This window comes from Enhydra lutris, unplaced genomic scaffold (genome assembly GCF_002288905.1).
Source record: "Enhydra lutris kenyoni isolate GAN:26980312 unplaced genomic scaffold, ASM228890v2 scaffoldscaffold5, whole genome shotgun sequence".
NCBI lineage: Eukaryota > Metazoa > Chordata > Mammalia > Carnivora > Mustelidae > Enhydra > Enhydra lutris.
In genome coordinates, this window is record NW_019154089.1 from 28,306,955 (window position 1) to 28,378,832 (window position 71,878).

General features: G+C 45.7%; 1 protein-coding gene across 1 annotated transcript; it reads right to left on the minus strand.

Annotated features, from left to right (window-relative positions):
• Positions 1 to 9,523: 9,523 nt before the first annotated feature.
• LOC111141132 (adrenoceptor alpha 1B) lies at positions 9,524 to 58,827 on the minus strand. The gene is made up of 2 exons (XM_022493478.1): positions 57,714 to 58,827; positions 9,524 to 10,616 (listed from the first exon to the last, which is right to left on the minus strand). Exons 1-2 carry the CDS (start codon positions 58,660 to 58,662, stop codon positions 10,009 to 10,011), a joined length of 1,557 nt encoding a protein of 518 aa, XP_022349186.1. The 5' UTR covers positions 58,663 to 58,827; the 3' UTR covers positions 9,524 to 10,008.
• Positions 58,828 to 71,878: the final 13,051 nt, after the last annotated feature.

A 71,878-nucleotide genomic window follows, 5' to 3' on the forward strand; every position in this document is an offset into this window, starting at 1 on the left:
TTCCTGTCTGGGTGGTACTGAAGTACAGTGCTTCTCAAAATGACCACCTGGAACATTTACTAAAAATGCAGATTATCGGGCTTTACCTTCACCTATTATATCAGCTGGAGGAGGGCAGAGGTGAGTGTGTATGCTTCATAAGCCCTTGAGCGGTTCTTCTACTCTGAGTTTGAGAGCCACAGCTCCAGCTCTTGGTACCCAAAGCAGGTAGTTTCTCTACAAGAGCACCCGTCCCCTTCCAAAGTGACTAACTCTAGTCCAGCCCGTGGCAAGGTCCTGTGAGTACGAATAATCAATGTTTCCGTCTAGTCATCCCCACCTATTACACTTCAGATTCTCTTAAAAAGTCTTCCCAAGTATTTCTGGGGGACTCTTGTGAATCCCTTTTCTCCTTCCACCTCCTTAATAATTGCTTCCTGTAAGCTGACTGAGGGAGTCATGGGAAGTGTAACTACCTAGCTCAGTGTCCTCAGCTCTCGACCTTGGGGCTATGACCCAGCCCTCTCAAAGCAGCAAATCCTCCAGGGCCAGCTGGAAGTGTCTTCCCTTCAGGTCTCAAGGGGCCCCAGCCAGGCTTTGTTCCAAGCAGAATGCCCCTGTTTCTAGCTCAGGATCAGATTTTGTCACCAGGGCCCAGAGGTGGCATTGCTTGGGGTCCCAAGTGACCCAAAGCCCTTTGAGGAAAGCGCTTCTTCAGAGATTAGAAGTGGTGTGCTGGTAAACTGCCTTCCAAAAAAGAAAACCAAATCCCTGATTTGCAGCGTTTGCCGGTTTCTGTGGCATAAATATTCCCAGGGCTGCAGGCTTTAAGTCACGGGTGTGATGTCACCAAGTGCAAAGCTGGAAAGACATGCTGATAATCGGCCTCATGGCTGGTAAAAGGCAACTTCAGCACACCACTACCTGAGGCCTGATCAGGGACCAGACACTAAGACGTCATTCACTCACTGAACACATTTTTTAAAAATTTAATATAATTTTTTAAAAGATTTTATTTGTTTATTTGAGAGAGGGAGAGAGAGCAGGGGTAGAGGGAGAAGCAGACTCTCCGCCAAGCAGGGAGCCTGATATGGGGCTCTGTCCCAGGATCCTGAGAGTAGGACCCAAGCCAAAGGCAGATGCTTAACAGACTGAGCCACCCAGGCGCCCCATTCAACAAATTTTGAGTGAGTGCCTGCTGTGTGCTGATTACTACTCTCTGATTTGGGGATCCAGAAGTAAAGAGAATGGGTCAAGTTCTTGCCTGGGTGGAGTTCACACTTCTGATGGAGGAGACAGCCAATAAACAAGTAAGTAAATAAATAAACAGGATCAGTTCATGGCAAGTGCTGTAGAAAAGGGAAGGCCTGGGGTGCCTGGGTGGCTCAGTGGGTTAAGCCGCTGCCTTCGGCTCAGGTCATGATCTCAGGGTCCTGGGATCGAGCCCCGCATCGGGCTCTCTGCTCAGCAGGGAGGCTGCTTCCTCCTCTCTCTCTGCCTGCCTCTCTGCCTGCTTGTGATCTCTCTCTGTCAAATAAATAAATAAAATCTTAAAAAAAAAAAAAAAGAAAGAAAAGAAAAGGGAAGGCCAGGTAAGGAGCAGTAGTGAGAGGAGATCTGTTTTAGAACAAGTGATCAGAGAAAGCCTCTCTGAGGTGATGACATCCGATCACCAAATGGAACCAGGGGAGAAGCAGTTGTGGAAGAGAAATAAGAGGTCAGTTGGGGATTTGTTAAGTTTGAGATGCCAGTGAAAGGCCTGGGCTGGTGACACAGTTGGGGAGTGGTCACTATGTGGATAAATTTTAATGCCACAGGAGTGGAGGCCGTCATTGGGGAGTAAAGAGAAGAACCAAAGAACTGAGCTCTGGGGGGCTTTGGCACTGAGGGGATGGGAGGAGAAAGTTCTCTGCTGTTCAGAAGGAGAGTGATCAGCCAGATTGGAAGCTGTGTGACAGAAGTGTTAAAAAAAGAGGAGGGGTACCTAGGTGTCTCAGTCCTTAAGTATCTGTCTTCAGCTCAGGTCATGATCCCAGGGTCCTGGAGATAGGGGAGCCTATCTCCCCTTTGCCTCCCCTAATTTGGGTGGGGGGAAAATAAAACCATGTAGATGTATATAAAAGAATATTATTTAAACTTAAAAAAGAAAGAAATCCTGCCATTTGAGACAATATGGATGAACCTAGAGGACATTGTGCTAAGTGAAATGAGCCAGACACAGAGAGACAAATATTGTATGATCTCACTTGTCTGTGGAATCTAACAAGTTGAAGTCATAAAAAGTGAAGAGTAGAATGGTGGTTGCTGGAGGGGGGGAAGAAAGGGAGATGTTGGTGAAAGGGTACGAAGTTCCAGATATGCAGGACGAGTAAGTTCTGGAGATCTTGTCTACAGCATGGTCACTATAGTTCAAAAGATTGCGTTGTATACTTGAAATTTGCTGAGAGTAGACTCCAAGTGTTGTTGACCCATATACCTAGGAGGTAACTATGTGAGGTGATGGGTATGTTAATTAACTCTGTGGTAATCCCATTTCACAGTGTATTCATGTATCAAAACATCAATGTGTACACCTTAAATACATATCATTTTTATTTGTTAATTACATCTCAGTAAAGCTGGAGAAAAATAATCAAACCACAAAGCACATCCCTTCCTGGCCCAATTTCCTGTTCTTTCCTATCATTCTCCATCTCCTTGGCAAATCAAGATCAGAAGGTGCCAGACTTCAAATCTTGCCCAGCATTTCATTAGCTCTGTCAAGAGAGAATGAACGCATTTGGGACACCAAGTGAGGCACTAAGGGTAATGGTTATAAGCAGGAGTTCCCAGGTCAGACAGCCTACATAGAAATCTTTTCTCCTTTCTAGTCATCCGTTGCTGTGTAAGAAACTTGTGGGAAACAGCAGCCGTGATTGATTGTTACCTGTCATGATTCTGGGGGTTGATGGGGCTCAGTTGAGCAGTTCTCACTCGAGAATCACTTACAGGTCTGATGGTGGAGGCTGGCTGGACCCTCAGTCGGCAGAGACATCTACACGTGGCCTCAGCTTCCTCATAGAACAGCAGATGGTTTCCCCTGCTCCTATTTCTTGCTCACCACTACTTAGCCACGTCTTCAGACCCAACTCTGATGCCACTGCCTCCGTGAAGCCTTTCTGATTCTGTGCAGATGGACAGGAACCCTTTCTCCTTCAAATTCCTGAAGTCCTTTATTTCCAGGGCTCCAATGGCACTGAGTATCACAATGGCCTTTTACTGAGCAATTACCAGGTGCTGCAGGCTACACTAAACACAGCATGACCCATTGAAACTGATCTTCACAATGACCCTCTGATGAAGGGTAGTTGGAAGAAAGGCAGGCAGGAACCAGGGGCTCCCCCCCCACCCCTCCCACCCCTGCCCTAAGAGGAAATCACTCTTACAAGGATTTTACACCACCCTGGAAGGAGCCCTCCACCCTTTCCCATGCGATAGATAGGTGATAAAAACCTGATTGGGTTAATCAGATTATACCTGCCCGTAACATGCCCAAAAACAGGCCCATAAAAACCAATCCAGTGGCAACCCCTTGGGTCCCCTCCCTCCTCCGGAGCTTTGTGCTATCACTTTACTATGGCTCAGTATTTGAGCTTTGGTGCTTTGCTTTGCTGCTCACCACTCTTCATCTGGTCTACCTCTTCATTCTTCCAAGTGTTTTGACCAAGAACCATGGGCACTAAAGGAGAAGAAATCCTGTAACCCCTCGAAGACAGGTATGATCGTTCCTGTTTCACAGGTCATGAAAACTGCCCCTCCGAGACAGCAGGTGATTTGTTCAAGGAGACAAAACTAATAAATGGGTGAATCAGATTTCACGCCCGGTTCTGTCTGATTCTCTGGTTCTCAGGCTTAACCCCTGTGCTACCAGAACCTCTTTCTTCCTGGTATATAATAAGGTTTTTTGAGTCCAATATCCTCTTCCAGACTGAAATTTTCATGAGAGCAAAGCTGGGTGATCTTCTTTGTATCCTTGGCTCCCAGTTTGTGTGGGTGCTCCAGGATCATTTGTGAAATAAACAAGAGAACACACAGGTGAATGAAGTAGGGTATGGGAGCCCATGGAGTGTACGGGGTTAGCGCTTGCTGGCTCAGGGGGCACTTGACTGAGACGGAATATGCTTCCCGAGGGGGTGCATACACGTGAGGACAGTCACCAGATTTTAGTGCTGTCCTCTTCTCTCAAGCAGGCCTTTTATAAGGACACTACTTCTCTGAATGAGCCCATTAGCAGGAATCAAAGCTGTTTGTTTTACTAATCCCAAAAAAGTTCTTGCCCCAAACGGCTTGTCCCTGAGGACTGCGCCTTGTGGGAGGAGAAGAAAAGCTGGAGTCACAGTTTGGCACAGTTTAGCGGTTGTCTCTGGTTCAGTGTTCCTGATGGTCAGTCAGTAGACAGAGGCCTAGAAAGGGGTGGGGACCTAGGGCCTGGCCTTGAGACTCCCATCTCCCCTGATGGGCGTGTGAGAGCACTAATGATGGAAACACAGGGAGTGTTAGGCAGTGGGGGCCCAGCTGACATTCTTTAGATGTCATTTCCTACAGGAAGCCTTCCCTAATCAGAACTGTCCCTTCCTCTGTCATCAGACTAGAGGCAGGAGCCCCTGACATGAGCTCCCCAAGCCCCCTGTTCTGCTATTATAGCACGTCCATACTCATGCTAGGGACATAGATACTCATCCATTCAAAAATATTTGGAAAAAGATATTTGAGCAACTACCATGTGTCAGGCACTGCTTTAGAGGCTGAGACTATAATAGTGAACAAAACAGACAAAAATCTCCACCCCGGTGGAGTGTGGGCTTTTAGTGTGTGTGTGTGGAACAAATAAACATGTCAACAGGTGGGCTACATAACACACTAGGTAGTACCAAGAGCTATGGAGAAAAATAAAGTGCAGGAGAGCCACAGGGCGGGCTGGGTGGCATTGGTGGTGGGGTCAGAGAAATCAGGTGACCACTGAGAAGTGACACTGCAGCACAGGTGTGAAGGAGGTGAGGGAGGAAGGGGCTCTAGGCAGAGGGACCAGATGTGCAAAGGCCCTGAGTGGGGAGTTGGGCTCCCCTGGACCTAAGGAACAACAGAGGTAGCCTGGTTGCAAGGGAGGGAGGGTAGGGGAGAGGAGCAGGGGAGAAGGGGAGGGAAGGGAGGCAGATTACACCTCTGTCCCTGTCCCACCATCCCACCTCCCAACACCCATACTTTAACAAATTAACTGGCAAACCAAGGCTCTCTGACTCTAGCCAAGCCAGCGAGGAGTAAGTCACTCATTTCTTAGGGGAAGATTTTCTAGGGAAAGCCAAAGAAACAGTGTCAAGTTCTTGACTTTAAAGTTTCAGAAGGCAGGGCCAGGTATAAGATAGGAAAACCATAGAAGGACGCAAGCTCTTTCTTGTTAACCCAAGCTTCCCTCTGTATCCTCCTCCTACCCTCAGCTGGGCTATATAAAGATTCCATGGCGTGGTGAGGTAGGGTCGAGAGGGTCCTGAAGGGACCTACTGAGAGGAGGTGGGGCAGCAGGAGGCCTCCACGTCTGCTTGCAGGACCAGGCGGAAGTTAACCCCGAATCTGCAGTGAGGAGTGGTTGCTGTTCTACTTCTTGCCACCAAGAGGCTGATGGCAGCCAGGACAAGGCCCGTTCTTCAGCTGGAGGAGTGATGCTCAATGCTTTGCCCGAGTGCCATCCAACCCCTTTCCAAGAACCCAAGGCACTTAACCGTCACCACCAAGCTCCAGACCGAAGATGGAGCCTGACACTCAGGGGCTCACCAAGTAAGGAAGCTTCTAGTTCCCAGACTCCAGTTGTACACTCCAGTGGGATTGCTGGTGCCTGCCCACCTCTCATCCAGGCTGAGCTCTGGGAGAGCAGGGTCGAAGACATTCTTCTCTGTGTGTACCTCGCTCTGTATTTGACTACTTTTGTATTCTCAGGGAGTCAAATCTCTTGAGAAGTTTATAACCTGGGTTTCACGTGTTGGGATTTGGGGGGCATGAATTGTAGGTGAAGTTGGGCTGTTATACTCACTTCGTTCTAGTTTGCATCAGATTCTTAAAGGAGCTGCTGATGCAGGAAAAGTTGAGAACTGCTGGAATGGGGGATATATAACATCATCCACAAGTAATAAAAATAGTGCCTACTCTGGGCCAAGCTCTTTCATGTTCTGTTGCATCCCAAACTTGTGGGGCATGTGCTAATTATATTCTCAATTTACATGCAAGGCAGTTGGCCACAGGGAGGCCAAGGCACCTGGATCAGGTAGTAGAGCTGAGCCTTGAACAGAGCAGCTCTGCGCCCCACACCCCCCCTCCCTGCCCCTGCCCTTGTCTGCCATCATAGGATGCACAAGCCTTAAGACATCCACACTTCCCTCACGCACCCATTCTGGCTTTGTCACCCTGGAATGTTCTAGAACTTTTATCAAATTTCCTTTTTCCCTTCAAATTTGGGCTGATCCCCTCTTCGAGTAATGTGTTTCTTCATGCTGTAGGACACAAAATTCTTTTACTCTGTCATAAACTTGTCTTTCTTCTTCAAGGTGGACACTGAGTCCTAAAACCCCAGACTCTAGTGAATGACAGAGAATTTATTTTCTTTGTCCATTTATTCAGATTTTCTAAACCATGTATCAAAGTAAAGACTGAATAGTTAATGCCTCTGCTAATAGCTATCGCTCATCAGATACTTCCAAGTGACGGACAAAGTGTTGATTTATACTCATTAACCCATTTGATCTGCCCGATGTCCCTCCGAGGTAGGTACTATTATTATCTCTATTTTATAGTTAAAAAAACTGAGGTTTAGACCGGTAACATGAGCTGCTCAAGGTCACAGAGCTATTAAATGGCAGAAGTGGGCTTTGAACCCGGATCTGCAGGATCAATTATTACCCCACCTTGCCAAGCCACTTGCCTCTTTACTTTGGTTGGCAGATGTATTCTTGTGCCTGTCCCAGGGGAGACAATGACCCAGGAGTGTTTGGGTGGCTGGAGAAGATTCAGTAGGACTGCTTTGCTGCTGGTGGGGAGGTCAGAGTAGAGAGGCCATTTTCCCCCAAGGGCTCTTGAATTCCATGCCCTCTCTCAGCCTGGCCACAGTGAGGTAACCTGAAGATGTAGCGTGATGCAGACTCTGACTCGGGTCCGATCTGGAACCAAGCACCTTATGAGGACGTGAGTCACTGCTGGGCCAACCCTCCTTCTGGAAAAAGGCAGGAGGCTGCCGCTGCCTTCCTGTGCTGCCTGAGTGGCCTCCAAACACCAGTGATGTCTGAGGTCATCAGAACTGAGCAGCTCAGGAAATGCCTTTGGTGCCTGTGGCTTCAGATATCTCTGGTCCAAATTACAGCTTGGTCCTGCCCAGCGAGCTATAGTTTGGTGTTTATACCACAATTATTTCATTGAATCCCTGGGTTTCCTGATAGTCTGTGATAGTTTGACAGATGGGAAAACAGGCCAGGAGAGGCAGGGGTGAATTGCTCAAGGTGACACAGAACCGAGAGTTGAACCCAGGTCCAACTGACTCCAGGTCCCCCTTGCTTGCACTAGACCAGTGCTTTTCAAACCTCATTCTGTGGACTCCTTGGGTGCTTAGGGCAGGCCAGAAGGAGGAGCTGAGGAGGAGAGCAGTCAAGGGGTTGAGGCTCTGTTGTCCTTTCCTTCTTCACTCTGGACCCCAATTATGTCAGGAGTCTGTGTAAGGACTGTTTGAAAGATCTGGGTTGTTAACAAAATGTTTTCAGGGAACTGCTCCAAACTGCTGCTGCTTCTCTGGAAATTAGGTTCAGGCTCTTCTTTTCCTAGGACTCTTATCTGTATTGAGGCAAGAAGACATCTGCTCTCTATTAGAGGATGTACTCAACCCCAACATGGCAGCACAAGGGAGTGTAAAAGGTACTGGACAGGGAGGCAACAGACTGGGGTCCTAGTCCTAGTTCAGTGTCACTTAGTCAAGTTATTTACCGTGGTTTCCCTATCTGTAAAGATGAGGTGATTGGCCCAGATAATTCTGAAAATCCAGTTTAGCTCGAATAACCTGTGGATCTGGGGTATCATTCTTGGTTCATGGGATTTTAAACAAGGATGAGTCATTTGAAATTGTATAAAAATATTATATATATAGTGCATTTTTTTTCTGGCAGAAGAATGTACAGCTTTCATCAGTCCCAAAGGGATCTCTGGCACAGAACATCTAGCTTCTCAGGACATTTTACTTCTATTTTTTTTTTTTTTTTTTTTTGGTCAAAACTGGTGGGAGATATTTCTCCTTTGGGGGGAGTTTCAAGTTATAAGAATGGTGTGAAAAAGTTATCTGCAAGAAGGAAATGAGGAAAGATAAGCAGAGCCAAGATGAAAGCTAAATGAGTCAGAACCTTCTGAGCAAGCTGACAATCTTGTTTAAGCTCCTGGATGCGGCCATACCTGATACCCCTACACTTTTCAGTTACATGAACTACTGCTCCTTTTCACTAAGCATTTTCAATTCAGTCACCTATAGAATAAATGTCTGATGCACTAACATTATTGGAAAAGTCTCCTGCCATTTGAGAAAGTATGAAGCTCAGCAAAAAAAAAAAAAAAAAAAAAAAAAGCAAAGTGGGAAGAGAAAGGGATTGAGGTGGGTATGTTCCTGTTATGCTTTTTTTGAATTTCCGGGAAGAAAAATGCTCTGTTTTGTTCCCTAGCCTATATATTTATATTTATTATTAGTATTGTTATTGTTGTTATTATTATTATTCTTTTAGCAAACTGGAGGCTTTCAGAGGCAGAGAAGACCCTGGAATCAATTCCATCATTACACAGATGGGAAACCAAGATCCAGAAAGGGAATGTGACTTTCTCGAGGTAAAGCAGTAAATCAGCAGAAGACCTGAGGCTAGAATGGAGGTTACTTCCTCCCAGGTGTGCTCCACCTCTCTGTGTGACTCTCCTCAGTGCTTCTTCCCCAGACAGTCTCCCCAGCTAGCAGAGCTTATGAGGGTTCTTGTGCTCATGTATGTTGCTTGGTCACAGGGATCCATCTTATCCAGAAAATTCTTCAGTTTGCATTTCTTTATCGGGCTCCCTGGACGCGGGTGAACAATGGAGTGTTTGGCCTAGGGATGCAGGGAGGAGGTGAAAGGAACCAAGCCATCTCTCTGCCTGAGTCCCATCCCCTCTCAAGTGACAGGCCCACCTTACCCTCCCGGCTACAGAGCTCCAGCTAGGATTGGGGTCCCTAGTACCAAGCCAGGCATTGCCCACAGTGTTGCCCACAGCAGGAGGATTAGATACCAGTGAGGGTCCAAAGCAGGCAAGGAGGATTTATGGGACAAATCCACCCGCTCACTTCCAGCCACAGGGTCAGATCTGTTTAGCCCTGGAGGACCGTAATGGCAAGGGGCCCCAGCACAACTATCGCCCATACGCCCAGTGGGACTAACGCAGACAAATCTGAAGAGGAAGGAGGAGGAGACTCCAGATCCTGCCCACCGCCCTGTTCGCAAACCGCTCGAAGGCGCACAGGAGAAATGACCTTTAATGTCCGATGTGTTTCCAACCCCGCCCAAGTGCCATCATTCAGTAAAGTACAAGGAGGGGCTTGAGAGGTACGAAGTCACGAGACAAACACCGCCCCACTGCCTCCCGGGCGCATACTCGCTCGGCCCCCGCGCGGGCGGCCCCACACACGCACACATGCAGACCACACGGACACTGCACAGACACACGCACGTGTACCCACGATTAAATACGTGTACAGAGGGACTCGTTTGGATATGTACAGAGAGAGAGAGAGAGACGGAAATCCCGGCCGGCGTCGGGTCCTCCAGGCTCTCAGCATGCTCGGCCCAGCTCTCCGCGCTGTACCTGGCACCCATGCCCCTGCCAGAAAAGCAGCTGCCCCTCTCCCCGCCCCCCTCCCCCCGTTTGCCCCCGGGCCCGCGTCTCCGGGCGCCGACGCCCCTTCCCCCCCTCCGCCCACCCTCCCCCCACAATATTTCCTCCCCCGGGGCCCTAAAACTGCCCGGGCGCCAGGGGCATGTTGGTTTTGAAGCCCGGCTGCCCGTTGGCCACGTCGGTCGTGGCTTCGCAGCCACCGTTGCTGGCGCCGCCGTCGTCCCCGGGGCTCTCAGGTTCGGACAGGAGCTTGAAGGTGAAGAGGGGGCCCGAGTCGTGGCGGCCGCGGCGGCCGGGGGGCTCGGGCGCGGGCAGGCTCAGGAGCGCGCCGGGCGCCTTCCACTCCCGGAAGGCGCACAGCTCGACGGACGGCGGCGCGCCGCGGCCCAGGTAGCCCGGGCTCGGCGAGGCCGAGGGCAGGGTCCGCTGGCTGCCGCTCAGGCAGCTGCCGCTGTCGTCCAGCGAGTCCTTGCGCGACTGCGAGCGTTCCAGCGAGCCGCCGCGCGTCCACGGTCGGTAGGTGTAGGCGCAGCCGCCCAGGCGACGGCGACGGCGGCGGCGGCGGCGACCGCGGCACTGGCACCCGAGGATGCGCACGAAGGCGCGCTTGAACTCCTTGCTGGAGCACGGGTAGATGATGGGGTTGAGGCAGCTGTTGAAGTAGCCCAGCCAGAACACCACTTTGAACACGGCGTCGGGGGGCTTCAGGGTGGAGAACAGGGAGCCTGCAGCGGGGAGGGGTGGGGTGGTCACAGGGGCAGAAAGACAGACAGCAGTTCGTGAGTACTCAGGCCCTCCTCTCCCTGCGCTCCGCCTGAACGCGCGGCAATCCCCCCGCCTGGTCTTTGCCCAGGCCACCTTCTCTGCCCCGAGCCCTCGCCTTTCCATCTCTAAGTGAGCGAATCCGACATTCCTTTTAGGGCCAATCTCCGTAACCTCCGCTTCGCCTCTAAAACCTTTCTTGGGTTAGTTAACCAGCCCCTAGGTTCCCATTTCTCTCGACTTGCCGGGACAGCGTTTACCACTTTCGACGCCAGCGATAATCATCATCACCGGCACTGGCATAGTTCTTAGGTGGGAAGCATTGTGCTAGGCGCTTAGCTATATTATTTTGTTCTACAGAAAGGCCTGGACGCAGATGCCGATTTATTTCCATAGAAGATATGAGAGGTATTAAAGACCTAAATGTGAAAGGTAAAACTTTAAAGGCAAAAGAAGACAAAGTTCTTCTCTGATCTAGGGACGATCTTTTTGATCTAGCAGTGAAAGAAAAACGACTCAATACTGCAAAAAGATAAATTACGAGGCAAGGACGGGAGAGGATATTTCCAATTTTTAAGACAGTCAAGGGATCAATATTTAGAATATAAAAGATACTCCTGCAAATCAACAAGAAAAAGAGCATTCCCAGTAGAAATGTGGGCAAAGAAAATGAACAGGCAATTTACAAAACAGGAAACCTCAGGGCTAATGAACATAGGTCAAGATGCTCAAAATATTAGGGGTTCAAATAAATTCAAATGAAAACCACAAAGAGATACAACATATCTGTTCAGCTGGCAAAATCAGGAAGCTGGAGAGTGCTAAGTGTAAGCAGGGTTGTGGGGACAGGGGGAGCCTTCTGCATGGCTAGTGCGGGCATAGGCTGTGAGGCCCTACTCAAGACTCTGGCCCCACTTGATGTCATTAATTATATATACACACGATTTCTTCTTCTTCTTCTTCTTCTTCTTCTTCTTCTTCTTTTACTACTACTACTACTACTTCTTCTTCTTCTTCTTTTTAAAGATTTTATCCATTTTTTTGACACAGAGAGATCACAAGTAGGCAGAGAGGCAGGCAGAGAGAGGGGGAAGCAGGCTCCCTGCTGAGCAGAGAGCCCAATGTGGGGCTCCATCCCATGACCCTGAGATCATGACCTGAGCCACCCAGGCGCCCCTATATACAGACTTCTTGACCCAGCAGTTCCGCTCCAGGGCATAGATCTCAAAGAACTTTCACACAGGTCCATAAGGTGACATTCACAAGTATACTCAGAGCACTGTTGCTTATGGTGACAGAGAGTTGGACAGAACCTAGGTGTCCCTCACTGGGAATTATGGAAAAATAGAGTAGGGTGGATGCCTAGCACAGTGACTGTGTCCCACTTAGAGCCCTGGACGGCATGTCCATATAGCACTAGGGAAAGATCTTAAAAAATATCATTCTTTATGAACAAATAGGAAATAGAATGAAGATTTACAACATAATACTATTTAAGTAACACACCAAACAACCTCACACATTTTACAAAAACACTTCAAATAATGTCAAACACAAAATAGTTGCCTAAGGGTGAAGGAAGAGGGAAATGGAAATAAAAGGAAATAAATCAATAAAATAAGAGAGAGGGCTTACAATGAGGTGCTATGATGGAGAAACATGATTAACTCACCCCTCTAATTTCAGAGCCAAAAATATTTTATGGCAATATTTAATTAAAAGCAACTTCCATTTTAAATGCAAGGCAACTAGGATTGGAGAGGGTAAATGACTTGCCCCAGGATACTCAGTATGTTTGTAGTATAGCTGGGATTTAAACTAAATTCTGTTTGAATACAAAATATGTTTTTAAAATGCTATTTACAATACCCTTTGTGGAAAAATGAGAAAAATATAAAAAAAGCAAAAAGAGAAAACACATAACCTCGCAATGCAAAGAAATCAAATTTGGTGCATATACCTTCAGATCTTTTTTTCTGTTGTACATCCATCTTTAAATGTTTCGATAAATGCAGTTATACTTTACAGGACTTTCCTTCTTCCTCCCTCCTTCCCTCCCTCCCTACTTCCTTCCCCTTCCTTCCTTCCTTCCTTCCTTTTTTTGTTATTTCAAACCATGTTCCTGGGCTCCTGGTGCAGGGCTAAGCCAGGCAAGGGTTTAAACTTAGAAAGAGGGTTATCCAGGGTTGTCTGGGTGGCTCAGTGAGTTAAGCGTCTGACTGTTGATTTCAGCTCAGGCTGTGATCTCAGGATCCTGAGATCAAGCCCCATGTTGGGCCCCAGGCTCAGCACAGAGTCCGCTTGAGAGTCTCCCCTTCTCCCTCTACCCTGCCTGCTCTAAATAAACTCTTAAAAAAAAAAAAAGGAAGAAAGAAAGAAAGAAAGAGGGCTATCCATACCTGTATGTACTGATTCTTTTTTTTTAAAGTTTATTTAAGTAATCTCTACACCCAATGTGGGGCTCAAACTCACAACCCCAAGAAGCGTGTGCGGTACAGACTGAGCCTGCCACACAACCTGTTATGCTGATTCTTTTCCCAACTCAGGGGGAAATGTGGGAGTGAGCTAGATTCTTGGTTTGGTTTAAAGGAGGCAGATGAGGGCGACACTTCATGATCTGATTTGTGACAAGGCTGGCACCATCAGGTTTTCATCCCACTATGCCAGATACTCCTTTGGATTAAGATGCTATATGGAAGGCATTGGCTGAAATGCACATTTGGCATGTGAACACCTAGTCCCCACGACCGGATGGGTTGTTTCTGTCTGTGGGGATGTTCTTGTTTCTGTTACTGAGTCTGAAGGGCTTAGGTACTGGCCTTGACAAATGCAAACCTGGAGAATAAATTTTGGGAGAAGTGGAGAGAAGGCGGAAGAGCTAGGAAACCTTGTATATTACCTTGGAGGGTAAATGCTGATGATCGTGTATACAGGTGGGCACACCACCCTAATGAGGACACTTAGGGTCCAGGACTGGGGACGCAAAGACAGTCATGCAAAAGTGAGGAGACCAAGAGTAGGAGAGCTCCCTGAAAACAAACTCATAGCTGTGCTTGCCAACCCCATTGAAGATGATTGTAGAATCGAAGTGCTTAATGGGGACACTCCTTAGGGACTGGCTCTTTTAAAGGATACACGAACAACAATAATACTAGTGGCTAATATTCTTCAGAACCACTGTTTATATTGTATGTGTGTGCTCTGTACAGGTCTTGTGCTAAACCCTTTATACCATCAGCCCATTTAATTATCACAATAATCCTTTGATGAAGGTACTATCATCAGTCCCATTTTATGGATTGGGACACCAACATATAATAGTAGTAGCTATTCACATTTTTATACACTCATTCTTTTGCTCATTCATTCATTCCACAAATACTGAGTTCCTGTCAAGTGCCAGGGATGAGGCCAGGCTGCGGGGATACAGAGATGACTTGGGGTGTGGCCTCTGTCCCAGGGCAGCCCACTGACAAGTGAGGAGGCAGGTGTGTTAAAAGGTCATTGCAACAGAACATACATGGCATCACGATAGCAGCATAAATGATACTCTGTCCCCCTAGACCCATGTGGTATTTCTTTCTGGTTCTTCTTCATCACTACCATATTCGAAGCCCCTTATCAAGGACAAAGATGGCTGGATCTTTGCCTTAATTTTCTTACAAAGTATTCTTCAAGTACTGTAGCTCTGAGAAATATTCAGCCCAAAGTAAAGGGATGATGCTGACTTTTTTCATGGCATTTATTTTAGCCACATTGTGAGTTTGGGCTCCCCGAGCTACTTGTTCCTCTGAGAAGGTCATTCTCTGCCTTCCATTCTTTGCCTACCTTTGTCACTCTTCTGCCGATGCAGGCAATACGACCCTGTGGCTTGAACACAGGATATGGGATCACTCAAACCTAGTTTTGAATTCCTTTTTTGTGTACTGGCTGTTTGATTTTAGAAAAGTTAATTGGCCCTCTCAGACTCCATTTTCTCATCCATAAATTGGGGATAGTATCTGTTCCATAGGGTTATTTTGAACACATAAAAATACCCATGTAAAGTACTTGACTCAGGGATAATAAATCATAAATAGTGGCCATTTTCCAAAAATACTTTATATCCTGGCCCAGTCAGGAGCCTTCTCCAGGAACTCTGCTCTGATGAACCCCTCCCAGCTCACTGACTTCTTTCTTCTGTATTCCTCAGAAGGTATACAATCACATCTTATTCTGTTATTTTACTGTTTGCCTGTTCAAGTTGTAAAGCCATCCCAGGGCTGGCTGAGTTCCCGCTCACCACTCAGACTTGAAATTCCTTCTTGGCAAGAACTACCTCTTCATTTCTTTTCTTTCCCTCTCCAGATTTGTATATTCTTATTACAAAAATAACAGATGGAGGATTGAGTAGAGGGAGCACAGAGGATTTTTAGGGCAGTGAAACTATTCTGCATGATGTTATGATGGTGGATACATGTCATTATACATTCATCCAAGTCCACAGCACGCAGAACACCGAGAGTGAGCCCTAATCTAAGCTACGGACTTTGGGCGACAATGATGTGTCAGCAAAGTTCATCCACTGTAACAAATGTACCACACTGGTATGGGCTGGTGATGATGGCAGAGGCTGTGCGTGTGTGGGGGCACTGGGCTTATGGGAAATCTCAGTACCTTCCTGTCAATTTGGGTGTGAATATAAAACTGCTCTAAAAAATAGTCTATTAAAAAAAAAAAAACTCACTTGGAACCCCTGGCCGGCTCAGTAGGTAGAGCATGTGATTGTTGATCTCAGAGTTGTAAGTTTGAGCCCCACCTTAGGTGTAGAGATTACTTAAAATAAAATCTTAAAAAAAATACAGCAACCACCTCACTTACTTAAAATAAAAAAGTGATACGTACTGATTAAAAAAAATTACATTACGAAAAAAATTCTATATAATATAAATTGAAAATTCTTCTCCATTCAGATAGAGGACCAGAATTCACAGTTTTATTTTTATCCTTTTAGATTTTTTTTTTTTAATGGGGTGATACATGTATTGCATGCCCACCCTGAGCAAACCCTTGGTGACTTCTGATAGGGAGTCTCTTTCCTTATTAGAATTGGACTCGTTAGGATAGAATCCAGACTCTCTCACCAGCAGCCAAGTGACCTTGGGCAGGTTTCACAGTGTCCCTAAGCCTTAGTTTTCTCAGCAGTGAAATGGGGCTAGTAATGATGGTACCATGCCTCTGGGTTATTTTGAGAATTAAGAAGATAAAACATATAAGGTGCTTATTAGTACTCAGGGTACCAGGAGCCTGCCATCCAATCAACTTTGGATTAAGGCTAATTAACAAAATAATTCTTTTTTTAAAAAAGATTGATTTATTTATTTTAGAGAGGGAGAGAGAGAGAGAGAGAGAGAGCATGAACAGGAGGGGCAGAGGGAGAGGGAGAGAGAATCTGGTGGAATCTTAGAGCAAAGCTGGACTTCGGGCTCAATCTCATGACCCTGAGATCATGACCTGAGCCGAAACCAAGAGTCAGAGGCTTAACTGACTGCTCCACCCAAGCACCCCCACCAAATAACTCTTATTCTTGTCAGTCACTGACTGGGCTGGAAGTTTAATTACAGGAAATCTCTAGGTGGGTCCTATGTTTGGTAACTCGATGTATCATTCTGAGTAAGTTGCTTTCCCTTTCTGGGCCCGACTTTCCCTCCTTCAGTTGACCGATTTGATCCGGGTTCTCTCCAGCTTTAAAGTTCAGTTTCCAGGAAGCCAGAGATAGAAGCCCTGCCCATCCTGGCTGGGATGCACCCTCTTCTCTAGACCCACCACAGAGGGGCAGTGTGTGTCAAGGCCTGGACCAGCGGCCTCTCGGATTCCAGGCATGTTTCTGCCCCTTCTCTCCATCCCTCCCCACAGCTGCACAGAAGCTCCTAGGCTGAGGGGTCTTGTTTGCTACAGCGGCTGGTCCAGATGTGGCCAAGAAGCCGTAGTTAATTATGGAAGGTGCTGAGCCTTTTTGGTGGGAAAGAGGATCAGTGACAGGGATCTTTTCTCCTTGGAACCCAAGAGACCTCTGGGGGGCCCAAAAAGCCGTGAGGAGAGGGAAGCAAATATCAACAGGAAATGCGGGTTCCGGGAAGCCTGCTCTCTCTGCTTTAGGTGAGGGCTGCGTCAGCCTTTTTGACACGGCCACCAGCTCATGGTGCTCGTCCTTGAGGCTGGCTCCACTTCTCTTGCTCATGAAATGCTGTGAGGCTCCTTGCCCTGTCTCTTAAGAATCCTGGCTTGACAGGGCTGGGACACCTTCCTTAACTGAAGCTCAGTGAGATAAGGGTCTTGGAGGTCCCTCAGCTGGTGACTAGCAGAACGACTGCCAGAACATGTTCAAGCATCATTTGATTCAACAAACATGGATTGAGGCAGTGTAGGTCAGTGGTTAAGGACCTGTTCAGATGTCATAGGTAGGAAGATCTGGGTTCAAGTGCAAACGCTGGCTTCCCAGCTGTGTGACCTTGGAGAAGCTACTTGTGCTCAGTGAGGCTCAGGTTCCTGAAGAATGGGGACAGTGACAGTTCTTTTCTGTGGGGAGGAGATGAAGTTAGGCTTGGTAAGTGCCAGACATGTCAAAAGCACCCAATAAGCACAGCTATTCTGACGGCTTCAAACGCAGCCACTGTTATTACTGCCCATGCTGCTGTTAAGGCAGCATTACTGCTGCGAAGATGAGGGATGTGGCAACGAGCACAGGATCTGCTGTGCGGAGCAGGTGTGGGGACTCCCACCCTACTGCTCTGGCCCACACAGGCCCAAGGAGGGGCACCCCGTCGTTCTCAAACATGCTGAAATTGTTCACTTGGTTTACTGGGGGAAGACTCCGTCTCAAGTCTGGGGCTTCCTCAGCAACTGGTTACTTCATGCTTTTCTTTAGATCAGCTCACTTTTGGTATCTAACTAAAAAATTTTTAGGAAGCTTTCTGGCACTATTTTTAAATCGGCACCACTTGTTATAAATAGAATGTCATAGTAGAGAAAAATAAGATGAAAAAAAAATGATATTAGTATCTCTGGATTGTTCCAGACAGTGGTGGGCCTGAGGCCCTCTTTTTTTTCCAGAAGGAAGATTAGCTGGGATTGCGGGGTATTAACTACTTGCTAAACGAAGACAAATTCCACTTTGAGGAGCTCAAGGGATTGAAGGAAAAGTGAACAGGGAAAATTTTTCTCATGGGAGAACCCAGCCCTGGGCATGTGGTAGCTGCTGAGTAAATATTTGCTCAATGACGGACTGATGGACCGAGTGTGTGATTCAGTTTCTTGTGCCATCTCTGTTATTTGGAGCTATCCTGCACACCGGCTCACATCCAGAGTGAATTTGAGCAGCAGTCTAGAAGCAGCCCCGGGAAACGCTGTGGCTCTACTCGGATGCCTCCTGGTGGCCTCCTACTGAGGGCTTTTAAGCAGATCCAGTAGGACAACTAGTCGTTGGAACACTTCTAGTGGGTGGGAAGTGTAGGAGGGGGACCTGGAGGAGGGGGGGAACGGAGAGCCCAGCAGAAGGTGCTCCGAGCCTACCCTCCCATGCCACTTGGGTTTTGCCTGCCTGAGGGCAAGGGCGATTTAGAGGGATTGGGAAGTGTAAGGCTCAAAAGCCAAGGCTGAGCAGGATCAGCTCAGGGAGAAGTATTTTTTGGCTGGATGTGGTCCCAGTGGGTCACCCTTAAAATGCCACTCAGCCAATCAGAGCAGTGGAAACAAGGTCTCAACCCTCTGTGAGCCTCCAGTCTTCAAAAGCATGGGTTGCGTTTGTGGAATAGTAGCTACCATTTGACAAGCTCTGACTCTGTGCTAATCACTGGGGAAATGCTTAACCTTTGTTTGCTTTCTTTCAACCTCCACGGTTCCCTGCCAGCCCAGCACGGCTGTGCCGGGAGCAGCGCTAGGGGCGCCATTCCACTCGGTAGTCTACAGCACTTTTAGGCGACTTTGGCCAACCTGCATGTGCCAACCTGCATGTTGCACTCAGGGGAAGGGAAGGTAAGTCCTTGCATGTCACAGAGCCAATGGGTGATGGAGTTAGAATTGGAACGCAAGCCACCTTCAGTCACCACCAATATAGTACATGGAGAGACAAAATGTGCATGTGGATGTGGAGATGTCAGCAGTGTTTATCCTTGGGTGGTAGACTCATGGGCGAATTTTCCCTCTGTGTGCTTTTCAGTGTTTTCCAAAATTTTCTCCACAAACATGAATTACTTTTGTAATTGGGAAAAAATCCAATAAATATTACTCAAAAAATAAGAAGTAAACCAAAAGATACTGTCCTTGTTATATGTCAGCCAACTTTCCTAGACTCTATGTCATTTAATTCTCACAACAGCCTATGAACATAGTGGGATTATCCCTACTTTACAGAGAAGAACTGGAGGTACAAGTGGAGGTGGCACTTGTCCAAGGTCTCCCACAGGTAACACGAAGAAAGAGGTGTAAAATGAGATCTTTAGTTGTTAAGCCCAGGAGTCTCCTCTGTTAGTTCCTGGGGTGGCCATGGGCACCCTGTCCGTATCCTCTTCCTGCAGGGTAGAAAAGGGGAGCCTTTTTTATTCTTACGTATTCCGACATCTATAGGCCTTCATTAAACTTTGGCTGGAGGAATGGCCAACAGGTGGCCTTGGAGATGCCCTAACGCACTGGGACCTAATGCAGCATGCACCTGGTCCCCCAGAGGCTGGGTGGCTTGTAACATCCCCCCAGGCACTGACATTCTGAGACTCTCGGATTATAGATTTGACTTATTTGCCAGTATCTGACAAACTGATGACCTCAGGGGAGCCAGTGGGTGATAAAACCATTCTGATCAGCTTGTAAATCGAGTGGAACTCCTTTTCAACATGGCTCTCCTTAGGAGCATTTAGCTACACCTACAGCCAAGCCAAGCCTCCCCAGCTGAAACAGTTTGGCGCAATAAAAACTCACAAATTTGAAATAGTTGCTAATTCTTTCAGCATCGGTTTTATAAAGGAGGTTTCCTTGGATTTGAAAATTCCCTTTAAGTTTTCCATTTTCATTTGCCACTTAACTCTGGAACGAGATCATAAAGTTGTCCAACAAATACAATATCTTTGGGGCCAACAGACCCACGCCAAGTTTTCAAGCAAACGAGGTGAACAATAATAGTTACCCGAACCACTATTTACAATGACCTAGGAACCAGTTATTAGGTACTATGTTTACACACATGTGCTCATGCAATCCTTCCCCAGCCTTGCTGTTACTGTATCTCATTTTACAGATGAAGCAACTGAGGTTTAAGAGATGAACAAAGTCACATGTAAGGATTAAAATCCAACTCCGAAGTCAGGGTTCTCACTCATTATTTAAGAATGAGAAAAAGAAGCTTCTATTCATTTCCTTAAGCACCAGGCAATTCTTCCCTCAACCGGGAACAATCTCTCTCTTTGCTGAATGGTCAAGGCACTTTATCTGAACCCAGAAATGCGGCATTTATCACTTTCTACCATGAATTACAGCTGCTGAGGGCTATGCCTCATCTCTTCTGATTAGACTGTGAGCTTCTAGAAAAGTTCATGTCTGATTTTTCTCTTTCCCTAGGGCCTAGCACAATGCCTGACACGTGATAGTCACTCAGCCAACATGTGTTACAGGAATGATAATAGTAATAAGAATAATGCAATGGAAATATGTTAGCCCCTGGCTACTCAAAGTGAGGTTCAGGGATAAACAGCTCCTATGTCACCTGGGTGCATGTTAGAAATGCAGAACCTCAGTGATCCAGTGAATCAAGATCTTTTTTTTTTTTCTTTTTTCTTTTCAGGATCGGTTTTTTAACCAAGTCCTGAAGTGAAAAGCACTGCTTTAGCTCATGTTACAATTTTATTTTTAAAATTGTTTCCCTGGGTATCTTGGGATTTATGCATGAGCAGCGGCTGGGCTGAGAGCCACCTCGCCATGAGGTGGACACTCTTGCCCCAAACCCTCTAGCGGCTCCTATAGTTTATAGGATAAAGTTCAAACTGCTGAGGCTGGAATTAAGGACCTTCTCAACTTGGTTGCAGTGGACTGAATCTTCACAACACGAGTTGACTTTTCTGGCTCCTTTCCCTTTATTCACGCCGCCCACTGGTCTGAGATGCCTTTCGCTCTCCCCTCCCGCTCTCTGTCCTTTCCACGCCTGGCTCAGATTCCTTCTACACACGACCACAGCCCATGCTGCATGGTTTCCTCGGACGTGCAGAAGCAAGAGGAGGGAATAAGCCGTCCATGAAGTCCTGCTAAGATCCCGGTGACCCACATATCTTACCTAATTTCACAGGAGGAGAGGGGGTTCTCTAATTCTCCATTCTCTGTGACAGATGGGGAAATTGAATCTCCAGAGGAATGGAACTCACCCAAGGTCATACAGCCATTAAATGGCAAAGCTGGGATTCAGACCCAAATCTGTCTGGTCCAAAGCTGGGCATTGCCTCTGAACTCTTAGAACACCTCTGGGATGGGGGAAGTCTAGAACTGTTTGCTTGTTATTTGTCATGGTGACTTTACATCTATTGTATCTGGCCATTGAGATGGCCAGGATCTAGGAACCAAGAGTTTTATGTCACTCTACTCCAGTGGTTCTTAACCTGCTAATGCTGGTTATGCAGATAACTTAGCATGATCTAATTTGAGGGGCTCATAGGACCCACTGAGTCCCATCCATGGGTATCCAGGAGGTGTGCCATCACCAGATTAACAGTCTTTGCTATTCACTGCAGATTCCTATCATAACAATTGCTGGACTTAGCTGAGAGTCTCTTTCCCTTATTTACAAGATCCTCAAGGCCAGGGTCTGTCTTACTTGTCTTGGTTCCTCTGACACCTAACACTGTACTTGCCTTATAGTGAATGTGTAAAAACATTTGTTGAGCCTATAACCTCCTCTTCCCGTGCCTTGGCCAGCTTTAGATTTTTTTTTTTAAAGATTTTATTTATTTATTTGACAGACAGAGATCACAAGTAGGCAGAGAGGCAGCCAGAGACAGAGAGAGGGGGAAGCAGGCTCCCCGCTGAGCAGAGAGCCCAATGTGGGGCTCAATCCCAGGACCCTGGGATCATGACCCGAGCCGAAGGCAGAGGCTTTAACCCACTGAGCCACCCAGGCGCCCCCCAGCTTTAGATTTGAAGGAGGTGCTGAGTAAATGATTGTTGAGTGATTCCTTTGCTTATACCATCCTTCCTTTCTTTTCTTTCTTTCTTTAAGTGGTAACCATATGCCAACACCCAGTTCAGTTCCCACCTCCTTCCTGGAAACTTACCCAACTGCTGCAGGCCTCCTCTTTATTTCCTTCCAGAACAGAGTCTGCAGCACATAGATTAATATGGGATGCCAATCTTAAAGGATGAGCCCCTTGTCTCCTTAGGCAGCGTCAAAGCTTTTTGAAGAGGGGTCTTTGTCCTACACTTTTAGCACAGCACTGGACATGCAGTCAGTGCCATCAATCACCTACTGATTAACGGATTGGCACATTTCATCTCCCAGGAGGGGAGCTACTTCCCGGTGTAGGCCCAGAGTGGAGAGCAGATGGGATGGACTGGTTTCCACAGCACTTAAAGACCCATCTCTGATACCATCATAAACACTGAATGTGTTCCATGCTTTGACCTCACTGGTCAATTTCCCTGAAGAATGCTTTTAGAAACTGCGTATCAGTGGGACCTGTGTGAAAGAAGCTGTAAAACTTTATAAAAGGGCATAAAAGGAGACATGTATAAATGGAGAGACATAGCTTGCTTTAGTACAGGAAGTCACTATTCAAGAGAACTTTAGTTCTCTCCAAGTTAATTTGTAAATTCTAGACAATCTCATTAAAATGCCAAGATGAGGGGCCTCTGGGTGGCTCAGTTATTAAGCATCTGCCTTCAGCTCAGTTCATGATCCTAGGGTCCTGAGATTGGGCCCTGCATCAGGGGTCCCTGCCCTGTGGGAAGCCTGCTTCTCCCTCTCCCACTTGCCCTGTTTGTGTTTCCTCTCTTGCTGTGTCTGTCTCTGTCAAATAAATAAAAACAAAACAAAAAACCAAAACAACCCCCCCCCCAAAAAAACAAGAGGCGGGCTTTTTTGTTTGTTTGTTTTGTTTTTTTGAGGGGGAGGGAGTACTAAATGATCCAGATATAGAAGAATATGGAATGTGGAAGAATAACCATGAAAAAAATAGCCAGGTCAATTGAAATAAATAAAGAATAGTGATATTGGGAAGATGAGTAAACCTACTCCTACAGATATTAAAACGTATCATAAAATCACAGTAAGTAAAAAAATACCAGGGGTGCCTGGGGGGCTCAGTCAGTTCAGTGTCTGGCTTTGGCTTAGGTCATGATTCCAGGGTCCTGGGATCAAGTCTGAATCCATCCAGCTCTCTGCTCAGTGGGGAGTCAGCTTCTAGCTTTCTCTCTGTCCCTCCCTCTGCTCATGCTCTCTCTCTCTCAAATAAAATCTTTAAAAAAAATTACCAGAGCAGGAAGTGAAAGAAAAGGCAGATAGATCAATGAAATTATATAGTTTAGAAAGAGAGCCAAATACCTATAAGAATTTTATATGCCATTTCAATGTTTATGGGAAAGAAGAGATGATTCTCTAGGCAGTTTTGGGACACCAGGCTGGCTAGTTAGAAACAATTAAAACTGGATCCCGACTTTATTTATTTATTTATTTTTTAAAAAGATTTTATTTATTTATTTGACAGAGAGAGAGAGCACAAGTAGGCAGAGAGACAGGCAGAGAGAGAGAGGGAAGCAGGCTCCCCGCCGAGCAGAGAGCCCAACTGTGGGGCTTGATCCCAGGACCCCGAGATCATGACCTGAGCTGAAGGCAGAGGCTCAACCCACTGAGCCACCCAGGTGCCCCCGACTTTATTTCTTAATTAAAATAAACCCAGAAGCATCCAAGATTTTAAGTGTAAGAATTATTAAAATATTAGAAGGTATAAGTGAATATTTTTATAATTTTGAAATAGGAAAGAACTTTTTAAGCATGACAAAAGTTGTAAAGAACTTTACATGACAAAAGCATGTAAAGAAGAGCATTGATGAGTTTACTTAGACATTTCAATAAGGTTACAAACTTTGAAAACAAAGTTAAAGAAAGAATTGAGAGAAATATTTGTAATTGAAGCAGTAGTAAAAGGAGTAATATTTCCAAGACACAAAGCTCTCTTTCAAATTAATCTCAGAAAAAATAACTCCATAGAAAACAAAGCAAATCACTATGGGTATGCAAATAACAAAAATTAGTACAACAGACAGCAAGTAAATTAGTGAAAACATAGTAAAATTCCTTTACAAAATAAATAATGTAAATTAAACAGAAGCAAAATATTTCAGGTCTATTAGTTTAGGATATATTAAAATATTGCTTATGGTCAATTTGACAAAGGTGTGGGAAAACAGACATTTTTGTATATTCTGGGTGGGAGTGTAGATTTTGGGTGGAAAATTGGCATTATCTAAAAAAACTAAAATGAGCATAGCTTTTGATCTAAGTACTCCATGTCCAGAAATTTAGCTTAGAGAAGAACTCTTAAAAGAGAGGAGAGATAAAAGTACAAGGAACTGCTGTAATGTTCCCTCTAAATAGGAAATTACCTAAATTTCTAACAATAGGGGGTTGTGAAATGAGCCGTGTATCATCACACGATAAAAAATCACAGATTATTAAAATGGTGAGCCAAGTCTACAAGGAATGCTATCCATGACAGAATTAGCCAGAAAGAAGCAAATTTCAGGAAACAGTGCCTTCTATGATCTGATTTTTACAAAGAAACTCTGTGTGAGTGTGTGTGAGTGTTTGTGTGTGTGATGAGTGTGCATTAGCACGTCCACAGAAAAGGCAATCTGGGTGAATATACACCAAATTGTTCTCAGTGGTTATTTCTGAAGGATGGGTTTATGGGAAGACTTTCACTTTGTATTTAGAATTATTTGTGCAATGAACAAACATTGCTTTTGTTACGAAAGAAAGACAGCAAGAGAGAAGTGGAAAGAGAAGGGAGGCAGAGAGGGAGGGGAAGAGAGAGTAATTTTGAGCACAGAGGGGAAGAAAAGGGCCAAAGTACACGGTGAGTAGCTGGCAGATCATTTCCTTTCCGGGTTCCCATTTCTTCATGTCATGCAACCAGGGGGCTCCCAGGCCCCCTCCTTCTCAGATTCTAAGCTTTATGTTCGCTTGGTTTCAGAGGTGGAATGAAAATGAGGGGAAAATGTACAGACATGCACCTGCAGCTAGAGCGTCTCTGAGCCCAGAACAAACAGGCCGCGCACACTTGCTCCTTCCTTCCGAGGCACACGTGAGCCGGCCGCGTGGCGGAGAGGCTCGGTGTGTTTGGATGAAAGGCTCCGTGAGAGAACAGGGACAATGACTAGCCTTGGGGAATCAGATGGTGAAATGGCGAGATTGGGCCACTTAGGCCATTAGACTCCATTCGAGGCCTTTCATCCCTTCCCTCAGCAGCTGTCTGCCGACTTCCCTGCCTTCCTCTCTCTGACTCATCCTTCTGTTCTGTCCTTTGGCTGGTGGTAATCAAAACTGTTCCCTATTTCCAAACTGGTTTACAGGCTCAGGTTGGGCCTGGGACCCACGAGAGCCCTGTGTCTCTTTTCCACTTGCATGGTCTGGTCTGGGACCCGCTTTTCCCTGCTCCTTAACCACAGAGAGCGTGACTGTGCTACTCCGCTGTCTCTAGGCGGTCCTGTCTTTTCGCCAGAGCCCTTTCCTGCCTTGGAGCATCTCGAGAGCTAGGCACATTGCTGGTCTCCTGAATTATACTGTATAATAACACGATTAGTCTTTGCTGCTGAATGTATTCACTCTCCGGATTTTTGCAAAAGGGGACTTTATCTTGCTTCTCAATCTCAGTTCAGAGGCACGCCACAGAATGACCCTGAAATTCCAGCCCCTTTTCAGAACTCGAAGGCTCGTTGCTGCTAGGAAACTTTCCAGGTAGAAGTGCCTGAAGGACAGAGAGATGGCTGGGTTTGCTGAGGCCATGTGGGAATGTTTTCTGGGAATTTCTACGAAGACGGGACCGATGGGTTCAATATTTACGGCTTGTGCTGTTTATATATGTGTAGCCTAGATGTCACCTGGGAGCATTCCTGCCCCTTGAAAGTGAGTTGGGATTATCGTGAGTGTCCCTTTTCCTTAACCTTGTCAAGTCCTCAGAATCGTCCCTCAAAGTCTCTGGGGGGGCTAACTTCATTCCTGTCTCTCCTGCTTCTTGGGCTCCATTTCTCTTGACAGTGTGTTCTGCTAATTTCCCCTCAAAACATGATCCCACCAGAGGAAAATCACCTGGGCCAAGCATTTGAAACACTCTTTAATGCTGGGCTCCCTGCTCCTGTCCCTGCCTCTCCTGTCCCAACTCTTCTCCTCCCAGATTGCTCCAAGAGTTCCAGAATCTTTGCTTTTTCTTTTCTTTCCTTTCGTTCTTAAGGTGAATATTTCTGGTCTCTCTTCTAGTTGTTTTGACATTGGCTTTGTGGAGGGCAGTGGGGGAGGGGACAGTTGGGGATGGTGATTGAGGGAGATGGGTTTAATTTTCCACGCTTAGCTCTAATTAAGATATTTCCCAAAGACAGTTCTTTTCTTCACAGAAAATCTAGATTTTCAGAAAATACAGTTTTCTCCATCTCTTCCCATGTAAAAAAATGCTCCGTTCCATTTTTTTAAATTTGCAGATCATTGCCCCTGCTTTTCTCCACTTCATAGCAAGTCTTTCCCGAGCACTTCCTTGGTGCCTAGAAGTGGCTGAGAATTTAATCCAGGAGATTAACATTGACTGGGGAAGCAGGGAGATTTCAATGATGATTTTATTCAGTCCCCCTAAGCCACGAGGTGCCCATTTTTGGGATGAAAAACTATGGCTTTGAGTGATTTAGGAAATTGCTCAAGATTACAGAGTGATGGAGAAGGGATTCAGTTCCAGGCCTGACAGCAGAGCAACTGATCTCTCTGCTACCTCGAGGCCGATTCCCACAGACCGGAGAATCGTTATTTCCCTGGAACGTTCAGTGTGAGGGCGCCTGGAAGGAAACCAGGAGGTGCTGGTTATGTGTAGGCATGGAGAGAAGTGTGTGGGCGATAGCTCGGGAAGGAGGTGTTATTTGATTTTGCTACTTTCAGAGAGCTTTTCTGCAAAGAACAATTCCCTCCTCACACGTTTTGAGGAGCCAGAAACTGTAAGGGCAAGGAGTTGCATCCCCTTTGTGAGAGGGGTGCACTGAGGTTGCAAAGGCAATGAAGTAAGTGTGTTTTAGAGAGCCTGTAGCGTAAGGGTGTTTTTGGTCCTGGAGAGGAGGCCCGACTTCCCGCACAGCGTCCTGATCACAAGGAAGGTGGAGAAGGCATGCTGACTCTCACAACAGAAATGGACTCAATCTTTATGATGGTTCCAAAGAAAAGAAAGAAGAGGGTGCTGATCCGAATTTAACCACAACAATGACCACAGCAGGTTCCACCTGGTGAGACCTTAGAGGCTGCAAGCTCCGTATCTAATCCCTGATGTGCATTATTTCATTCAGGAGCTGAACAATTCAAGGGAGCAGGTACAGCTGCTGTCCCCGTTTGACAGGTGTTGAAATTGAGGGTTGGAAGAGAAGTCATTCGCTCCCAGTCCCAGAGCTCTGAGTTAGTAGAGTTTTTTTGCAACCCAGGAGTTTTTGTTCTCCTCTCATCTGCTGTTTTGACTTTGTGAGGCAGGCCACCAAGGAGCCGAAGACTAAAAGAACATTTTAAAAAGTGGAGCAGATTCTGTAGGGGAGTGGGGCGTGCGTGACACTTCTGTCTGTCTCCCCAGACAGAAGAGCCATGTTTGGGTGTGAATAGACTGTTTTCAGATGACTCATCTTCCCTGCCAAATCCAGGAGGAACTGTAATTATTTAGAATTGAAAAGTCATCCTTCTGCCATCTCCTGGCTTCTTAAAAAGTAAGTCAGCCCCAGGGGCCCACAAAGGTAGGGGGAGAAGGGATATTTAAACCACAGATTCTTCCATCCTCTGCAGAGGGGCAATGCCAAGAGCAAAAGCGAGAGACTAGGGCAACGTTTTCATAGGTTTGGGGAAAAATAAGTAGAGCTCAAAACATGGAAATGAAGCCGTAAAAGGCAGAACAGCCCCCTTTCCCATCACATCTCTGCCATCTTTCTGACAGAGATGTGGCGGTCTTGTGCGAAGTGAAACCCCAAAGCTGGCCGTGGCTGGGCGGCAAAGCCAGGGCAGTTCAGGTTCTAGGTTGAGAGGCTGCCTGCATTCTCCGTGTGTATCTCACCATGGTTTGGCACCCAACCTGTCCATCCAGATGGAGCTAAATTTTTCATGGGGTCACCCAAAAGGGCAATTCACTTAAGGGTGCTAATTCCTCTGTCCACCTCCTTCCCTCCAGGCTGTGACAGGAGGGAAGGTGTCAATTCTGAAGATATCACTGAACCTCAATGGATCATTATAAAAAAGGGTCCATTACTTCCAGAAGCAGGTGTTCTGGCCAAGGAACGCTCCCGGAAAAGCCTGCCTGGCAAAGAGGCATTTCCAGCAGATGAACAGGCGAGGCCCTCGCCTTCATGTCCCCTCCCCTCTTGTCCTCATCCACTGCTTGTGACGGGAGCCAGTGGGTAGGGTTGGTGGAGGTTTGACTGATCTGGGATGAGGCTCTCCAAACCATAAAGGAGCAGATGTGGGGGGAGATCATGACAAACGGCAGCCTGTGAAGAAGAAGCCCATTTGGCCGCAGGGTCCCTCGCGTGTTCTTTGGAGACCGCGGGAGTGCCTGGCGGAGGCCGGCCGGGGCTGGCCCGCCCATCTGCTCTGAGCTCTTGCTGCTTCGCTGGAGGACAGCGTGACCTCAGGAGGGAGTCTTGACCTGGGGACCTGCCTCGGCCCCACCGTGGTGAATTGTTGTGCCCGGACATCTTACTGCCGCTCCTTCTGATCTGGCTCTGTATGCTGCAGGATGGTTAAAAGGAACAAGTGGTGAGCCAGCATTTGACTGGACCTTTCCGCCTGGGGCTAGTTTTAGTTCTGGTGTTCTTGGTGTATCAGTCCACTAGTAAGCACAGCTGTTCATAAAGGCGTCTGTGACTCCCTGTCAAAAAAGTGGTTATTTGTTGGGCACGTGGGCGTTTTCTGGGTAGCTCCTTCTAAATTCTGTCCGATTCTCAAAGGGTTCCATCAACCAAAAAATAAAAAGGGTTAAGAACCTTTGATTTAAAGAAAATCGATGTCTCCGCCAGGAACTGGGTTGCGCGCATGCTCTGAAGAGTGCAGATCAGCTACAGGGAGTCTGGGCTGCATGTCTCTAATGAAAGTGAATATTGCCCTCTGTTGGTGAGGAGGCAAGTGATACGTGTTTAGATTCTGATGGTGGGGGTATTAACTGGGATGGGCCTGCTGGAGGGCAGTTGGGGAGTATGATGCCGAGACTTTACAATTTTATGTATTTAGTTACCCTGAAATTATAATTCTAGAAATTGATCTTAATGATTAAGCGCAGCGTCTGGAGTCATTGTCTATGTCACTGTGGGCAAGTTCCTTAAGCTCTCTGGACCTCAAGTTTCCTCATCTGTAAAATGGAGGCAATGTTATTTATCCGTCTAGATAGATATACACACAAAACACTTAGGACAATGCCTGAGACACAATAAATATCAGTGATTATTATTTAGATATAAGGATTTTATTGTCACATTATTTATCATAAATGGAAATTAGAAACAGCCCCAAATAGCCAACGTAAGTGACTGGTTTCATGAACCATACAACTCAACTAGTAAAGATTAAATTAGTGAGTATCATTGAAAAAATGTTCATAGTATATCGGAAGACAAAGCAGCTTACAAAACAGTATGTATTATGCCCACAGAAAAGTGGCTGAAAAATACGCATTAAATATTTCAATGATTATGTTGGAAGGGTGGCTTTTTATGGTCTTCTTTTTGTTTTTTTATGTCTTTTAAATTTTCTACAATGAGCATTATAACTTTTTGCAATAAAGACAAAACTAACCTCAACAAAAAGAACTTTAAAAAAAAAGATTTTATTTGAGAGAGAGAGAGAGAACAAGTGGTGGGTTGGGGCAGAGGGAGAGAGAGAAACAGATTCCCTGCTGGGAAGGAAGCCCAATGTGGGGCTCGATCCCAGGACCCTGGGATCATGACCTGAGCCAAGGCAGACGTTTAACCAACTGAGCCACCCAGGCACTCCCGAAAGTAACTTTTTTAAAAAAAGGATGACTAATCTGAGTTGGGAAACTGTGATCTTGAGTAGTCATTCCTGTGAGGGTTCCTTTCTTCAGGTCTGAAATGGAAAGTTGTGCCTTCTTTCTTTCTTGAGAGAGGGGCACCTCAAATGACAGGGCGAGGGTAAGCATGCTTTGTGAAGGGTGACACCTGGCGCTTAGAACCAGAGCAGCTCTCACAAAACAATCTGCCTTGTCATGCAGGACCAGGACCCCTAGACCCCGCTCTCTGGACTTTGAAAGCCTGCGTCTGGCTCTGGGCTAAAGTCCTGTTATGATTAACTCTGGGGGACTTGGCATGGATTGAGGATGAAAGGTAGAGTGACTTTCAGCTACGAAAATTAGTCTGCAGTCAGGATCCCAAGTTTAATCTCTGTGAAACCGATGGGCAAGTGTGGCCATGCTTACTAATTAGGCAACAGCAATGTAAATTGATCAAATCAATTCCCTTCGTGACGCAAAGCCTAAGAACCCAGGGACAGCTGGAGCTTGGAAGAGCTTCCAGAAAGCCAGAGAACATGAATCCCTTTCCCAGAGATGTTAACATGGTTAATCTAGATTGCTTTGCTAATTGTCGGCTCCCTGTTCAATAATGGATGATACGGTGACGCAATGTGGCTCCCTCGTCCCTGTCCCTCCTGTGGCCAGGCTCTGGGCTGGGCCTTGTAAATTGCGCTCATTCATTTCTTTCCTGGATTTACAGCAAGCATTAAACTTGATCAGGCTTAAGGAGCCCTTGCTTTCTGGAAAGAAGCAAAGTAATAGCCAGGGCTCCCATTGCATTTACGAAGAGCTTCACTGTTAATTTGAAAGTCAGTGTATTAAAAAGGAATGTAAAAAGGAAACCATTAGAAGAAATGAGGCTTATTTCAGCAACTGAGTGTTGAGACCGGCATTTTCCATTTATTTAGTACAGATCAAAGGAAGAAAAGAAAGAGAGAGGCTGTTGTGGTGGAATGAAATGAGTGTGGAGTACAGGAACAGACAGAAAAACTCAGCTCTTGTCACTTTCCAGCCCTGAGAACGTGGCCAATTATTTTACTTTCCTGAGCCTCGGTTTTCTTATTCATACAACGGAGACAACGACGCCATCTTCAAAGGGTTGGGCACGTTAAATAAGAGAACATATTGAAACCCCGCGCTTGGTGCCTGGGATGTAATGAGTGCTCAGTAAATACTACTTTTCTGTCGTGTCCTGTTCCCTGAAAGAAGCCCTGAGATCGTGTCTTCATTCTGTAGGACAGACTCGTGTATGCTAGGCCTGCTGTCTGTGCTGCTGGACTTCCAGACTGTTCTTTTTGATGAGGCAACTGGCGGTCTTTCCAGAATTCGAACCACGTGATTCTGAAGAGGGGGCTTAACAGAATGTGGGACTGGAAATTTGGGTCATGTTTGAAAAAACCATATTCAGTATTATACTCTAACATTTTATGTAAAACCGTGTTGTGTTCATAATACACAACACAAAAGGAAGTGTGAATCTTGGCTGGTGGTATGTGGATCTCTAATTGCGGAGGGCTTGTGACTTTTGGTTTAGATAAAGGGGGTCATGGGTTAAGCAAGACTGAGAAAATTGTCATTCTGGCAAAACACACTTGGAATGCCAGCCGGTGACTGGAAGGAAACATGTGGGGAGCCCCTGGGTGAGGGTGTGGATAATTTTGTCTTTCTTGTTCTGGGTGCTGTTTACACAGATGTGCTCACTTTGTGAAAGCAGGTAGGGAGTTACCCTTACGACTGGTGAGCTTCTCTGTGTATATGTCACACTTTGCTAAAAAATTTAAGGAAAAGTAAGTGATACAGCCTTGGCACATGTTCAGTTGAGATGGGACAAGGCCTAAAGATGTCTCAAGTCAACCTACTGAGGAAAGTGGGAAATTCTCTGTAAATCCTAGATGCTGCTTGCTCTTAGATCACCTAGGTTTTTTCTTTCCTTTTCTTTTCTTTTCTTTTTTTTTTTAAAGATTTGTCTATTTATTTGAAAGAGAAGAGAGAGCACACTTGAGTGCCAGGGAAAGGGAAGAAGGAGAGGAAGAGAGAGGATCCTGAAGCAGACTCCCTGCTGATTGTGGAGCCTGTTGTGGGGCTTAATCTCAGGACTCTGATATCATGACCTGAGCCAAAATCAAGAGTCGGCTGCCATGCCCCTGGTCTAGATTTCTATGTGTGAGAACAGAGTACCGTCCCAAGCTGCCTTGACCTCTCTTCTGGACCACTGCTCCAGCCTCCCTCGTCGTCTCCCTGCCTCCACTCTTGAGCCTCTACAATCCATTCCCCGTTTATCCACAGAAATCTTTAAAAAACATAAACCTGATAATATTACTTCCCTTTCCAAAATCCTCCAGTGACTTTCTATTGCATGTAGTGACAACTCTGAGCTCTTTTTTTTTTTTTTTAAGATTTGATTTATTTGAGAGTGAGAGATCATGAACAGGGGGGAGGGACAGAGGAAGAGGGAGAAGCAGACTCCCCGCTGAGCAAGAAGCCTGACTCAGGACTCTATCCCAGGACCCTGGGATTGTGACCCGAGTCAAATGCCGATGCTTAACTGAGCCACCCAGGTGCTCCTCTGAGCTCTTTATCATGACCTACAAGACCTTATAAAATGTCCATGCTATCCTTCTATCAGGCATCCCCTATAACCTCTCTCCTCCTGTCTCTCTTCACCCCGGCATTCTGGCTGCCATCATTCCTGCTCAACCATGCCAAACACATTTTTACGTCAGGGCCTCTGCATCTCTTATCCCTGTGGCCCGCAGGGCTTCCCCCTTGATCCCTGCAGGGCTGGGCTCCTTCTGCTCTCACTCAGCTTTCCATCCAGGGCCTTCACCAGCCTGCTGCCCGCCCTCCCAGTGTTCTCGGGCTTTCTCACGGTCTTCACTGCCCTGTCCTTCTCTAGCACACCACCTCATTTAATTTCCTCCAGGGTACTTGCAGTGACTCGATATCATATGGCTCCTTTGTTTGTTTGTTTGTTTCTTTTGTTAAAGATTTTGTTTATTTATTTGACAGAGATCACAAGTAGGCAGAGAGGCAGGCAGAGAGAGGGGGAAGAAGGCGCCCTGCTGAGCAGAGAGCCTGATGCGGGTCTCAATCCCAGGACCCTGAGATCACGACCTGAGCCGAAGGCAGAGGCTTAACCCACTGAGACACCCAGGTGCCCCCATATGGTTCCTTTGGATGTGTATTATTTATCCATGTACACCCCCCAAGGCTGGGACCCTCATGAAGGTGGGTACTTTGCTGTCCTGATCTACCCTACTTACAAGTGCCTGACACAGAGTAGGTGCTTGATAGACTCTGGCTGGGATCGTGATAAGCCTCTCAATCTCTGACCTTCAATTTCCAAACCTGTAAAACTAGGCTACTGATAAGCCTCTCCTCCCATTCCTAGGGTTGTTGTAAAGGTGACAGGAGATAAAGCATGTGAATGAAGGGTTTAGCACAGGGTTTGGCACAACGTACAAATGGTGGCTGCTGCGCCCGGGCGCTAATTGCGAGGCTTTGTTAATCTTGTAGCCACTAGAGGCCTCTGATTGATTTCTCATGAGCAAACAATCATCTTTTGTTAGGGGCACTTGGACGAAGTTTTAATAAGGCATGTTGATAGACCAGCTTTCCCGACATTGTTCTGATGTTTCTTTGGCTGTTAGTGATTCTCTGTATGCTGTGCAAATATTGACTGATGAATAGAGACTTTGTGCTACTTTGATAATCCTTCAAAAGACAGGGCAGATGGAATTTGTATCTAGAAGAATGAGCAGCATGTGGGACCCCTGTCTACGGTCAGATACGTGAGAAATGAAAACACGGGAGCACAACACTCAGGCCAGGAGACAGTGGCTGGTGAGAAAGCAGATTGCCAGGGGGCTCTCCATGGGACAAATGGGGCATCCCAAGTAAACTGGTATCTTTTGAAATGTTCTGTAAAAACAAACAACCACCAAAAAACCTGTTCAAAATGTTCAGAGGGAACAGGACCTCTGTGCGTTAAGAAGTTCACAAAGGTAAAGTGATCTCCATCAGATGATGATGTAAATAAATGGGCAGATCTTGGGTGAAGAACCTCAGTGAATGATAAAAGCAACTGAATTTGCAAGGAAGAGAGAACCCAGAAAAATAAAATCGGGTAGCAAAAGTCAGAGAGAGAGAGGGAGGGAGAATGAATGAAAATGAGAGCCATTTGTGGTAGGAAGTCGGCCACCCAGGTAATAATATAGTGATTGGAAGAAAATCATCACAGAATTTTAGCTGCAAAATGAGAAAGTGTCCCATTGTGTTCTTTTTCATTTTATCCTTTTTTCCCCTTATGATCCAGGGGAGAAAAGGTGGGAAAAAATGGGGAAAAGGCAAATGAAAAGCAAATCTCTTCTTTTCCCCAACCCCTGAAAAAAAATCCCCTAAGTAGGTCACATGCAGTATCCTCAGTCATCTCTGTGGGGGCCCAGGCTCCAGGAAGCATGAAAGAATTTCAAGGCATTGCCTAGATAGATCTGGTTAGTGAGAGATGATGACTGGTGACACCGAGAGGAAGTCATCCAATTAACAACTTTTAATCAGGTTGGAGCAGGGAGTTGGGGACCTTTAGGTCTGGGGCTCTTTCGTCAGGGAAACCAGAGGGAGTAGCCCTCTGTGGGTATTTTGAGGGCAAAGCAAAGTTTAAAAGCATTTTGTTCTCCCCAGGGGGAATAGAAGAGCTCAATTAACAAAGTATTTGATTATACTTAGGTGGTGTTTTTCTTTGAAATTTCCTCTATTATATTTCTCTCCCCCCTCCAAGATGATCTGATTTATACTTCTATTTCAATAAAGAAGGCTTTAAAATTGTTAGCTACACATGTAATAATGAATGCTTTTTCTCTGTAAAAATTAAGAACATAATTTGACAATTTTGACCATTTTCTGGTCAATTTTGACCATTACCTCTAATTCTGAGCTCTTCCTTCAGAGGAAGTTCTTGTTATCTTTTTGGTGCATAACCTTCCAGTTTTTCTTTCTTCTTTTTTTTTTTTTTTCCTATGTGCTTCATACATATACACTCAAAGAAAATAGAATGTTTGGAATTTTTGTATTTTTTGGGTAACATTTCATACTATATGCAACACTATGAAAATTTCTTCCCTCTTCCCTGAGCAATTTCTTAATTAGTCTACACATTTAATTAATTCTTTCTGACCCTTGTGTCAAAGTCACCTGTACAGATATGTCAGGGTTAATTTCCTCACTTGCCGTATTATACTTGGACGTTTATGTTGTTTTTCAATAAGAATATATATTTTTTAAATAACTTTTTTCTTCTCTCTCTCTCTTGCATGAGCAGAGTAGGGACAGAGGGAGAAGGGGAGAGAGAATCTTGAGTGGGTTCCACACACACTGTGGAGACTGACACGGGGCTCACTCTCATGACCCTGAGATGGTGACCTGAGCCAAAATCAAGAGTCAGAGGCTTAACCAACTGCACCACCCAGGCGCTCCATTTTTAAATAACAGTTTTATTAAGACATATCACATATCATAAAATTCACCATCTTAAAGTGTACAATTAGTGGTTTTTAGTGTGTTCAGGGAACTGTACAAGCATCACCACTATCTAATTCCAGAACATTTTCATCACTCTCGAAAGAAACCCAGTACTCATTAGCAATCACTACTATCCCTCCTCCCCTCAGTCTCTAGCAACCACTAATTTACTTTTTTTCTCTCTGTGGATTTGCCTGTTCTGGACATTTTATTTGGTGGAGTCATACAATATAGGACCTTTTTGCTTGGCTTTCCTTCTCATATCCTTTTCAAGCACTTTTTTTTTTTTTTTGCACCTAATAATATCCCATTGTATGTATATATGGAATTTGTTTATCCATTTTTCAGTTGTCGGACATTTGGTTTATTTCCACTCTGGGGCTATTACGAACAATGCTTCTGTAAACAGCTGTGTACAAATTTTTGGGTGAACGTATTTTCAGTTCTCTTGGGTGCAAATCAGGAGTCGGACTGCGGGTCATAAGGCAGCTCTGGGTTTAACTTGTTGAGGAACTGCCAACTATTTTCCAAAGTTGCCACATCATTTTACATTGCCATGAATATATATTTTTTTAAACAAAAAAGAACATATTCATGGGGCAAATGGATGTGTTGATTGACTTGAGACATCGTCAACCATGTGTGCAGCAAGTTGAGAAACACACTAGCTCAGAGCTGTCTGGTAGAACTTCCTGTAATGGTGACCATATTCCAAATATGCGTGGTCCCATGTGGCAGTCACCAGACACATGTGGCTACTGAACACTTAAAATGTGACTACTCTGACTGGGGAATGTAATTTTTAATTTTATTTAATTTTAACAAATTCAAATTTGATTTGCCCCATGTGGTCAGGGGCTACTGTATTGGTCAGCAGAGTGCTTAATCTCTCCTGTATGTAAAAACTCATAGTTCCCAAAATAGTTGCCTTAATTTACCCAGAAAATGACATGCCTCCTGGTCTGCATTGCACAGCTCTGAACTAGCGACTGTCACGGACATCACAGGGAATAATTCGGAGACTATGATGCCTTAAATTCTAACTGCACCACATTGAAATTCAGGTAACTCCCAACTTTTTCAGGGATGTGTTTGGGAAATTGGTACTTTGTGTATCTCCTTTATGCTTTCAACTCACTCAATTTATTTATATATATATTTTATTGTTCTATTTTATTATTATTATTTTTTTAGCTCACTCAGTTTAAAGAACTGGCTTTACTGTTTTGTTTCTTACTACGAAAGGAATACATATTCACTGTAGAGTAGCATGAGGGGAAATAAAAATGACCACAGGCAACTCCTGTTAATATCTTGGGAGGCGCGCCGCGCGTGCACGTGTGTGTGTGTGTGTGTGTGTGTGTGTGTGTGTGTGTGTGTATGTGTGTGTCCACACAATTTGCTTTTACTTCAGCTTTGGGGACAGGGAACAGAAGTGCCACTGGAACCAGTCTTCTTCCTCACAGTTACTGGAAGAAGACTTCATTCACACACTGAGTTCTCACTGTGTGTCAGGCCCGCGCTCCGTGGAGTCGGAGTCTGTTGGGGGAAGCTGAACATCAAAAACCCATTCCAGCCCAGGGTGACCAGGTGCTGGTGGTGGGGAGAGAGAGAACAAAGAAAGTCCAGGAGAGGAGGAGCCTCTGCCTGGGGAGTTGTGGAAGTCTGCAAAGGGGGAGTGACACTGAGTCAGACATTTGAACTGAAGAATTTATGACACAGGGAGGGAAGGAGAGGGGCGTTGCTGGCAGAGGGCACAGTGATCAGGGAAGGGAGACTGCTCCTGTCCAGTTGGAGCGGGTAATAGTATGGGTCATGTGCAGCTTATCTGCTTTGGTGTCATCGAATTCTCCTATTTGCCTGACGAGATAAGTAAAATGTCATTCCCATTTTTTATAGGCAGAGAGTGGAAGCTGAGGGAAACTAAGTAATTCGCCCAAGGTTGCACAGCTCGTGAGGGGCAGAGCTGGGATTCTGGCTTGTTGAGCACAAAGCTCAGTCTTGAGACATGAGGTAGGCTGGAGCCCCGTCATGAAGAGACTTTTCTGCCACGTGCGGGAGCTGAGAATTTACCTCGCAAGGAGTTCAGCAGGATCCTGGCATGACTGGATCTGTGTTTGAGGGAGATCATTGTGGCTGTAATGCAAAGACAGCTTTGGAGAGACCTTCACCCACTCTGTAAACAGGTCCACAATTCAGCTGGGATTGAACCCCTCTCAACACACACACACACACACACACACACACACACACACCCCACACACAGCTTCAGTGATAGGAGCCTCTGAGAATCCAGCACTTGTTGTCTCTGTCCCCCTTCCTAGTAAAAATCTGTAGCAGCAGCCTGAGTTCTGTGTCTATTCCAGACCATGGTTGGGGGCACGGGACCCAGCTCCTTGCCAGAGGACCTTGAACAAATCATTTCCCAGTTTCCTCTTCTGCAAAAGGAAATTGCTGGAATTTCTGTGTTTAAATGCCCTTTCCATCTTTAAAACTGGCTCCTAAAAACAGTGGTACCTATGAAGGGATTTCACTGTGGCTACACACCATGATTTTTGGAGAGTGGCTGTCCCCAGATTTTAGAGCCTCTTAGTGTTTCCTGAGCGAGGTCGGAGATCTGGCTTTCTAGGCATCAATGAAGAAATAACAGAATCTTTTTTGTTTGCAGACTAGGTCAATGGAAGCAAATAACCTAATTAGGACCTCACAAGCTGCTTGCCCAGTTAAAGCTAATTTAATTAAGGTCTTATTAGTTGTTATAACTACTTTTTAATGAAGGCTTATTACATTCAACTACGCAGATCCCAAGCAATTGTATTAAATGTTGGCAAATGACCCATTAGTCTTCGATTTCACTTCTTTTTTGCATGGTTCCCACCTAACCTGATATTCAGATGCCTACGGTTGATTTTTTCCTTCAAAGCCACATGCAATGTTGAAGGCATATTTCCCTTTTTAACCTGATTTCCCATTTCTCTGGGATTCCCTGCACACCAGAGTTGTGTGCACACCAGAGTTGTGGAGTGATATAAAGGATGAAGAAAGGCTCACCAGTGGTCTCCCATATTTCCTAATATTTCCACCATTAATCACTCCCAAATGGCACAATTTTGAGGACTAGGGGCCCCCTCCTTAAAATGCCAATTGTATGGTGGAAACACAGAAAAAGTGATTATTATGAATTAATTAACATCTTACCAAAGATTAGCTCATAATATTAGCTAATCGGCCAGTAAATGAGACTCAGGAAAATCAATCCGGGGAGTGAGTATTTTTGATAATTGTAGGTGTGTAGAGCAAGACGGGGGAAAAAAAATCAAGAGTTAGTTTCTATTGTGCACCAGGCACTGGGCTAGATACTTCCACATTTATTATCCCCATTTAATCTTCTTAAGACCTTGATATGAATGCATTATCATAACTGATCTACAGAAAGAAGCAAGGAGCACAGAGAAGTTTCCCCAGCATCAAAGTTGCACAGATAGTAAGGGAGAGAGTGGGAATTTGAAGTCCCAGGACAGCAGGCAAAGGCTTGGAGAGGGGATCAGTGTGGGGAGCAGTACCAGGACACTGGGGATTAAATTCAGCCCTTGGGGGAGTGGTATTATCTGTGGGTAGGTAAACCCCAGGACAAGTGACCGAGTGACACTAAAAACAAACCTGGCAGGGCTCACCCTCTGACCCTGATGGGTCTGATGTGCTTGTGTTGTCTCCCTCCATTATCAGTGGGCAATATGCTGACATTAAGAGCATGGGATTGGCCTCAGTGACGCCAACAGAGAGGCCAGTTCCAGCTCTTTTCTGTAGGTCTGATCCTGGGCAAGGTGTTTAAGCTATCTCAGCTACAATTTTCTCATCTGGACAGAAGGATACTGGTGTCTTCCTCATATTCCTGTTGTGGAAGTTACAGGCCATGTGTCAAGCATTCAGCCCAAGGAAGTGCCAGTAAGGAGCTGTTATCCACTTCTAAACTGATGAGCTGTGTGGCTACAGCGGGAGGGCCATAGGCAATAGGAAATGGATTCCCAGAGAAGGGGGGGATCCAGTCTTATTAGTTTCATGGTTCTTAAACTTGAGTGCACACCAGAATCACCTGTGGGGCTCAGGAGACCCCCCCCCCACCCCACCCCCATCCCATCACCTGGGCTGCAACTCCAGTCTTTGAATCAGTAGGTATGGGGTGGGGACCAAGAACTATCACCTCTAACATGTTCCTGGGCAATGCTGGTGCTGCTGGACTGAGGACCGCCTTGGAAACTCACTGGGTAAGGTCACTCACAGAGTTTGCTCTCTGACCAACATAGATGGTCGCTCCAGTAGCTGGGATGGCCATGGGCATCATACTCTGAGTCCCCCAGAGTCTGGGATGAAGCAGAGAAGCAGAGATCTTCCCCCGTTTTTACCTTGGTTCTGTGGTTTTTTGAGCCATTGGGAGCCAGCCCTTGCAAACAGGGGCCAAAAATGTTCACTTAATTATGATGCCTTATTTATTTTTTGCCGTGCTGTTCTCTGAGCCTGCTTAGGTTGAAGGGATATTGTGGTTTAAATGAACCAATTTGGTGGTGGAATGCGCTGATACAATTTGTTCTTCATAGAGAACAAGGAGGGGTTAGGCTCTAAGTAACAACTTCTAATTCATCTATTAGCCTCAAAATTTACATTGTTTCAAAAGCTTTTCACTGGCTTAAAGGACAGATATTCTCAGACATGCAGAAGCAACAGTACTTGCCTTCCACCATTCTTTTTACCAAGAAGGGTCATCTCACTGGATACCAGTGAGATAATGTACGTGAAAGTGTCCAGCATAATGTCTTATAAATAAAAAAATATGATTTGCTATGTTCATTAAACAAATGTTTTTTGAGCCCTTATAAAATGGTGACAGCATGCTTTTATATGAATGTTTCTTTGCTTTGGCACTACTGACATCTTGGGCCACATAGTTGTCTGTCCTGTGCAGCATAGGACGTTAAGCAGTGTCCCTGGCCTCTTCCACTAGATGCCAGTAACACACTCTAGTTGTGACAATCAAAAATGTCTCCTGACATTGCCAAATGTCCCATGGGAGGCAGAGGGGGGAATCATCTTTTGTAAAGAACCATTGCTTTACATGAGCAATCTTATTTTATCCTCACAAGGGCCCAGTGGAGGACCTGTTATTTGTCTCATTTTAGAGTAGAAAGGAGGAACAGAGAGGTCAAGCAATTTGCCAAAGTCCACACAGCTAGTAAAGGAGCAGGATCAGAATTTGAACTCAGGACTGACATAATCCAGAGCCTCGGTCTTGAACGTTCTTCTTGCTTCTAAGAGTTCACTTTAAGAAAGTATAGGGAGGAGAGTCTATTTAATCACATACATGTATCCTGGTGGTTGCTCCTGAGGAGAGAGGTGAACCCAGGAGAGGGGTGGGGGCATTTAGATGTATTTATAACATTTCATTTCTTCAAAGAAGAAAAAAGATACATAAATTCAGCAACATGTTAACATTTGTGAAGTCTGGGTGGGAGGAGTCATGGATCTCTTAAATTATGTTTTTGTACTTTTTGGAAAAAATGAGATAGCTCATAATTAAATATCAAAATAATTTTAAAAAGAGCAAAACGAGTAGAAATGCAAATATCTTCTGATATTTTCTGAGCATGTGACCATCACAGTTGGCACTCTGTTTACTCAGGTTTTATTCTTTTCCTCTTTCTTAACAGAGGGATCCCCCAGCCTTCTAATGTGAAGGAATCAATCGTATTTTTGTTTCCCCAAAAGGCATAGCTCCTTTGCAGAATTCGTCATAATCATGAAAGTATCGACAGGACCTTATTAAATATCCCCTCCAAAGTGGATACTGTGTTAGAGCCTTCACGTATGTTAGTGACTCATGTTTATGCAATGTTTACTAGTGTTTGGTGCCTCCCTGAGTCCTTTTCGTCCTTCCTTTCTTGTTGCTTGCTTACAATCCTAAGATGATTTTGGTCACATTTTACAGATGAGTTAATTGAGGCTTAGAAAGATGAGCTGCACAGCCAGGACTCCAGACCTGGATTTGTCTGATTTCAATATCCTTGTTCTTTCTAGTACCTTAAGCTGCTACTCAAACAGGAGTTACCAAGGACCACAAGGCTGTCCCAGAGAAGGAAAGGTGCCAACCCTCTCCACTGGATGAGGGGGTGAGATGGCAGCAACAGGAGACAGGTGGCAGGAAAGGTTTTCCTGGTCAGTTCTGAGAACCCCTGGCTGGTCCCAGACACCTGGCTTAGCTTCTCCTTGATCTCTGGCCCAGTGGCAGTGGGTCAAAGTTCGTCCTATCCCTGCCCTGTCCCAGATGCTGGTTCCAACACTTCTAGATTTAGTACAGTCTGAAAATAACCCTGCCTCTCCTTCCAGATCAACAGTTCAAGGTCGGTATTAAAGTTCACCCCTGGCTGACCAGGGCCCATTGACCGCTTCTCAAGAAGCCTCCTCTCCCAGCCGAGTCTGCTCCACAGGCCATCTCCTTACTTCTTGAGCAGTGCTCAACTCAATTTTCAGTTCATGAGGCTGGCATCTTCCACAGTCAATTTGAATTTTGCAACTAAAATGTGGTGCATTTGCCACGCTCTTGTCTAAATATAGACTGTCCACTGCATTCCCTGGTCCCTTCATGGTCGGGGGCGGGGCGTGGGGGGGAGGGGGCGGGGCAAGTTCAGATGCCCAGAGAAATCCTTCCTTATTAACTCATCCTCCAAGGGCCTCAAACTCAAGTATTTTCCTCAAGGGTGGGGGACCGCGTTTTCTTTTATATTGTTATAGATTTAAATCAGGAGACCTGGAACCTCGAGCCACTGATGTGGACAGTGGTGAGCCTGGCAGCCTTGTGAAAAATCAAACCCGTTTACACACCGTGGGTGACTGCTTTTTCTTCTCACATCCTGGGTAAAATAACACACATTCCAAGGCTGCTGCCTGCTCTAGCTCCCCTGATGGATGGGGTGTTGCATCCCAAGAGGGCAGATTGCTAGCCCTGAACTCGGGAAGCTGACACCAAATTAGTTGGAAGGATGTGAAGCTTTCAAGCCATCTTACCGTCTCTGAGGGGAGGCTGACTTGTCGTGTGAGAATGCCTGAAACTTCTCCACTGGCAGTGAGAAGCTATCAGTGTGAAAAGCAGTTCCTTCGCTATGCTGAGACAACTTAGTGGGAGAGCAAATTGCGACACCCTTTCCAGAGGTTATTTGATGATATATGTTTGATGCCTTTTAACCTGAATCTACCTTTTTGATCTAACCATTCAAAGTGGCCTTTATCCTAAGGAAATCCTAAAGAGCAGGTGCAAAAAGATCCTAAAGGAAAAATGGATATAGAAGAATATTTGTCACAGCTGAAAACTCAAAATAAAGTTACATCAAGAGAGGGTGGATTATTCCAAACACATAAAAAGATGCTTAGCCTCATTTTCACTAAATTTCCCCTATCAAGGCAGCAGAGGTCAGGAAGCTTGCTGACACACTGTTGGCAAATGCGTGGGCACTCTCAAATACTGGTTATGGAAATGCAAATTGGTATAATCTCTATGGAGGATGACTTGGCAATATTTATAAGAATGTAAAAATTTACTCAGAATAGTCCACTTCCAGGATTTTGTCTTATAGATGGTGTAGGAAATAATGAAGTGTGTACAAGAATATTTACTATAGTGGTGTTTGTGATAACGAAAATTATGAAACAACTTAAATATCCTTCCATAGAGGCCCACTGGTCGGGGGGAAGGGGGGGTGGGGAAGCACAATGGAATAGTATGCAGCTATTGAAAAGGATGAAGTTGCTGTACTTACATTGAAGTACTTATATAGGAAGACCTCCAAGATACATTATTTGGTGGAAAAAACCCAAAGTGCAAAGTAGTGTTTTTAGTATGTGATTGCCATTAAAAAGAACATATAAATGTATCTCATAGAATATCTCCGAATGGCTATGCAGGAAATTGACAACAGCTGCCTCCAGGGACGGGAAGCGGATGGCTGGGGGCCACTGAAGTGAGAGGGACATATATATTTCTCACTCTACACTTTGTGAATGTGATACCCTGTGTATGTCTCACCTCCTTACATAAACGAGTTGTCATAAGTGGATTGGTTAAACATATTATGGTACCTTCCATTATGGAATGCAATGCAGCATTAAAAATGTGAAAAATAAAAAAAATGAAAAGATTCAGATTTATTGAAATGGCAAGAAGTCAACACTGATGCTTAGTGATAAAAGCACTAGGTGATTCAGTTTGTATGTACACACACACACACACACACACACACACACACACACTCATATAGAAAATTCTGGGGGTGCCTGGGTGGCTCAGTGGGTTAAAGCCTCTGCCTTCAGCTCAGGTCATGATCTGGGGATCCTGGGATCGAGCCCCGCATCGGGCTCTCTGCTCTGCTCGGCGGGGAGCCTGCTTCCTCCTCTCTCTCTGCCTCCTTCTCTGCCTACTTGTGATCTCTGTCTGTCAGATAAATAAATAAAATCTTAAAAAAAAAAGAAAATTCTGGGAAGTTGATTATATAGAGAAGGATTATGGATGACCTTTGCTTTCTTTTTTATATCTTGCTGTTGTGTCTAAATTATTTTTCATTACCAAGAGTGACAAAATTCTTCTCATTTTGAAAAAGAACATACAAAACCAAAAAACAACAAACAACTTGACAACATATTTTTGAACTGGGGCAGCGGGCAGGGCTGTATCCAACAAAGAAAGGAGACAAAGAATTTTTAAGTGTTCCACTTAAAAGTTATTTTCCACTCAAAAATTATGTGGTGATCACATAATAGTATATATATACACACACCTATACACACACTCATATATATGTTTATCAAAAATATTAAATGTATGTAAAGTAAAATTAGATTAAAAATGATGTAATTTTTTCTTTTTGGCCATTGATTTTTTTTCTCTTAAGATCATAAAAAAATGAATAGCTCATCCCAACTCTATTGAAACTCAATTTATATTCTATTACATTTTCTTAATCACAAACAGAATATGTGTTTGTTGTAACACATGAAATAATAAAAAGGTATATAAAAAAGTTAATAATGCACTCTTCTTTCCTTCATTCTACCCCTGCAGGTGATGGAATTAATGGCTTTGAAAAATGAGATTTTTCAAAAGATCTTTCAAAACAAGTTACTTTTATAACTTAAATATCATGAATAATCTTCCTAAATAATCCTAAATAATAGATTAATAGACATAGACCTAACCTATTTGTGTTTTTTTTTAAACTTTATTTATTTATTTTAGAGAGAGTGAGAGAGCATGAGTGTGAGTTGGGGGAAGGCACAGGGAGATGGAAAAGGAGAGAAGGAGACTCCCAGCTGAGCCAGACAAGGAGCTTGCTTGATCTCACCACCCTGAGATCATGACCTCAGCTGAAATGAAAAGTAAATGCTTAACCAGGTGCCCCTAACCTATTTGTTTTAATGACACTTTACATTTTACTATATTTTAAATTTCTTATTTATGTAAAATTAAACATAATCAGACCAAACCTAAAATACCAAACATTCCTTGCTGCAGTGGTTCTATTTCTAGGAATTTATCCTGAATATGTGGGCACAGACAAATATACAAAAATATTCATTGCAACAGTGTTTGTAGTAGTAAAAGGCCAAACATAACCTAAGTGTCAATCAATGAGGAAATTGGTAAGTACAATAGGATGCTCCGTAAAATTGATTATGATACAGCCATGGAAAGGAAGGCAGTAACTCTATACATTGACATAGAACTACGTGCAAGACACCATGTTGAGTGTAATCTTCACTATCTGATAGTTTTTACAAAATGATACCATTTGTAAAGGTAAACAGCAGATGCCTGGGTGGCTCAGTTGGTTAAGCGTCTGCCTTTGGCTCAGGTCATGATCCTGAAGTCCTGCAGTCCAGTCCTGAATCATGCTTCCTGTTCACCAGGGAGTCTGCTTCTCCCTCTGCTTCTCCCCTCTTTCATGTTCTCTCTCTCTCATTCTCTCTCTCCCAAATAAATAAAATCTTTTTTTTTTTTTTAAAGATTTTTACTCATTTGACAGAGCACAAGTAGGCAGAGAGGCAGGCAGAGAGAGAGAGGAGGAAGAGGCAGGCTCCCTGCTGAGCAGAGAGCCCGATGTGAGGCTCGATCCCAGGACCCTGGGGTCATGACCTGAGCCGAAGGCAGAGGCTTTAACCACTGAGCCACCCAGGTGCCCCCCAAATAAATAAAATCTTAAGAAAAAAAAAAGTTAGCTGATAAAAAGTTGCTACAAGTAGTTCTGCAAAATAGTTACAAAGCACAATGGCATCGTCCAAGTTCCCTGTGGTCCCTAAGACTTCATTGTTTGAAAGAAAAATGTATAGAGAACTTTACATCCTGAAGTCCATCTTTATAATGTCTTGTGGCAGGGTTCTTACTCTGGGGCTATGGGGTGGGGTCTGTGAACTTGGATGGGAAAATCACTCTTTAAAAAAATTTTAAACTAACCTTTGGCTGAAAGTTAGCATTTTCTTCAGGAGGAATGTGGGCAGCAAACCACAGTAGAATTAGCAGGATTTGTCACCAGTAGAAATCAGATTTATGATATCATATTACATTTGTTGCAGATATCTAGAAATATTTGCACTTGTCACTACTTCAAAATGATAGTGGTTATTTATTTAACTTGCTGCTAGATCTTGTTTATTTAATATGTTAATAAAGAAGAACATTTTTTATTCTATCATAAATTTGTTTTTTTCAACATTGGAATAACCATTTCAACATAATTTTTTTTTTTTTTTTGCAATCCTGTCTCTTATTTTTCTTGTCTATGGTGAGAAGGGGCTTCACCAGGTTGCCAAAGGGGCCCAGGGAGCAAGAAAGCCCAAGAACCCTTGTGTTAAGGTAACTTCTGAAAGGCTAGGGACAAGAAGTCACAAATGGCTGCTGTGAGGGTGTACTTGGAAGCAGGGAGAGGGGCCCTACCACGTTCTCTTGATGCCAGGGGTGATCTATGGCCTGAATATATGAACTGGAGATATAATTTTGTTGTTGTTGTTCTAGTTGGTGGAACTTCCTTCCCCCCACCAGCTGCCTCCCTGGATCCCTGCCCGGCTGTGCCGGTGGTGTGAGCCCTGGGGCCCATGCCTGCGAATGACAGTAAGCCCGGCTTGCCCTTGGTCCCATTTTAACCTCCTTCTGGGGCAAAGCCAGGGTGCTGAGCTCAGCCTTTGAGCAATGCACGTCAGCCTGGCAAGAAGCTCTATCTTAAAGAAGAATTTAAAAAATCATGCGAAGCCAAGCCCCAACGCATCCTATCTTCAGGGGAGCAAGACGCTGGGAGCAGATACCCTTGGAAAAACTTAAGTGGGGATCCGTGAGGAATGGTTGCCTTGTGTTAGAACATTCTGTTTCTGAACATTTTGGCCTGAATGGTTCCTTGATGCAAACTTACAGCACAATTTGTGTGCTCACAACAGAGGGGTGCTTGATGGTTCAAAGGGGGCTCAGATGTGCTGCTGATGGGCGTGGTCAGACGTACTCTTGATGGAGTCCGAGGAACACCGCCCTGCCAGTGAGCGCTCTGCCCTGGCTTGACTCACACTCCGTCCTGCCAGGAGTGGGAATGATGGATGGAGTGAAGATGCCCCTCCCCCTACAGAGAGAGAGTCCAGCCTTAGGAGTCCTTCAGACACAGCTCTCTCTCCCCTCTACTCCCCAGATCTTATTATCTCAGCCTACCCCTTCTCTTGTCTCTGCATTCTAGAGACATGCGTCCTTCAGGTCACACCACTTCTCTTGGGTGAGATGGATCCATTCCTTCATTTACTAAGCGTTTAAGGTCTAGCCAGCCATGGTTCCAGATCCTGCCTCCAACACCGGTGTAACCAGGGGAAGTTAGCTGAATGAAGATCTAAAGATCCCAAATCAACATTTACAGTAACTCCTCTTGCCCACCAAGGAGAGACACATGAAGTTTCATCTTTCCTCCTGAAATTGTTGCTCACTTAGTTCTCATTCTTTCTCTTTCACCAGATGGTTGAGGCTGTGGGGCCCGATTCTCTCTTCTCCTCCACCTCCGGCTCCTCAGTGATGCTGAGGCAATGTGGCATGCTCCTCTGCAGACGCTGTTACTCTGGAGTTTCAAATAGGAAGGTACTTGTATCATTCAAATTTTGAGTGATAAATTTATTTTGAGAATAAGAGGAGGTTATGATAATCACCATCATCGTGTTTTGTTAGCAGACATAACGGAGGCTGGGTTGTCTGGACACGTCATTGTAAGCGATGCTGTATTACCCGACAAGCAGACCCAGTAAATCTTTAGAGCTTTAGCAAACCTGAGACATCTCCACTTTTTTGGGATATAATTTGATATCAAAGATATCAAAGTAGTCTTCATGTAATAAGCCAGAATGTAGTGGGGCTACATATGTGTGTGTACATGTATGCGTTTTAATTCAGAATTATAGGTGGAGGTGGGAGAATCATTCACTTCTCATTACCTTGGACCTCTATAAAGGTCTTAACCTGGCCCTGCTATAAAGTCCCCAGAATTGTTTCTTCCTCCCCTCCTTCTACAGGGACCAGGTCTGGCCATATCCCTCCAAGAGGTGAGAGGAACTTGACAAGGGCCAGTAATGTGAGGGGAAATGGGGTTGATTGGACAAGGTCTCCCCCCGGAGTGGGTGGAATGGTAACCTTTTAATAAAGAATGAAGATGTCCAATTTTCCAGCTCCTGCCTGTGTCCACTCTGGTCTTCACACAGCCCATCTTTCTTCCCTGGCCCCATGACAAGGCTCATACTGCCATTTGGTTTTACAAGAAGCAGTCATGACAGTCTCCTTTCAATGTGCCTATGCTCATTTCTAGGAATGAGAGAAGTCATTTAATGCCTCTAAGCCCATTTCCTTATTTATAAAATGGGCATGACACCAATACCTGTCTGATGGGAGAATGGTAGATAAGGCCTGGAATGCACTGTATGAATCATATAGCTGCAATTGGTATTTTTACTGAGAGTCTACTGGGTACATGTCTTCAGGTGTGGAGGATGAGATGAGTCAAACTTGGACCCTATCCTCCAGAGGTTTGCAGCCCGAGAGCACTGCCAATGATTTACACATCGCCCTGATCTCTATGGACAGGTGTAGTGGGCATCATAAACACAGGGTAGAGGGAGGGATTGCTGCCAGGAAGGGCATGGGAACCAAGGAAGCTTCCGTGAGACAGGTGTCTGCAGAACCGGGGTTTTATAGGTAGGCAGCGTTGGGATATTCAGGGGGTACAGAAAGAGCATTTCTAGTAGAGAGAAACAGTCTGAGCAAATGCACAGGGGAAGGAAGATACAAGATGTATTTGGGAAATGACGACTAATTCTATTCAAGTTACAGTACGCTCCTAATCCTACCACTAAACTCATAGTGCTGTTGATTTTTTCATTCACTTAGCTTTTGTGAACACCTGTGTTAGGCAGGGAGGAAAGATGTGGTTACTGCTTATAAGACAGTCATAGTCTGTAGAGGAGACAGGTAAATTGACCAGTCATCCCTGCTGTGCTTGGGTGTGGGTGAAGGGCTCCTGCCTAGCTCAGTGTTCCTCTCTCTCTCTTTTTAAGACTTACTTATTTTATGGGGGGATAGAGAGAGGGGGGGGGAGAGAGAAGCAGACTCCTTGCTGAACGCAGAGCCCCACGTGGGGCTCCATCCCAGGACCACGAGATCATGACCTGAGCAAAAATCAAGAGTTGGTCACTTAACCAATTAAGCCACCCAGTTACCCTAGGCACCCATCTCTTTATGGGAACTCCAAGGAACTGGGAATTTTCTTCATAGCTGTATGGTTTTGTAAAGTTTTCAAAAGTAAGATCTATTAAGTGCAATTGATTAGGGCCTCTGTCTTGTTCCAGGCTGACTTCCCTCTATTGTATTTTCCATTACATGGGTGTTGGTGAAGGGGCCATGAGCATTTTTGGGAGCTATTAAGAGTTGAGATATATTTCAATTGGGTTTTATCATATATATATATATATATATATATATATATACACATATATATGTGTATACACACACACACACACACACACATATACACATATACACGTATATATATGTAGTTTGCAGATTTTTCTTTCAGTATAGCTTGGTCATCACTAGCCAGTTACTGCAAGGTGGAAAAATGGCTTCTAGAAATACTCTCTTGTTCATGATGCTGACTCTGCTGACTCACCTGGACTTGTGACATTAAGAGGTAGGGCCAGAGGCTAAGTCGCGATATAAGTCCTGTAGTGCTGGGACCACATGTATGTGGGTGACAGAGGTGAATCATGGTCTGAAATATATTCAGCCAGAAACTCAACTTAACTGTGAAAAAGTCTTCCAAGTTCTATGTTTTCCTAAATTTGATAAGTCTTTTTAAAAAAAATTTATTAATTTATTTGAGATAGAACAGTAGGAGGAGCATAGCGAGAGGGAAAAGCAGACTCCATGTTGAGTGTGGAATCAGACGCAGGCCTTGATTGCGTGACTTCAGGACCATGACATGAGCCGAAATCAAGAATCAGATGCTCAACTGACTGAGCCACCCAGGTGCTCCCAAATTTTATAAAAGTCTTAAAAAAGTATGTGAAATTACCAATCATAAGTTAGGACTCTGCAAAATGTCTGAAGTATCCATAATAAAAGAGGAATTTTGAGTTCTCGTGGTAGGGGAAAGACCCAATTACTTTTATATTTATGTTCTCGCCAGGACACAGTGCCTCTTCGTTGCTGAATGATAGGCTGCCATGTCCCCTCCCTTTCCTCCTTCTCTGAGTAGACTGTGGTTTCCCCCAACTCCTTTTCAGGGTTCCACAAATCACAGTTCAGAGCTCCACACTCAGGGTACACCCAGTGATAACCCTTTGGCCTTATTTGGTTGCCTCGAGTGAATCCAGATTCTATCCCTCATCACCTGGGTGGTCTGAGGTAAATCACTCAACCTCTCTGAGCTTCAGTTTCCTTATCTGTAAAATGGGGACAATAACCGCGGGAGAGGAGTCAGTGTGAGAACGCCCAGAAGCAACCCCCAGCCCTGTGTAGCACAGTGAGCCTGGCACATGGCAAGACCTCATAAATGGGATCTATTAGTATTATTATTATCTGACATGGTCTGGGAGCACAGTGACTGCGGAAACATGCTGCAGAGACCCGAGAAAGCAATTTCCCAGTGTGGCCCAGCAGACATCAGTTATTTTTATAAGCCACATACACACTCAGGTAAAGGCATTTCCTGCATTACAGATCGGAACGAGCCCATCTGTGACGGGGCTACAGCTACACCCACACCCGCTGGCATTTCTGTGGCCTGAATCCAGCAGGATTCAGTGCCTCCACAAATGGCCCCCTCTCCTGTTGTAGCCTTCACACATCATCCCTCCCCCTCCTGCCCTTCTGCCCCAGTCCTTTGAATGTCACTGCAAAGCAGATGCTCGTTATCCATCCCCTGCCTCCCTTGTGCCCTCCTTCCCTCCTTTGCTTCTTGCTTTCTCCCCCGAATATTTATTGTGTCTCACCACCGTGGTATCTTCCATGATGCTAGGAGTTTAAAAGACTCACAATAAAATTGCAAAAACATCTTTGGTGGGGATAGACATAGGGCTACAACTTCTTTTTGTTTTTTGTTTTTTGTTTTTTTTTTTCCAAATAGGACATTAAACACACGTACACACAGGACTATCATCACTACTGATTACCATCATTCCATCGAAGAAATGCTATTTCAGTGTCTCAAAATAGAAAGGACATAGTCTTTAGCATAAAAGGACAGTCGTTTATATCGAATACATTTGGAAAAACACAGGCTTTTTCTCATGGCTTTCCTCATTTTGTCACGAGCCAGTAAAAATGTTATGCCCATGGGCACCAAACCCCAGACAAATGTTCAGAAAGCTCTGTAGTAACAATAAGAACGATATAACAAATGCTTACAGAGTGCCCACTGTGGAGCCTGATAGACTGTACCATTTACTAGCTGTGTGACCTGGGGCCAGTTACCAAACCTCTCTGATCTCTTGTTCCCTCAGCTATAAATGCAGGGATGATGATGCTTGCTCTGCAGAAGGGTTTTTGAGGACGGCGAGCAAGACATAGTGTTCAGCAGTGAGCAGTGTACCCAGGTCACTGAAGAGATGCTCCTGCTGCGCTCATTCTCTTCTTCTTGTCCAGGGAAGCTCTAGTTGAAAGAATTCACCTTCCTTCCTCCCAGCCTTCTGCCTTCCACCATGTGGACTAGCCCAGGGGACTGGGCAGGATTGGAGGTGCTTCCAGCCACACTGTGGAGAGCATAAGCAAGTTTTCTTGGCTCTCCGTGAGGTGCTCATTCCAGGATTTCCCAGCCATAGAGTGGACTGGTGCTAGGCCCTTGCATAGGAATCACCTGGGAACTTGCTAAAAATCGGGATTCTCCACACCCTCATGAGAAATTCTGATACAATAGGTTTGTGGTGGAGCCCAGGAATCTATGCTTCTGGGAAGAGCCCTCTGCCAGATGTTTCTGATGAACAGCTGGTTAGTTATTGGTCACAGTGCCCAGCTTTTGGGTTGGGACATTCTACCTACTTGCAAGAGTGTCTGGAAGATCACTCTTAGCATACTGTCCTATGAATCCTGATGAATAGGATCTGAGGAAGGTTCTGGAAGGAATCCTCTTGGCTGTGTTTTGTTGGCCTCCCAACAAATGATACCTGCCTCGCCCAGAAACTTCAGAGTTATTCCAGACACGTTTCTTGTTCTCACTAACCCTCCTAAATCATATAACCAAACCATCCCCGAGTCCTTGAATGTCTCCATTCCTCTCTGCCTTCACTGCCCCCAGCCAAGTCTGAATTACCTTCAGCTCCCTGTGGGCCCGTGGCCTCTAAACGGCCATGCCCCAGACTCGTGCTCCAGAGAGGCCTGGTTCATCGTTTCAAGACATAACTCGGATGGTATTGCCTGTCTGCTTCAAATGTTGCAGTAGTGACCAGTGTAGCTTAAGATAAAATCTTAAGTCCTTGTTGTGGCCTAAAATCCCTGTGCAGCCTGGCCTCTGCCCACACCTGCAGCCCTGACCTGCCCTTGTCCTTCCCTACCCTCCCGCCTTGTTACTTCCTCACCAGTTCCAGCCTCGGGACTCTCGGGCAGGCCCGTCCTTCCGTCCGGACCCTCTCTTTCTACCTGCCGCCTTCACTGAGTTAGCTCCTCCACAGCTTGTCACTCAGGGACTCCTATGATGTGCTGACTCTGGTAATTTACATCTAATAGCATCTCAGCCCTTTACTTTCAAGTTGTTTGTTGCAGTTTGTGTGCATGCGTTTTTCAAATGATCTGTGTTTCCCACTAGAACTAAATCTTATGAGGACATAGAACATAGCTGTTTTGCTCACCACTCTATCTTTAGTACAATACCTGGACACAGCAGGCATCCCATAAATACATGCTTATTCAATGAATGAATGAATGATTGAATGAATGATTCAAGATGCAGGGTTAGATTCTCAGATGGAGGGCAAGGTTCCACTTTTTCCCCGAGCCGGAGTGATAAAAGGCCCAGCGTCAGGAGACCCACATCCTACACAGTGTCGGAAATGGGGAGCAAATCTAGCCCTGAGCAAGACTGGGATGACCTTCCCTGACATTTTCTGGGTGAGTCTTTTTGCAGGAGTGAGCAGGGATTGGAAGAAAGACAGGGCTTTGTAACAGAAGTACAATACCCAGCTTTGGCAAGGTGGCTCTGGAGTTTTGGAGCACATTTGGAGGAGAGCAGATGGGGACTGGGAAGGAAGAAGGCCGGACATGTCCTAGCTGCAGTCAGTGGAACAGGTATGTGCCTGTCCTGATGGACCGGGTTTCAACCCTTGGCTCTATCATCTACTTACTGTGTGACCTGAGGCAAGAAGACTAACCTCTCTGAGCTCCTGCATATTCATCTTTAGAGTGGGAGTAATTACTCTCCCTTGTCAGGGTAGCTGTGAGGATTAATGAGATCATGTCTGTGAAGAGCCTAGAAGAACGTCTGGCACATAGTACCTGCTTCGTAAAAATATGACCTCATGAAGCTGTAAACATCTTGCAGGCAGAGGCCAGGTAGCACATAGTAGTTGCATTAGGAAGTCTTTATTAATGATTTCATAAATGGCCGAATGTATTTTCCTTCAGAAGGACTTTCCTTTTCCTCTGTATAAAAATTTCTTCCTCATTCAGTCTAATTGCTTTCCTTGCGGACACCTCAAATCCCCGTGTTTCAAAACCTCAGAGCTGAAGGGTTAGTGTGTGTGTGTTTGTGGGGGTGGCTCTGCCCTGAGTCATCTCTGAGACCCTCGCCCTCCCCTCGGCAGGAATTCATCAGTTCCAATCTGAATGAGAGGACTAGAGAAACAAATCAAGGCAGAGAGGGATTCCTATTTGGTCCCAGTACTAGGAGAACACAACTGTTTCTTTGAAATTGACCTTCATCTATTTGGAGGGGAAAGCAGTTAGTTCAATAATGGCTTCCTGGTGCCTTTCAGCATTTTGAAAGACGGAAGAAAGATCTGGAGCAAGGCAAGGTTCCAGTGTTTTCTAAACAACGCACTAAATCCAGCTACCAGTTGGCTGCCCAGCACTTCCTGCCACCCGCAGCGGCCCGCACCCCCACTCCAATCCATCCCTTCAATGCAGTGCACATCCCCGAGTAGCCCAGCCACTCCTTGAGTGGCTCCTGACCAGGAATACTCCTGACCAGGTCTTCCCCAGGTGGGTGGGAGCTAGACTTCACTCTGATGCCCAGTGGCTGAAGATTCCTTGGACATCTTGCATATGGCCCCTTGAGTAGAAATGCTGCTATATTATATTCCAATTATTTCCTGTCCCTCCATGGCCCAATTCCAGGGGCTGAATAAAGAGGTCCTTGTTTGATGGAGTCCATCCCTGCTCCCAAGTAAGTGAGAGCTGGTCCCCAGCCTGACTTGGTCTGAGGCCATAGGGGAAGGGTGGGGAGGAGGTAGGCAGGGTATTACAGGTGGGGAGGAGGTAGGCAGGGTATTACAGGTGGGGAGAGCTCCACAGGAGATGAGGGGCCCAGCCCTACAGGCAGCCCAGCCCTGCTCCCAAAAATAAAAACAAGGGAGGAAGGAAAACAAATGGGGCCCTTGCCCAGGACTCTGCAGAGGGCATGGCTATTTTTCCTCCTTCCCAGGAGGGATCCCAACCCTTCTCTCCCACAGAGAAGACAAACACAGCTATGGAAATCTCATGCTATCCAAGCACCTGGAAGTCTGTTGCTAATTGGATGTTCCTCCTACCTTCACTTCCCTGTTTGCCAATGACTATCTCCCCCTAGATCTGCTTTCTCTCCTTGTTGAGTGAAAAGCATTTCATGGAAAATTTCAAATCTGGAACCTTGTTCAGATTCCAAAAGAGTTACTGTTTTACATCATGCTCCCATTGTTTGGGTGTTATTTGAACTCAGGGGAAGTAGAAACCCACACCATTTTACTGGGATGGTCTTCCTAAATTATTAAGAACATGCTAATTAAGCACCTTCTCTGTTTGAAGCTCTTGAGTATCTTTCAAAGTCCATCCCAAACCCAATGCCTGGAGTCCATATTTCTTACCTGCCCAGGCTTGGGCAGCCAAGGGAGAGGATGCAGACAGAGTAGCTTAGGGATAGCACCTTGGGAGATCTCTGGGAGTCAGTGGCAGTGGTGTTCAGGAAGGTTTCATGGCAAGGAGAGGAGAAACAAACTCTGAGAGCAGACCATGGAAACCAAGGACCTGAGATGTTAGGGGGTTATGGTCTCAGAAAGTCATGAACAGAAAAGGAGGAAAAATGGAGATAGGGTGCTTGAGAAGAAACTGAGGGTGAGTTTGGAGAGCAGGACCCACAGAGAAGCCACATCCTCCTGCACCAGCGGGTGCCGGCAGAAGGGCTAAGCTCTGCAACATTTAACTTGTGTCCAGGAGGCTGGAACCCGAAGGGAGCTGAGAGATCCTCTGGCCAGTGATTCTCAAAGCCTGGTCTGTGGACCACCTCTTCAGAATCACCTGGTAGGTGGTTAAACATGAGGGTTCCTGAGACCCATCCGATTTACTGAATCAGATTGTCTGTGGATTATGTCTAAGAAGCTGAATGTTTATCAAGTGCCACAGATGACTGTGATCTTTGTTAACGTTTGAGAGCCCTTGATTTCGTCCAACCCTTCTGTTCCCTGGAAGTGAGATCTGAAGTCTAGAGAGGTAAAGCAACAAGCTTAGGGTAACAGAGCTGACTGATGGCAAAGCTCATGTGAGAACTCTATTGCACTTGACCCCTGGGGCAGTGCTCTTTCCATTTCAGCATGTGGGCAGCTTCTTCACCTATTCGGACCTGTTTCCATCACCCTCTAAAGTGAAAGCTTGCACCTTTGATCCATTCCCTGCATCCTGCTGGGGTCTTCTCCTTCCTGAAGATGCTCTGGTCATAGCCTCTGCAGGCTGGGAGGCAGAGGCAGAAGGAAGAAAGGAGAAAGATTCAGTTCTGAGCCTCTAATAATGGTTGTGGGGTTGACAAGTGAGTTGAGCAGGAGAAACACACTTATGGCTGAGGGGCGATTGGGATTTAGTTTGTAGTACGAAGCTAACTTTCACTGAGCTTTTGCTATGCACCAGACACTGCATTAAGTCCTTTCCATGCATTAGTGCAAACCCCATGGAGCAAACAGTAATTAGCCCTATTTTGCAGATGGAGAAACTGAGGCTCACACACCAGCGGTCATTTGCCCAAGGTCCATGCTAACGCATCACCAAATCACTTCCACATAACCACCATGATCTTTATATAGCCCAAAGCAGTGTGAACTGTTACCCACTTTAACCCAACAGGCCTACAAAAGGACCCCAAGACCTTGGGAAAAAAAGAAAGCTTCTCTGCAGTGAGATGTGACCACTCTTGGGGGGCACATACAGCTTCAAATGCTTCCCATGTAACACACTAAAAATATTTCCAAAAGACATTAATTTGCAAACCTGCCTCAGAAATGACAACATGGAGTATAGGTTAAATACCTTTTTTCTTTATCTGTTTAAAATGGAAACCCCAGATGTCAATTTGCTTTCCTTCCATTTGCCCTTTTCTGGTGAAGGAAGTGTGTCTACAGAATTTTAGTTATTTGAGGGGTTTGGTTATGTTGCATTCTAACGGAGCCCCGGGTGTGATCGCAGGCATATATGGTCCATGGCAAGTAGCAGCCGTTACCTCTTCTGCTATCATGGCACATGACTTTGCAACGATCACCTCCCTCCATTCATTTTCTGGAGTGTCCCCCAGGGATGAAGAGGAAACTACAGCAGATAAGTGCCTTAGAGAAAGGACAAGTGTTTCCCAAGCCATGTGGACAGTATGTCACGGTACCCTCCTCTAGGTTTACCTCCTAGCCAGACTGTATCTTTGTAGGAAAAATCAGGAAGCTTTTTGAACAACTTAGACCACTAAACAAAAGAAGATGGACATATTTGTATAGGAGAGGATGAACTCAATTTCATCCCAGCAGGATTTGGTGCCTGGCAGCCTAAGGTGAGGGACCCCTGTAATTTAAATCTGGCTATTCCAGGAATCACCAGAGTTAGGAACATTTTCGGGTAAAAATTGAAAACATGTGACCCTCTGTCTTCCTTCTCTTTCAAATCTCAAGCTTTAGCTCACTCAAGGGCTGATTGGGGCGGTGCAGCTGTTAAAGTGTTCTTATTAACTCATAACGAAAGGAGTGCATTGAGGTGAGAGCAAGCGGTGAACGGAGAGGGGGAGGACGCAGCCTCTGCAAAGCTCATGGGGAGCGTGGGTCTCTGCAAGAGCCCTGGAAATGCTGAATGAAAACTGCCTTTCTGCGTACGAGCTGCCTGCCTGCTTCCCAAATGCCGCGTCTGCGGTAACTACAAACTATTTTGTATGCTGCATTAGTGACGCTGCCTTAACGGGCACATCATTACTACTGAGATAATGCTGGTGTGATGTTCAAGTCCAGTGTCCTTTTTAATTATTAAACCGACGCCGTTGAATGAGTCATTCCACATACCAGATTTTCCTCCTGTGGTTCTATTTCAAGTGACTAGCCCCTTTCTTAGCGTGTTCCACTAACACCTGAGTTGGTTCTTAGCCAGCTACCCAGTCTGCAAAGCCTTTGCAGAACAAACAGTATTCTCCAATCGCCAAACACACACAGACCGCATAGAAAACAAAACCCACAAAAAAACTTTACGGTAAGCTCACCAGTAAACCTGAGATCTGAAAATACCCAGTTCCCCTCCGCCAGTCCCCAACTTACCAAGTGGTAGAGCGATGAAGAAGGGTAGCCAGCACAAGATGAACATACCGACCACAATGCCCAAGGTCTTGGCTGCCTTCTTCTCCCTGGAGAACTTAAAAAGTTTGACAGCTATGGAACTCCTGGGGTTGTGGCCCTTAGCCTTGGTACTGCTGAGGGTGTCCTCATGAAAGTTCTTGGAGTGGATTCTCAGAGTCAGCTCCTTGGAGTTGGACATCTCTTTCATGACTCCGGCCTCCAGATTCTTGGTGGTCCTCTTGGCAACGATGTAGACGCGACAGTACATGACCAGAATGACCGCCAGAGGGATGTAAAAGGAGCCCAGGGAAGAGAAGAGGGCGTAGAAGGGTTCTTCGGTGACCCCGCATTCCTTGTCATCGTTGGGCGCCGGCTCCTTCCACCCAAGGAGAGGCCCGATGGAGATGACCGTGGACAAGACCCAGACGCTGAGGAGCGCCAAGATGGCCTTCCTGCGGGTGACGAGCGTGGGGTACTGCAGGGAGTAGCGCACCCCAATGTAGCGATCGATGGAGATGGCGCACAGGCTCAGAATGGAGGCGGTGCAGCACAGGACATCCACGGCGGCCCAGATGTCACAGAAGATCCGTCCCAGCACCCAGTAGCCGAGCACCTCCAGGGCCGCGGAGAAAGGCAGAACGGTGAAGCTCAGCAGCAGGTCGGCCACGGCCAGGTTGACGATGAAGTAGTTGGTGGGCGTCCGCAGGTGACGGTTGCAGGCCACCGACAAGATGACGACGATGTTGCCCACGATGGCAAAGAGGATGAAGGCGCCCAGCACCAGGCCCACGGAGATGGCCCTGGTGATGTCCAGCTGGGGCAGTGTGGAGTTGCTCGAGGTCTGGTTGGGGCCAGTGAAGTTGGCATTTTTCAACTCTCCCCAGTGGGCAGGTGCTGATGTGTTGTGGCCGGTGTCCAGGTCGGGATTCATTTTAGAGTCGGCCCTCCATAGCCTGGGGTGAGCGGGCTGGAAGGGCTGCGGCCAAGCTCCTCAGCTGCCCTGCAACTTTGCTTCGCCCGCGGTCTTCTTCCCAGAGGCGCCCTCCCGGCGAGGAGTCATCTCCCCCGGGCAGCCCAGCCCCGCGGTGCGTCTCCTGCCTGCCTGCCTGCACCGAGCCGCCCGCTCGCCGGCTGTCAGAGGGAGGCGGCGAGACAGGGGCCGAGGCGGCGGCTCCAAGTTTAATGGTCCACGTCAGGCACGCGGGGCCGGGCGGGCGGGGAGCGGCGGGGGAGGGGCGGCGGGCAGGGGGCGCCCGGCTCGGCCCGGCCCGCGGCGGGTGTGCGGGCAGTGGCGGCCAGCCCGGTCAGCGCCGAGGAGGGTCTGCTCGCGACGAGCCGCCTCTGGGCTCACTGCACGGCGGTGACATCAGGCGGGGGAGCCCGGCGCCCTGACTCCGCGCGGCACTAGGGGGCAATGCGGGTCCAGCGAAGGCGCCCGCAGCCCCGACGTCGCCACCTGGGCAGCCCCGGGGCGGGACGCGGGCCCCCACCCCCACCCCACCTCACTCGTTGCCCCCCCAACCCCCCAACGCGGGCCTCGGGCTGGGGAGGGGGAGGAGCGACATGAGCGTGAGGACCCCCGTCCCCCACCCTGAGGTGGCCCGCTGGGATTGTTGCCCCTTCTAGTCTCCCTTCAGTGTCAAAAGTGGCGTGGGGTGCTTGCCGCTAATGGGGGGCGTCTGGAGTCAGCGCCCAGATTTAGGGGGATGTGCAACTTGTGTGGCACCTAGAAGAAGGATTGCAAGGTTAGGCAGGTGAGAGGGGTTTGAGTAAGATCTGAGACACTCCCCCCCTCCCCGCCCCCCAGCTCCCTGTGAAACCTCTCTGGTCTTATGATAAAGTCCAGGGGCTTCTCTTCATTCATTCGTTTATTCACTCCCTCACTCCCTCACTCCTTCAACAAATTGTTAACGAGTCCCCACTGCCTGCGCTGGAGGCATAGCAATTGAACCAAGGAGACAAAGACCCCTGCCCTCCAGGAGCTTACACTCTACTGGGAGGAGACAGACAAGAAACAAATAAATAAACAAATTATGAGGTGTGTCGGATGCGGACAAGTGTAATAGAAAATAAAGCAAGGAAGGGATGGGATGGTGTGTGTTGTGGGGAGGGGTATTGGAAATTTTAAAGGGGTTCTCACGATGTCACTGGAGTGATGTTTGAGTCAAGACCTGAAGAAATGAGGGACGAGCTACTGGGCTATCTGGAGGTGAGGGTGGTGGTGGTGGCAGAGGCAGAGGCCGGCATCTGGGGAAGGGACTTGTGACATCTGGATTATTAAATTTTTTTTTCCCGTTTCTGTCTGATGTTCCCGTTGGACATTCAGTTATAGGGATGCACTCCCAAAGGTGAGCATATGGTACTTAGGGGAGAAGATACTGGCTAAGGGAGAGCCTTATGCTGGTTGACTTTTATTCAACACTTGTCATGTCACAAACAGCATGCTAAGTACATTTCGCATTTTCTCATAATCCTAAGAAGGAAGGGCTATTCTCATCATCATTTCCATTTTGTGGATGGGACAAGGTACAGAGAAGGTTAACTCTTTGCCCAAGTTCACACAGCCATAATGGAGAGAAGCTAAGACTTGATCCAAATAAAGGTCTATCTAGAGTTGAGCACCCAGCAGCTGTGTCACACTTTTCGCCTGGAAGCACTGCAGGGGTGGATTTTTTTCCACCAGATTCATTGAGATATAACTGACATATAACCTTGTGTGAGTTTAAGGTATACCATGTGCTGATTTGATGTGTATCGCAAAATGATTACCATTTTAGTGTTAGCAAACACCTTCATCATGTCACATAAATATAATTTCTTTCCTGTGCTGAGAACATTTAAGATCTACTCTCTTAGCAACTTTCAAGTATATAATACAATATTATTAATTATAGTCACCATGCTGTACATTAGATACCCAGAACTTACTCATCTTACAACTGAAAGTTTGTACCATTTGATGAACATCTTCCCATTCTACTGTCCCCAACCCCTGGCAACCACCCTTCAACCCTGTTTCTGTGAGTTTCGTTTTTTGATTACACATATAAGTGATATCATATAGTATTTCTTTCTCTCTATCTTACTTCACTTAGCATAATGCCCTCAAGTTTCATCTATGTTGTAGCTGTGGCAGGATTTCCTTCTTTCTCTTGGCTGAATAATATTCCATTTGTGTATGTATACTGTAACTTTTTTTATCTATCCACCATTTGATGGACACTTAGGTTCTATCCATATCTTGGCTCTTGTGAATAATGTTGTAATGAACACAGAAGTACAGATATCTTTTTGAGATTATATTTTCATTGGCTCTGGCTATATAACCAGAAGTGGAATTATTGGATCATATAGTAGTTCTATTTTTAATTTTGGGGGAACCTCCATACTGTGTTCCAAAGTGACTCTAGCAATTTATATTTGAGGAAGGGAGTGGATTGATTATTATAGAGGGAGCTGTCTTCCAGGTAGTAAAATTTTGGGACCTGAGTGGCTATTGTTAAGAGAGAACTCACATTGATTGAGCTTCTACTGAGAACCAAGCATTTGCTCATTGTCTTTTATTTTTCACAACAATGCTTTGAGAGGGTCGTAACCATAGTCTATTGACAGAATAGAAACCCTGTGGTTCCAAGAGGGTTAGTACATTGCTGAGGTCATGTGGCTAGTGGACTTGTGATAGAGCAATGTGGTGACAGCTGTAGATTGAAAGGTAAAGCTTGATGCCTTCTTTTCCTCTCGTCCAGAAGCCCACATCTAGGGCTTCCCACTGTCTGCCCTTGATAATCACTTTAACTTGATATTCAGAGGTGGGGAAACAGGAAGTCACTCAGGGTGATTTACATTTGAACTCCTAAACCTAGAGGTAGTTTCTTAACCTCTTTTTTATTAGAAAAACTTATAATACAAAATATGAATACATTTAATATATAATACAAAATATAAATACATGGTTATCACACACCTCTCTATGTTTTAATCCAAGACTTTAAACTTCTCCCACCAAATTGCAGAGGTCCCCAAATGCACAAAATACACAATTTCAAGGGTTCCTTGATATTAAGAAATGTGTGGTCGAGGCAGCCCTGAAAATGGATTTTTCCCCCCCATTTCAATTAAATTTGCTCAAGTTGTATCTGAAGAATCTAAAATAACAGAGTCACAGGTTTATAGTGATTTAGCTCTTCAAGAGCTATCAGAACTTTCACTTGCCCATTTTTGCATTTTGGAGGTGGTCTAGGAGGCAGAGGGAAGTGGTAAACTCCTATAGATAGTCATGTGTAGAATTGGTTATCAAACTCTTTTTCCCCAGACCACAGAGCAGTGCTCCTTCCTTTACCCAGAGGGAAGCCACACATGATAGCCACTCATGACTTGGTTCAGGTATCTGAACGTGGAAGAGATTATTGAGCCAGATCAAAAGGTCCAAAATCCATGTAGATTTCAGACATATTGTCATTTACTGGTGTCTTTCACAAAGGCAGAACAAACATCCCACTGTAAGGGAAATAGGTATTAGCCTTAATAGCAGCCATGTACCAGGACCCCCTAAGCAACCTTTGCTAATGGTCCTTTCCTTGCTGCTTCTCTCCTCCCTTCACTGGAGATGCCTCTTAACCCCTCTGGCTGATATTTGACCCATGGAATTGACCATTTGTTTAGGTGTCATGAGGATACAGAAGATATTTCATTTTCTCGGTACTCCCTGGGGCAAAGCCAAGCATAGAGCTCTGACTCACTCGAGGCTTGGGGAAGAAGAACCTTTTCATTATCCATCTGATTACATTAGAAATCTCTGATGTTGCAAGCTCCCATTTCTTTGAGCCCTCTAGGAGAAGCTGTCACTGAATTTGACCTGTGGGGAGACCAAGGCAATGGGAGGTTCTGAGATCAGCTTAGAGGCTCGATGGGAGGAGGTCTCTCACCTGGGACCATGCAGTTTTGCATGGTATTCCCTCTTTAGCTCTCTCAACCAGACATCCAGATGTAAGATGTAAGATCTAGATGTAAGGCATCATGCTAGGTGCTGTGGGTAAATCGGAGATGAATTAAATCAAGCAAGTGATGACCTAGCACTGAGTCAGGTGCTGTGGGAGAGGATGATGATGATAAAACACCCTTCAGAGATTACCTACTATGTGCCAGGCACTGTGCTATGTACCCCACAGCATTTACTCAAATGTTTACAACACCGCGAGGTAAGAATTGTCCCCATGTTACAAACGAGGAAACTGAAGTCCAGAGAGTTCACTGAGTAGCTGAGTAAGCAACATTGGTATTCGAAGCATTGTTGTCTGGCTCCAAAGTTTGCATCCTTCTCTCTGCACCAGACTGAGATTAAAAAAAAAAAAAAAAAAAAAAAGGTGGCAGAAGGTTCAGTGTTAGCCCTGAAGGAAACTACAGCAGAAAACAGAATGTGATCAGGGTCCTGAGCAAAGCAGAGGTCAGGGAGGGGACGGCAAGGCAGAGCTGTCCAGGAGAGAGGGCTCTGCAGAGGGACTCCTTGGGTCAGGCTCCCTTGCCTTCCTGGCCAGCACTTGGTCTGCCAAGGATTTGAGAGCTGACTTGGGTTCTAATCCTGCTTCCTTCATATTTTTTTTTTTTAAAAGATTTTATTTATTTGACAGAGAGAGAGAGTGCAAGAGAGCACAAGCAAGGGGAGCAACAGAGAGAGAAGGAGAAACAGTGTCCCCGCTGAGCAGGGAGCCCAAAGACATGGGGCTTGATCCCAGGACCCCAGGATCATGACCTGAGCCAAAGGCAGATGCTTAACCGACAGAGCCACCCAGGTGCCCCTGCTTCCCTCATTTAATAGTTGTTAATGTGACCTTGGGCAAGATGATAAAATGAACTCCAGCATCAAACAGACCTGGGTTTAGTCCCAGTTCCACTAATTTATTAGCTGGGCAAGTCAGTTAATCACTCTCAGCCCCAGTTTCTTTGTCTGTGAAATGAAGATTATGATAGTCTCTAACTCAGATTGGGTTGAGGTAAGGATCCAATGTGATAATGTGTAAAGTGCCTAGGACAGGGTAATAGTAATAGTATCAGCCAAGAGTTATTAAGGGCGTACTAGGTGCTAGGCGTTGCGTCCCAAATGACTTATACGCATTATCTGATTTAATCCTCATAATACTATTGTGAGGTGGATGCTATTATGACTGACATTTTATAGATGAGGAAACTGAGTCTCAGAATGGTTGCCCAAGGCTGCGAGGCTAGCAGGTGACAGAGCAAAATGCACCCAGAGAATGAGGCTAAACATGAAAAAGAATCGGAGGAGTGAGGCATCTGCTTCATGAGGTAGACGGAGGTCTCCGGGACGTGAAGGAGACTTTTTGCCCTTGGTGGAGCCCAGATGGAAGAGATGAGAAGCCCCCTTTCTCCTGGGCAGGGGATGCCGGCTACAGCAGAGGCATTTCCTCTGCCTCCGAAGGCAGCAGATCAGAGGATCTCAGGACTGAGAGATTGCAGCTCCCTCTGCAAGCTGTCCTCTCTGGTAATTATAATTTGTCAATCTTTGGTGTGGGTTCCCTGGCCCAGAACTTCTGGTAGCATAGCATTTCCTGGGAAGGTAGAGAGAGGTCCTTAGCAGTCCTTTTTGCAGCCAGCTGGTGAAGATTAATTGCCAAGTCATCCAGGGGCTGAATTCATATCATGTGCTCACGGAGAGCCCGGGAACCCTGAATTGGAGGCTGGGGGGCCAGGGCCCAGGGTGCCAGAACGTGGAGTGTGAAAACTTGCTAACTCTAGAACAGAAGAACTAGTCCCTTCTTCTTTATGCCCCAGCAGCAACTCTGGTGGGACAAAGTAAACAGGTTGCCAACACCAGCCCACAGTGTTGCAGATGTGAGGGTCTGGGGGAGTGTGTGCTATTTTCTCAAATGATTCTGGCTCTCTCTTTATGGCTGTGGGCTTTGCCCATCATTTTGCCCAGGAATCCATGGTGGTCCCAAGATTTCTCTAGAATGAACCTATAGGTTGTGATCTGGTTTGAAGGTGGGTGGCAGCTGTGTTGTCACTGTGCTCTCCATGAGACCGACGCCATTGTCCATAACAAAGACCGAGGGCAGGGGGCTATTGGAGGTTTTACTGGGGCTAAAGCTCTCCCAAGATGCCCATGTATTGCCACTGCCAGGATTTACTTTCCAACCACATTTGCTAAAACCGTCAAAGGTTAACACACAAGATCACCAAAAAAAAAAAAAAAAAAAAAAAAAAAAAATTATGGCAATAGACTCCTTACAGCTGACTTTCAAGTCACTGGCTCCTCTGGGCTCTTCTGCTATGGTCAGGATCACCCCCTTCTGAGATGTCAGAGTCAGAAGGACCCTAGAGATCATCTAGTTCAGGGGTCAGCAGACTCTAGCTGGTGGGATAAACCCAGTTTGTGTCTGGTTTTGTAAATAAAGTTTTATTGGAACACAGCCACGCTCATTCACTTATGTTTTTATTGTGGGTACTTTCATGCCACAGTGACAGAGCTGGGTAGCTGCAATAGGACGGTCTGTCCTACAAAACCTAAAATATTTACTCTCTGACCCTTTATAGAAAATGTTTATTGACCCCCGATGTAGTTCAATATTGTTATTTTACATGTGGGAACACAAAGGCCCAGAAAGGAGAAGGGATTTGCTTAAGGCAGACCCAGGTTAGTAGCCCAGAGATTTGAGCCCAGCTACATGACTGTTTTTTGCCACTGTTTTTTTGTTTGTTGTTTTGTGTTGTTTTTTGCCTCTGTTTGTGCAGCTTGGCATAGGCTCTGAGTTTGAATCCCAGAGACAGTTGATGAGATGTGCGACCTTGGGCGAGCTATGTAACCTCTTTCAGTCTCCTTTTTTTTTCCTACCTGAGACCTGCGGATAACCTGTCCTATTTCTGGAGATAAAGCCCATACGAGGTGGTTGTGAGAATTTGTGAGAATTAAAGGAGCTGTAGTCTGTAACACTTAGGATGGGACCTGGCTCATAAAAAACACAATAAAAATGTGCTATTATTACTGATGTCCTCTGTGATGTTACGTGTATTAATCTTACCCTCCCACCTCCACGTTTCATAAAGAAAAGGACTATCCCTTATCAAGGGTTCTTTAACTTTTTGGGTCCTAGACCTTGTTGAGGTTCTACTGAGAGCTGTGGACACATTGCTTTACTCCACACTTTTCCTGAATTCCTTATTGAGCTTCCTCAGTACCAAGTTCCTGGGAGGGCCCCTGGAGCAATTGATCTCCAGCCTGTTACTTCTTATTTTTGTTTGTTGAGCCTCTCTCCTGCTAACTCTATCTCAGTGTAAACTCTTTCACTCTTGGGCAAAAGAAGGAATCCAGTGTTTTCCCTTTCATCATGGAGCAATGCTTGAACTGAGTAAAGTGAGTGGATCCTGGCCTTATCCTATCTTCCCGGAGCTCACGATCTAAGATGAGTAATGGGAACGTGCAACTGAGGATGCATAGAGAATTGTGTCTGACATTGACCATGAATGTGAGTTAAATAAGGAAAAAAATAAATACATGACATAGGTCTCAAATTTCTCCATCCCTCCTCTTCTTCCTCTTTTGTGCTCTCTGAACCAAACCGACCAACCTTTTTTGGGGGCTTTTCACTTGCGATGGCCACCAAGTTCAGAAAGGTCTAAAGGAAGTGGTGGGAACCTTTTTCCTTGGGGGCATCTAAAAATTGTATCTGGTATTAGAGCCCAGCTTTGGAGAGGACAGACCTTGCCCCTGGGGAACAAGGCAAGGAAGTGATGTCAGAGGACGATTTCTGCCTTCTCCTTTCCATTCCTTGACAGAGATGACAGCGTAGGGCCCTGGGGTGAGGGTGGGCATGCTTGGGAAAGGAGTGTGGCATCCCCATGGGTCCTGCGGGCATGGCAGAGGAGGGAGGAGTGTGAGAAAGAGGCAGTTTTCTTTGCCTATCTCTGCCGTGCACTGAAGAATGCTGGGACAGGAAATGCCCAGCGTTTCTCAGCTATTTATTGGACGCCAACCCGACAAATTTGGAAGGTTGCCTCAGGAGTCCTGAAAAGATGAAGGGAGAAGGAGGAGGAGCCTTGTTTTTTGTTTTTCTTTTTTCTTTGCCTTTTGTGGGACTTTCCTGGTAAGTGGTTGTGGGTAGGGAATACGGGGAAGATTTTGTGGAATGTTCTAGACAGAAGCACCTGATATAATAGTTATTAGCCGCATGGTATGAATTGCACGTTTCTTGGCAGGGTTTCCAAATATCTCCGGCCCTTTGGAGTGCTCTCCATTTAAAGGTAAGAATTGCCTTCTTCCCATGGCCCAATTTTAATTAACTATGAGTACACTTCTGCACCAAGCACGTGTCAAGCTAATTCACAGGCACCATCTTATTTAATTCTCCAAACGGAACTTTTGGGGAAGATGTTGTTGGCTCCAATTTACCTATGAGAAAACTGAGGACAAGAGATGTCAATAAACTTGCTTAAGTTTGCCCAGAGATGGGATTAGAGCAGAAGCAGTTTGACTCAAAGTTGATGCTTTTCATCTCCCAGATAACCCAAATTTGGCTGCAGGCTGACCTCACTGCTAAACAAAATTACAGAAATTTCTGGGCAAACCTCAGTGGACTGGTGACAGAGATCTACAGAGGCAGAAGTCAGTTTGGACTGTGCGCTGCCACACGATACAAAGTTCCTATGAGTCCTTCTGTGGAATTGGATCCAAGGACTACATCTCTCCTGCTAACCTCTCCTTGGGAGCTCAAGTAAGCTCAGGCTCGAGTTTCAATTCTTCCAAGCGGAAGGGTGGGAGACCTGATCCAATAATTTTCTGTAAGGACTTCAAAGGTTGTGTTATTGATTCCATGATGGCAACCAACTGTTAGATTGAGAGAGAGAGAAAGAGAGCGCGCACAAGTCCATATCTAGACTCCAAAGAGCACGAGAGATGCCAGCAGGACCTCAGGAAGTGGCTTATTAAACATCAGATCAAATTCTGGTTCCTGCCACTTCCTAGTTTTGTGAACTTGGGCAAAGTTATTTCATTTATTTAAGCTCCCAACTGTTTATCTGTAAAATGGGGATTTTAATAGTATTTACCCCATCAAGTTTTATAAGGATCAAATGAGGCTTTGGCACCTAGAAAGCTCTCAGTAAATATTAGTTATTGTTGATATTTTGTATCATCTTGAAAACACACACCAGGTTTCTCAGTATATGGAATATTTAGGTATAGATTTTCCTAGCTGATCTCTCAGTGATACTTTCAACCCTTCACTTGCCAATGGATGCAATGTTTCCTTTTTTTTTTTTTTTTCTGATACAAATAGCCCTGAACAAATAGTGGCTGGAAAAATAACAATAGTATGAACAACAGCAGCTATCACTTGCTGAGAAATTACTGTGTGCTGGGCTTGCCTTATAGGCTTTACACACCCCATTTTATTTTAACACAAGACTCCTATCAGGCAGGGGGAAATATCTATCTCGCCTTTGAGAGGCAACTTCTGAAAGTGACTCCATCACATACAGAGCCAAGGGCTTACTGGAAGTATTTCTTTATGTAGAGAACTCCTAGGGATAATGGAGACCAAGGCAGAGTGGGTACTGATAGGTTTCAGGAGTGGGGTGTGGTAGGCTGTTGGTCCCATGAGTTTGCTGCGCAGAGGGAAGGGAACCAGCTTGTTCCAGTAGGCAGGGCCACAAGCTCTTGGCTTGTAATTCTTGGCCACTGGTACAATTAGTGTCAATAAGAATTTTCCCTGTGTATCAGACTGAAGAAGCTCATAGACTATAAACCATCTCAGCAAAGGCAGGGAAGGAAGGGGGACCCGTACAAATCTCCACCTGCCCCCAATACTGTGGAAAGGACAAGATCCATGAGAAGCGGCAGAAGAGAAGGTGGGAAAAGGGCAGGGAACAAACTCCAATGAATACAGATCTTCAATTAAATTCCAGAGTTTGAATGAAGCTGTGAAAGGAAAAAAAAAGGTATTTAGTCTAGAGCTGTTTTCTCTCAAGTTAAGCTGGAGAACTTATCCCTAAAAGAGCTGGACCGGCTCCACGTATAAAAGTTCAGTTGTTTATTGTCACCTGAAAACTTTAGAATGTTCTTTTGCTCAGTCTAGAGGACTGCTCACTTTACCCCTTTCTGGTGCTGCTCTGTTGGAAGCCTAGGAATTTAGAAAGGAAGAAGTATGGAGCCACTGAACAGGCAAAGGTTTGCTTAGACAGCCGGTGATGCTTTACTGGGCCTGAGTCACCTAGAGTGAGCTCCAGTAAGTCTGAAGTGAGGTCCAGGATGAATAAAGAACATTTCTTCCCCTCAAGGATCTTTATGGGGAGGTGGGTCATACACTAGCCTTTAATAACAGTGTGGCAATAAATAACGCTTCTAGACTCTTCAGTATCTAGTCATTTGTCATGCAAATGATGATAACCACAAGTGTTCTGAGTTTAGACTGTGTGTGTAATGCACTTTGTATTGGGTCCGACGAAGAGTAGGTCCACTCAGTAATGTCAATTCTTCCTTCTAAGGGAAGGAAGCCTTTTCCATGGCTGAGTAGGTTAGCTGGTCTCTGCTGAGGAGGGCTGCTCTCTTTTGGGCTCTGGGGAGTATATTCAACTTGTGAAGACATTTTTTCCAACTCCATAAATGTACCCATTTGCATTCAGAATGGATATCTACTTAGAAACAATTATTCTCTTTGTGTTCAAGCTGGTCCCCTTGAACCCAGCTGATTTGCTCACTGGGTGTATACAGAAGAAGGGAGGCATTCAGATTCAAAGCTGGAAGGGCTTGGAGAGGTTGTGTGACCCTTCCCTCATTTCACAGATGGGGAAACCAAGGCCAAACAAATGATGAGACCATGTTACTCAGAGCTAGAACCAGTACTGAGTTCTCTGATGTCTAGCCCAAGACTCTTAAAAAGAAATATACTTAATATAACTAGATATTATTTGCATTATTTAATCACAACAGAAGGCAATAGATTTAAAAAAAAAAGTTATCAGAGTAAATTGTTCCTCTGGTAAAGCTATGGACAGATACAGAGAACAAAAGGGAAATCGCTCTTTAATCCACTATCCAGAGAGAACATCACTGTAAATGTTTTGGCAAATGGTTTCTAGACTTTACACTCACACAATCACACACACGGGCAAAAATATGCACACATACACATGCCCACACAAACATGCATGCACGCACACACATACGGGTGCATCTTGTTTGGGCTCCTAGCCTCTGTTCGACTTCATTTTTGCACTCGCTGCTGTCCTCTGAGTTCCCCACCTCCCAGACCCTGGCTAAGCGTCCCCTGTGGCTCTAGGGTTGGAGACCCTGACCCCATCAGAGCCAGTGGAGCTCAAGGACTCTTTTGGCAAGGGATTTAAAGATAAGGGGATGAAAGTTTGGAGTTAGGTGTGAGGTGTTCTAGATGTCATGTGACCCGTGTTCGGGAGCCTTTCTAGGTGTGGACATAAATGGAACTCAAGTGATGTCATCTGCCCTCACAGATTCCCACAGGTGTCACAAGAATAATTCCCATGCATTAGGGTAGCTAGTTGGCTGTTACCAGTGGATCCAATTCTTAGTAGGACTTTTGAAGGAATCATTTGATCTCTCTGGGCTCAGTTTCTGCCTCTGTAAAATGGGATAATACTTGGGAGACTGCAGGGAGGATAATATACACCACTAGTACTACCAGTAGCAATAATAATGATTAAATTTACAGCTGCCCCTATTAATTGTTTACTGTGGTCAGGACTTATGCCAAGCAGTTTAATGTATTGTTTCATTTAATCTTCACACCCACAGAGAATGGAAGGGGATCTGCTGTGTGAGATTGCTTGTGTAACCGTGAAGGACTGAGATGCGGGATCAGATTCCAGCTGTCCTGATTCCTGTCACAGTCATTTTGCTGACTGATCCCTTCTGTTTCTTTGAACATTGGTAGGGGGATCTTGGAGCTTTTCCAGGCCTCTTGGCTGGGGGCCACCTCTGCCCTCTGCAGGGGACAGGACATTGGTTCCAGACTAGAGACTGGGAAGTGCCTGCTGGGCTGTCGCTGAGAGGGCTGGGACACTGGCCAGAGCCCTCTGTCTGCAGCATCCCTCTTCCTGGCGGTGCCCCAGTGTTCCCTAGGTAACCACAGGGGACGCAGCCCAGATTTATGGCCCTGCCGTTCCTGAGCAAGTACCTGACACGTTCTGTCCGAAAGCAATGGTGTCTGGCTCCCAGATGACTCATTGGGAGGGGAACAGACATGTGTGGGTGGTGCAGAAGGAAGGAAAACCCCCACTCTCACCTCCCACAGGCAGAGAGTCCGAGAGGAATTGCTCATCACACAGACTGTTGAAAAGACAAATGTTCAAGGCTCCCATTTTATAGATGGGGACATTGAGGTCCTATTCCCTCTGTTCTTTTATTTATTTCATGGATGTTGATTGAGCTTGGTGCCAGACTATGGTAGATCGTGCGGGGAACACAAACATGGAAAAAGCACAGACTCTGTCATTCACGATGCTATTGACTAAGCAAGGGGAATACGATGTGGAATGGGGAACTGTCATCAGGGTGGGAAGTTCAAGTGTGGAAGGGGCTCAGGAGTTAGCCTGACAGTCATTGGCATTTAAATAGTTCACATGTTCTTTGGGCTGGGGGCAAGGGACTTTGCCCATGTGTTTGCAGGTGGGCTGGGACTGCCTCCCTACCATCTATCAGAGCCAAGGCACCTGCGGCAGCTCTCCACCTGGCTGCATAGAGGTCCCAAAGAGAAACCAGTGTGTCTCTCTCACCACCGGCTCCCCCACACTTCTCAAGACAGACTCTGGCTACATATACCCTGACCTGATGTGGTCCCAGCTGCAGTGCTCTAAGAACAGAACATATTCACGATGCTATTCTAAGAACGAAGTGTCAGTGTCAAAAATCGTGTTGCCAGTCAAAAAAAAAAAAAAAAAAAAGAGCAGGTTCAATTTCACTCCATTCTTTTAGCATTTACTAGATGCTAAGGAAAGCTGGGAGGAACATGAAAGCCCTCAAGAAGCTTCTAGAAAAGTTTTGAGGTTTTTCCATCCGGCTGATTTTAAGGCAGTTGAATGTTACAGAGCTGAAATTATATTTTACGGCTGGTTCATCAGTTCACACTGGTATTTAGCATGTCTTTATTCACTTTTAAAGTATT

Excerpts from the sequence above, each read along its gene's own strand:
- LOC111141132 (XM_022493478.1), bottom strand. The coding sequence starts at position 58,662 with ATGAATCCCGACCTGGACACCGGCCACAACACATCAGCACCTGCCCAC. Across the intron at positions 10,617-57,713 it reads CTTCATCGCTCTACCACTTG|GCTCCCTGTTCTCCACCCTG; the intron begins GTAAGTTGGGGA and ends TCCCCGCTGCAG.